Below are 60948 nucleotides of genomic sequence, written 5' to 3' on the forward strand. Positions count from 1 at the left end.
TATGCCTCGTCTTTCTCCAGCTCCTTCTTTCTTTCAATATCCCTTCCTAAAAGAAATGTTGTTAACTATCACTGAATTGTAATTGTTGAATTGAACCAAAGCTAAAGCTTGCCATTTGTCATGCTATAAAATATAGAGTGAGTCTGAGACCTCAGAGGGAGTAGAGTAGGTCTGAGCCAGGACCTCTGTGGATCCAGGTGTTGGTCTGGGACACCAAAGGAAATAGGCAGGAATCTAAAACCTCTGAAGGTCCAAGCATGAATCTGGGACCTCTGAAGGAGTAAGCCTGAGCCAGGTCCTCTGTGGGTCTGGGTGCACGTGAGCCTGGAAACTCCGAGGCAGTAGACGGGACCCAGAGACCTTTGCAGGACCAACTGCAAACCAGGGACCTCTGTAGGAGTGGATCCAGGCCAAGATTTACAGGAACAGGTCAAGCCAGCAACCTAGGCCAAAATAGACCTGAGGCAATGAACTCACTCCACCTTGGGATAGAGCAGGACTGAGGCAACAAATTTCACAGGAGTAGGACTGAACCAGCTACCTATGCTGGAGTAGGTCTGAGGAAGCAAGCTCCATGGGAGCAGGAGTTGGGAACTAATCAAATCCCAGGACACTGGCAGGCCAGGATTGAGGCAGTGACCTGGTCCAGAGCAGACCAGAGACAGCAAACTCCACAAGAACAGGTACAGGGGAGTAGCCTGCTGAGTGAATGAGTCACAGTCATGAATCTGGATTTTTCAGGGAGTAGACCTAAGCCAGGACCCCTATGGGTCTGGGCATGAGTCTAAGACCTCTGAGGAACTGGGCCTGAACCAGGACCTCTGCCAGTCTGGGAGTGAATCTGGAACCTCCGAGGGAGTAGGCAGGAACCAGAGATCTTTGAAGGGCCAGGTGTGAATCTGGGACCTTAAGAGGGAGTAGGTCTGAGCCAGGACCTCTGTTGGTATGGGCATTGGTCTGGGACATCAAAGGAAATAGGCAGGAACCAGAAACCTCTTCAAGTCTGAGCATGAGTCTCGGACCTCAGAGGGAGTAAGCTTGAGCCAGGTCCTCTGCAGGTCTGGGCGCACCCACGCCTGGGAACTCTGAGGAAGCAGACCAGAGCCAGAACCTTTGCAGGACCAAATCCAAGCCAGCGACTTCTGCAGGAGGGGATCTAGACCAGGATTTATAGAAACAGGTCAAAGCCAGTAATCTAGACCAAAGTAGGCCTGATACAGAAAACTCCAAGGGATCAGAGCAAAGCCCAGGAGCACTGAGCTATCTCCAGGAATATGAAGTAACCAACAGGGTAACTAGAAGTCAGATTTTCCTGTCTTTAAACTATTTGTATTCTATCAGTTCCCTCCCACATTCTCTTCTCTCTCTTCTCCCCCCCTTTTCCACCCTTTCCCCTGAGTGTGTGTGTGTGTTTGTCTATAACCTTTACTTCCCTTTTATAAGAACACTACAGCACTTTGTAGATTGGGGGGAACCCTATCCAGAAGGAATTAAGTCTAAAATATTACATCTACAATGAACCTCCTTCCAGATAAAATTACAGGCAAGCTGAGGCACTGGGATTTAGGGCTTCAACACACAAATTTTTTGAAAATTGCAACTCAACCCATAATATACTTAGGTGGTATTTCAGTTGGAATCCACTATTCATTTATACTAGCTACTCACTGCTGTGCTCTATATACCACCAGGCCATTCTACAAGATATTTTTAATTAAGCAAAGAATTTATTGTTTTAATTTTCTAAAAAACAAATTGAACTTAAATATAATTACATTTTCCTTTATTTTTCTCCCTCTAACCATTCTCATGAAGCTTCTTCCTCTCTCTTACTTCCTCTACTTCTTTGTTTTAGATAGATAGATAGATAGATAGATAGATAGATAGATAGATAGATAGATAGATAGATAGATAGATGATAGATAGATGGATGATATAGATGTATATGAACATAGATATAGATATGGATATAAATAAATCAGTCTGTATAATGGTAGGTGTATGCATGTGATTTCAGGGCTAACCACTTGGGATCTTTTAATGTTGAGTTATTCATTCAAGGTACAAAACAACTTCATAAATATCTGAATATGAGCATATAATTTAATGCTGATTTACATAAAATCTCTAAGTAATTCCACATAAGAAAGTGTACTGTTGACATATAGTCTTGCTATAGGGCGCACAGAGACCTTAAACTCATGATACTTCTACTTTGGACCTGATTCGCTGAAATTGAAAGCATTCACCAAATTATATTGGATATTTACCAAAAGTTGTTAATGTCTTTAGGAATTCATGTCAACAAGTATGTGTGTGTGTGCATGTGTGTGTCTGCGTATGTGTGTGTGTGTGTATTTACAATATTGCCAAAACAGCATGCATCAGCACTAATCAGTTGAAGACACTGTCAACTTCTACTGCTATAAAGGTTGTCTGAAATTTAATTTTAATTTTATGCCATAATAGCTATTTTTAAAATTGAATGAATATAATTTTAAAATGTTTTAAGACAGGTTACATATGTATATACATATATATGTATATGCATATATACATGTATATTTCTTTTTAATAATCAAAAAGATATCTGCTTGAGTGCTTCACGTATGTATAAAGTTACACATTTTAGCCTTTAGGAGACACTAAAAATACTCTGATAATGCTGAGCAATTAGTCATAGTTATTTATCTAATACCTAAACAAATTGGAAGCCTCAACAGAAAGGAAGACTATGAAATATAACATTTTCCTGAGTCCAGAGGTCTCCAAAAACAAATGTAGAATTTGTATCTAATACATAGTAGGAAATATAAAATATCTTATCCATCTATAGTAGCAGAGACCAATAAGCATAGTAACTCTAGAAATTACGGCACAAAGATCACAAACTGAAAGCAATCCCTGAGTCCAAAACTGGTCTGAGCAATTTAGTGAGATCCATGTGTTAAAGCATAGAGTAAAAATATAGGAAAGGGATGCATCTCAGTGGTAGAACTTGTTTACCATGAACATTACCTTATGAGATCCAGAAGGATACTCAGTAAATCAGCTGACATTTAGAAGGCCAACCCACGAAATTTAGACATCTTATGAAGGTTAAATTCACATAGGTACAGCCTGGGAAAAATACTGCTTTTTGAATAGCTGGCTGTCTCTAGCTGCAAACTGTCTTGTTTATCAACATTTTCCTCTTCTAACTCAACTTTGGGACTCCTAAGCGGTGTATTCCTCATATGTCAGGCACAATTTTCCTGTGTTCTGTTAATAGTATGACTTTCCCCCCAAACTATTTAATATTGGCAAATAAAATAAGACAAACAAACCTTTTGTTCAACACTACAATAAAAAAACAAAACTTAGAAACCTGTTCTTTATAATTAACTCACTGACAGTATGATTTGGCCAGACAGAATTCCTTGAGGGGTGATCATAGGAGAAACTTTCGCAGATCATAGATGCTAGTGTCCGACCTTGATAGATCTACATCCTTCAAAGATTTATGACAAATTAGGGCAGTACTAAAAGTGTCTTTATAGCACAGTTGTTCAAGAGATCAATAGCTTTCTAAGCTTTCTACACCAGCCCCTCCATACACTGATTCAAAAAAGCAATTAACACTTTGTACCAGTGTTTGATGTAGTAGGCTATTTTGTTTAGCTCCTGAGATTCGGGTGATAAAAGGGGGCTGTTTATTGACTAATAAGGTCCAGATATTATTTACCACACTTAAGAAGTGTAAAGTAATGCACGTAGTCTTTGTTTTTTTCTTAGATCTCTCAGTGATTTAACTTTCTCCCTTTGTAACCTGTAGCAGCCAGCACTTCCTTACAGCTTCAGTTGCTATTAGCTACAAGCTAGCTGATAAGATTTCTACATATCTTCAAAGAATGCTGTGGCCCTGAGAATTTTCCTAGTAGTATTTTATTACTAACAAGTTATTACTTAATGGATTTATATATGCTTGAGGATTTGTAACAGTAGAAGAACAAAGAACTTGACTCAAACAGCAGGTGTGTGAGTTCATTCCAATACCTCTCAGACTAGAAATTTACTTACTCCATTTTGCTACACTGAGGTGAACCTTGGTAGAAAGTCAGTACAGCTGGACTCTGCTGGCTCTCCAAAATTGGCCTAGTTCTCAAAAGCAATATTATCACTACCACTAGTAATAATAAAAATAAATACTGTCTTAAATTCAAATATTAAGCACACAATTAATTCAAAGTATTGTAAAGCAATATAATATCATTGATGTGAACTATATTTTTAGGTGTTAAGATAATGGCCTGATATAGCCCATGTATAGTGTTTAGTTACATCCTCCTCTGAATTTTGCAGTCCTTGTTAATGATAAAATTAGGATCTAGATAAAATTAGGATATAGATTCTGTGTAGCAATATACTATGAGACATAAAACTCACTAAAGATACAGGGCGTTAGCGTGGTGGTAGTGGCACATGACTTTAATCCCAGCACTTGAGAGGTAGAACCAGTTGTATTTCCGAGTTTGATGACTGCCTTATCTGCAAAGTGAGTTCCAGGGTAGCCAGGGCTACACAGAAAAATCCTATCTCAAAAAAAATTTTAAGAGAGCTGGAGAGATGGCTCAGTGGTTAAGAGCATTGCCTGCTCTCCCAAAGGTCCTGAGTTCAATTCCTGGCAACCACATGGTGGCTCACAACCATCTGTAATGATGTCTGGTGCCCTCTTCTGGCATGCAGACATACAGACAGAATATTGTATACATAATAAGTAAATATTTTTTTAAAAAAATTAAGGAAGATACAGAAGATACAGGTTGTTAAAGGTGAAGTGCAACTTAAGGGGAAGTGAACTAACCTATCCTGTAGGAATATAAGGCCTACAAGACCAAAGGTTGAGCCAACCTGGAGTCTGCCCGAGGGCATAACTACAGTTGTTATCAGAGGCACTGATTGTGTCTAGCCAATAGGGGCACATGATGCTGCCTGAGGACCTAACAACAGCTGTTTTCAGAGGTCCTTGTCATGTCTATTCAATGAGGGGTGACCATGCACTGTCAACAGACCAGAACTCAGTCTGCCTGCTGGGAGCAGAGTAAGCAAGGTAAGGCTCTCCGCATTGCTGAATAAGTGAGTCTGCTGTAGGCCTTTTACCTGACTCCCAGTGTCTATGGCATTGACATTGTACCTTCTCACTCCCTACTCTGAGGAAGCCATTAGGAAACCTAGCAATATCCGGTTCCTGAGCAGGACTTAGTCGTCTCCCTCGTGAATAGAGGCCAAAATAAATTGAAAATAGGTTCCGGATCTGCAACATTCCAACCTCTCTACTATCATTTATTTTCTAATCAATTAATCAATGTAATATATTATATGAGAAAAGAATCAATTTTTAATAAAAATAAAAAATAAGAAGTGAATACAAAGTAGTGAGCATGTTTAATAAATAGCAACATTATACAAACATAATAAGTTAAAAGAAGATCAGCAGAAAGCGAACCTTTTTTGTGTGGTGGGGGTGAGCTTCCATTCACAAGTTTAGTCACTACTAACTATTTTTCAGTATGACACAGTGACATTTTAGTAAGATAAATTCCTCCAAATGATCAAAATAGATCATTAAGTCTGGCAAGAAGGCTAAAGCAATCACTCTTCAAGCCTGCTAACCACAATTCAACTCCTGGATCCCAATGATAAAAGAAAACCAACTCCTAAAAGTTGTTTTTGGACTCCTTATGCTATACACATGCATACTGCAATTACCCACAAACATTGCACACACAGAGACATACACACACTAGATAAAGAAAGATAGTAAAATAAAATGAATCAATATCATTAATATAATTGAAGTTTAGTTTAGTTTCTATTGCTATTTTGATTTCACTACCAATTTAGGACTTTAACATGGGAGTATGAAAATGACTCAATAGTCAAATATAAATTTGAGAAAAAGTACACTTTCTACCTTGACTTTTGTGAAATGAAATATGCTGGTAAAGTGTGTGCTAGAGCTCTGATCTCAATTTTTAGTGTATAGCATTTTTATAGCACTTCTCAAAAGTGAACAAAGAGCCCAGTGAACTTTCTAAGATGCATATGCTGAATTACTAACAAGCTCCCCAGTGATGGTGACACTGTTGTTAGGACTAATGTGTTTGAAGGGTGTGTGCTGGCTCTATAAGTTGAAGTTCAATTTGCTTTTATTTTGATTGCTATTGAGGAAGTGTTAAAGTGGTCGCCCCCGTATTACACCACTGGCACTGCCAGGTTCACTGGGAACCTTGTGTTTTGTGAGCTCTGCCCTCAATGCGGAAACTGTGACACAGTGACTGTTCTGGCAATAATTATGTGTCACTTCATATTCAAATACTTATGGCTTTTTTTTTCTGGGAGGATATTGTTAGAGCAAGGAGGTGGCAACCATAGATAATGATAATGTTACAGTTAAAACAAATGTTAGGGTCAAAACAGGAAGGTCAGGAACACTGAAGAAAATAAACAAGAAGGCTTCCAGCTGGGTACAAGATAACCAAACTAACCAGATGATAGGAAAGAGAAAGCATTGGTGTGTGGGGCTGAACAACGAAGTTGCTCTCAACAATTTCCAACAGGTACTGGTATTTAATATATCATTGCCCCTTCTGTAGTAAATTTTCAACCTTTTTTTGGACAGTTACATTTTTATACATATGATTGTATCTAATTGTAGCAGACTATAGTGTAAATAAGGACAGCTTTCATGAAATTTTATTTCTGTTCCAGGAAGTAGGTCATTCTGGACTGCTCTAGAAGATAAATGGAGCAGAAACTAGGAACAAGTCATACCATTGCTGCTCAGTTCCATCTATTCACCACTCTGAAGACTATTCTTTGCTTTTGATTACTTTCTAATACAAATGAACCTTGGCAATCTGCTTGTTCTACCCATGTCCTGGTGTGAATTCTTTTCCTTCAGGAAGACAAGACGTGAAGCTTCTGCCCAGCTTAGGATCGGGTAGAAGGAAAGAAGTGCCTTCTCATCCATTTCAATAAGACTTTTATCTCAGGACACAATCATGCATAGGTAATATGTGAGAAATGATTTAAGAGTGACCATGAATCTGAGACCAAGCATGGAGAAATATATGGGAAGGTTTTGAGAGAGGAAAGAGAAAGGGGAAATGATTCAATTACATTATTATCTGAAAACTAAAAAGAAAAAAATTTTAAAAGTAGTCAAGTATGTGTTTGGAACAGTAGAAAAATACAGTGAATTGTCCTGCTTGTGAAAGATTGCTGCTGTTATAAAATGACTGAATTAGTAATGCAAGAGACTTAGTTGTAGTCTTTCATTGTTGATTTTGCCATTTTTATGTTATCAAAATCAAATCAGGGTTAATTTTTAGAATAAGTCTGCTTTTTATCAATTACTCCTATTTATACTAATGATTTTCTAACCTCTGTCCAGTACCTCAATTATTTTTTGTCCCCCAAATTTGCCATCATTATTGAGAATTTTAGTTTATAAGTTATTTTGAAATAAAGAGTTACAAAGCATTTAGCTAGACATACCAAAAAAGTAAGCTGCAGCCCCACATCAAAGAAAGACTGCCTGAGTTTGTGAGGTTGAGGAACTAGATGTAAAGTCTGTTAACCTGAGTTTGATCCTCAGATCCTATATAACATAAAGAGAACATTGACTTCCACAAGTTGTCTTCTGACCTGCAAATGCACACACACACACACACACACACACACACACACGTAAAAAATGTACATATAAATATAAACATAAAATAAGGATAAGTTGCTGGCATTATTTGTACACTATATTCAGATAGAAAAAAAAAACATGCCTAGGAAGCATGATGAACTTGGCATTTGTGGATTTATCCTGTAACTTTCTGTTACTTCCTTCCTCCCCTCCTCTTTGCCAGCCTGTCCTCCACCTCACCCACCTTAGCCTGAGGACCATGTGGCTTATTTGTCTAATAGTCACAGAGCATTGACAACTCCTACTGTGACCCCAGGCTCGGCTACTGGAGGACTATATGTAGAATTTACTGAGCCCTTCACAGACTTAAAAAAATGCAAAAAAAAACAAAACAGTAGTGAGAATCTTCTATCCCTACAAAAGTTTTATTCCTAGATTCAGAAGTTGACACATCTTTAACTAAGCTGGGACCACTACTTATACCCAAGTTTTGAATCAACACAGAGTAGCCTATAACTGGGTTCTCAACACAGAGAACCCAACACATCATTTTGATGGTCTATAATCTGATTACTTGACATAATGACAAACAATTGATCAAAACACCCATTCAACAAAGGTGAGACCAAAACTCATACTAATAAACATCATAAACAACCTAACTCTAGATGTCTATGCCCCATTGCAAAGAACAAATATGAATAACCAACATATTATCTCTTCCCCAGAAACTAATACTCACAATGTAATGTTTCCTGTAAAAAGGAACGTATCTAGTAAATAAGATGGTGATTTCAAAGTAGTGATTGCAAATATGTTCAAGAAACCCAAAGAGGATTTGAATGAATCATGAAAGAAAACTTCAAACAGAGTTGAGCAAAATAATAAAAAACAATTTAAGATATAGCAATAGAATTTAATGAAAATATAGAATTGCTAAAGGAACACTAAAGCAAAATATATGCCCTTGCCCCCCCCAAAAAAATACTATAGAAAGTCAAATAAAAATTTCTGATGAAAGCCTCAGCAATAGACTATGTCAAGTTGCATAGAGAATATCAGGTCCCAAAATAAGGTTGGAGAATTGGATCACTTAGTCAAAGAAAAGGTTAAAACTGAAGAGAACCCAAGAACAGAGCATGCAATAATTGAAATTTTCTTTATCAAACTTAATAATAATAGCTACAAACTGAGAGAAGAAAAAATAAACTCGGATTCAATTTGCTAGTATTTTATTGAGTATTTTTGCATCAATATTCATGAGAGAAATTGGTCTTTAATTCTCTTTCTTTTTTTCATCTTTGTTTGGTTTGTGTATAAGGGCAATGGTGGCTTCATAATAGGAATTTGGCAATATTCCTTTTGTTTCTATTGTGTGTAACAATTTGAGGAGTATTGGTATTAGCTCTTCTTTGAAATTCTGATAGAATTCTGTACTGAAACCATCTGGTCCCGAGCTTTTTTTGGTTGGGAGAATTTTAATGATTGTTTCTATTTCCTTAGGGGTTATAGGTCTATTTAAATTGTTTATCTGGACTTGATTTAATTTTTGTATGTGGTACCTACCAAGAAAGGTGACCATTTCCTTTAGACGTTCCAATTTTGTGGAGTACAGGTTTTTGAAGTATGACCTGATGGTTCTTTGGATTTACTCAGAGTCTGTTGTTATGTCCCCCTTTTTGTTTCTGATTTTATTAATTTGTATGTTCTTTCTCTGTCTTTTGGTTAGTTTGGATAAGGGTTTGTCTATATTGCTGATTTTCTCAAAGAACTGACTCTTTGTTTCATTGATTCTTTGTATTCTTTGTTCTTTTTTTTCAATTTTATTGATATAAACCTTGATTTTGAATATTTCCTGTAATATGCCCTTCTTAGGTGAGTTTGCATCTTTTTCTTCTAGAGTTTTCAGGTGTGCTGTTAAATCACTTGTGCAGATTTGTCTAAAGTCTTAATGTAGTCACTTAGTGCTGAGAACTTTCTACTTCTCACTAGAGTTATGTTCTATAAGTTTGGGCATGTTGTGGATTCATTTTCATTGAATTCTAGGAAGTCTTTAATTTCTTTCTTTCTTTATTCCTGGATCCAGTGGTGGTAATATTGAGAATCACCACTCAAATAACATTCCTGCCCTCCTGGTTTCTCTAATTTGTGTGTCAAGTTGACATGAGGCTAGCCAGCACAACTGATCCCTTTTCACCATGGCACACAAATACATGAGCATTATGTCTCATGTTTCCTTTCTTCTTCATCCCCAATATCTCACATTAAAACATAAATAATTTTACATGTCCCACAGTTTTTACAAATTCAAACACATTTAAATTTCAGTCTCTTTAAAATATCCAAATCTCTAAAAATTTAAAATTTATTTGAAAAGTTTAAAGTTCTTAAACTGTGGGGTCCTTCAAAATCAAAATTAACTTAAATACCTTCTTCAAGAGGAAAAAACAGGATATAATCACAATCTTAACCAGAGAAAATCAAATTCCTAGAGTATAAATAACTCAAATGTCCAATTATCTGGGATGAAGTCATAATTTTCTGTGCTTCTCCATGGAGCTTGTGTCACTTCTCCAGCTCTGCCATCTGTAGCACACACAGCTTGCCTTCTAGACTCTGGCTAGCTCCACTCCATTACTGCTGCTGTTTTTGATAATTTACCCATGATACTGGTGTCTGCAATCCACTGGGGGTTTCTGCTTCAACTGGACTGTACTTTAACCAATAGCCTCTCTTTATGGTGCCGAGCTTCAATTTCTTTGGATGCTTTTCAGTCCTGGGCCTTCATCTACTACTGAGGTTTCACCTTCACTATTGGCCTCTCCTGGCCTCTTACAGTACCAAGACTCAGCTTCTCTCCTTGACCCCCTCATGCCTGAAAAACCAGTACTGCCTCGGGGACTCTTATGCTTCCACATTCAACTGCCGGCATGGAGTACAACCTTGGTAACCACTGGGCACAGTTTCTGTGTGCTGACTTTCAAGAAACACTTCCCAGAAGATTTCACTTCCACAATACTGGTCTCGTTTTAGTCACCTCTAAATTCTCAGCTCCAGCCAACCAGCATACTGTATACTAGCAAAGCAAAGTTCTCACTTTAGTAGTTCTGGTATTTTGTTAATCACAGATGATTTTTCAGCTCTAGCTGACCATGACAGAACCTTACGTCAAATTAGAAAATTGACCTGCTAAAATTTTTAAGCTTTCCTCTGAAACTTCACAAGCCAGTCCTCCATCTTCTGCACTGCTCTCAATATTCTTATCTTCCAAGTTTCTGCAGAACATCCCCCTGATCTCTCAACACTCAGCGGCTTTTCTAGTTCAAAGTTCCAAAGTCGTTCCCAAATCTCCCCACCACATGATCAGGTTTGTCACAGAAAAACCCTATTTCTGGTATGTAACATGAATGGGGCCTGGTTTTGGGGGGTTTCTGTCCCACCCGGTACCCCACAGTCAGCAAGCCCTAAAGAAAATCACACAGAAAACTGTATAAGATATAAAGCTGATTGGCCCATTAGGTCAGGCTACTTATTAGCTCTTATGACTTATCTTAGCCAAATTATTCTGATCTATTTTAGCCATGTGGCTCAGTACCTATTTCAGTGTGGCAGATCATATCCTACTGCTTCGGTGGTCTGGGCAGGAATAGGAGCAATCAACTTCCTTCTTCCCAGAATTCTCCTCTTCTCATTGTATCATTTTTACTTCCTGTCTGGTTTCCCTGCCTATACTTCCTGCCTGGCCAATCAGCATTTATTTAAAACATGATTGTGAGAACACAGACAATTCTGCAGCACCACTGGTACCAACTTGTCTTACATAGGTGTTCTATTTCTATTATGAAATGGTAGGAAACAAAAGCAAGTCAGGGAAGAAAATGTTTATTTGGCTTATACTTCCACATCACAGTTTATCATCAAAGCAAGTCAGGACAAAAACTCAAAAAGGGCAGAAAGCTGGAGGTAGAAGCTGATGCAGTAGCCATAAAGGGATGTTGCTTACTGACTTGCTTCCATAACTTGCTCAGTCTGCTTTCTTATAGGACCCCTGACCACAAACCCAGAGATGGATCCATTAACAATGAGCTGGCTCTCCCCATCAAAAAGTAATTAAGAAAATACCTAACAGCTAGATCTTGTGGAGAAATTTTCTTTTTTTTCTTTTTTTAATTTATTTATTTATTTATTTATTTATTTATTAAAGATTTCTGCCTCTTCCCTGCCACCGCCTCCCATTTCCCTCCCCCTCCCCCTATCAAGTCTCCCTCCCTCGTCAGCCCGAAGAGCAATCAGGGTTTCATTCCCTGTGGGAAGTACGAGGACAACCCACCTCCATCCAGGTCTAGTAAGGTTAGCATCCAAACAAAGCCAGTACATGCACTAGTATCAAAAACCCATTGCCATTGCTCTTGAGTTCTCAGTAGTCCTCATTGTCCGCTATGTTCAGAGAGTCCGGTTTTATCCTATGATTTTTCAGACGCGGGCCAGCTGGCCTTGGTGAGTTCCCGATAGAACACCCCCATTGTCTCAGTGTGTGGGTGCACCCCTTGCGGTCCTGAGTTCCTTGTTCGTGCTCTCTCTCTAAGACAAAAAGGCAACCCACTGACTGGGAGAAGATCTTCACCAACCCCGCAACTGACAAAGGTCTGATCTCCAAAATATATAAAGAAATCGAGAAACTAGACCATAAAAGGCTAATCAACCCAATTATAAAATGGGGCACTGAGCTGAACAGAGAATTCTCATCAGAAGAAGTTCAAATGGCCAAAAGACACTTAAGATCATGCTCAACTTCCTTAGCAATCAAGGAAATGCAAATCAAGACAACTTTAAGATACCATCTTAACACCTGTCAGAATGGCTAAAATAAAAAACACCAATGATAGCCTTTGCTGGAGAGGATGTGGAGACAGGGGTACACTTATCCATTGCTGGTGGGAATTCAAACTTGTGCAACCACTCTGGAAATCAGTGTGGTGGTTTCTCAGGAAATTCGGGATCAACCTACCCCTGGACCCAGCAATACCACTCTTGGGAATATACCCAAGAGATGCCCTAACATACAACAAACGTATATGCTCAACTATGTTCATAGCAGCATTGTTTGTAATAGCCAGAACCTGGAAACAACCGAGATGCCCTTCAATGAAAAAAATTTTCTTAATTAAATTTTCCTCCTTTCATATAACTCTAGCTTGTGTGCCATGTTGACATAAGACTAGTCAACACATACCCTTAACAAACAGTATTTAAGAATGTTACAGAACTCTGTGGATTTTCAGGTTTCATTTGCAGATAAATACAAATGGATTGGAAATAATTAAATATATATTCGCACTCCATAAGACATAAAAATTAATCATATGGGCTTGTTTTCAAGATATTCTTTAGATATTTCTCATCAATACTGTAATATAACTAATATTCCAGAAAATAGTTTGTATTTCTGTTCTAAGTATTACATACAATGTTTTCACTGTTCTAATATTACAATTTGACTGCTTGTACAACATTCATGCATCAAATGCATCAAATGATTCATCAAAAGCATCCCAAATCAAAACAATAAAGTTATTGCCATCTTTAAACCATTTAATCTCAGCCCTTGGCAAAGGGACATCCTTGACATCTGGTCTGATCCCCTGGAAATGGCTGAGGATGTCCAGACAATCTTGGAAAGGCCAATCCAGGTTCAGGTCTGGCTCTAGGGTGACAGGGTTCAAAGGCAGTGTTGTGGGTATATTGGACATGAGGTGGGTTTAAGAGCAAACCCTGATAATGAGTCAGCCAAGCATTAGAAAGCCATCTATTAGGAAGGTGTTTATGGTCCCCCTTGATGGCATGTGGGGTCGTCACTTTAAGAGTTTGCTCCAATGTTAGTTTGTTTGAATGTTTACCTAGTAAAACTGTTGCTGCAACGATGCCAAGGCAAGAAGACCAGCCAATAGTTCATGAACCCAAGGTTTGCATCAATACCGTTTTGGTCATTTTCTTCTTCTCATCCTCATATAGGTGGAAGGGTTTTGTGGTGTCTAGTAGTGCCAAAGCAGGTGTTTTCAGTAGAGCCTCCTTAATTTCTTTGAAGCTGAAGGTCCTTCCTTTATATCTCTGGGATCAATTCAAAGGGAATCTTCCCCCTTCCTCTCATGGCCTCAATCAGAGGCTGAACTAATTCAGAAAACCCAGGAATCTAGAGCCTAAAAAACCCAGCAGATCCTGGGTAATCAATCACATTTCAGCAGTTGCTGGGGCTGGAAATCCTCAGGATGGTCTTTTTTTTTCTTTTTCCAGCTATTTTTTGCCCTCCTTGAGTATATACCCCAGGTAAGTTGCCTCAGTCTGACAGAGTTGAGCCTTCTTTGCTGACACATAATATCCCACTTTTCCCAAAGTTTTAAATAGCCTTCCTTTGGCCGCTTTACAAGCTTCCTAGGTGTCACCTGCTATCAGGAGGTCATCCATATAAGCTGCCATTGTGGTTGCCTTGTCAGTACTCACCCAAGTTCTCACAGAGTGCCTCATCAAAGATGGTAGTTGAGTTCTTGAACCCTTAGGGTAGTTGTATCCAAGTCAGCTGTCCATTGAATCTGTCATCTGAATCTGTTCATTTGAAAGCAAACATAGGCTGACTGACCAGGGCCAGTTGCAGGCTGAAGAAGCTATACTTGAAGTCCAACCCAGAGTAGATGACCGGTTCTAGAGGTAAGACACTTAGAAGGGTGTGGTGGTTAGAAAAGGTTGGATGAATATCCTCAACCCTCATACTTTTTGCTTTCATGCCCTGTTGTTTAGGACATTCATTTTTCCACTAACCCAACTTTCCACAGTAGGCACATTGGTCAGGCCTTTCCCTGTATATTGTGAGTCTCCAAAGGCCAATGTCGATCTTCTAACCTCTGGGATGCCTGATGCAGTTAGAAGGACTTGGTGATCCCCTGCATCTGTCTTTTTAAAGCTTTCTTGAGCCCCTTAGTCTGTCTATCTTCTGGAGTCTCTCTGTTATTGAACACTTTTTCAACACCACAATGAGTTCAGCTAACCTCTTACTTTCAAAACCATTTAGACTCTGCAACTTATGGTGGATATCTGGTGCTGACTGGCTGACAAAAGTCAGAGTGACTGCAGACCAATTTTCTGGTGCTTTTGGTTCCAAGTATGTATAGGTCTTATAAGTTTCTTTCAGTATCTCCAGGAATGTTCCTGGTGTTTCTACAAGTCCCTGTTATACTTTACTAATTTTGGACAAACTTGTAGGCCATCTCATGGCAGCCTGGAAAACCCCCACTAGACTCTGGTGGTAGGCGTTTAGCCTTTCTCTGCCTTTTTTCCTGTTGAAGTCATATTTGGGTCACATCACGGGAAAACTACCATTTATGAGGTCTACTTTGGTGGTTGGTCTTCCATCTGCACCTGGAACCAATTTCCAAGCCTCCATTTTGATACAGTCCCTCTCCTTCATAGTTAAGAAGACCTGGATCAGTTAGAAATCATCCCATGTTGGATATTGAGATAATCCAAAGGACATAATCCAACAGGTCAATAAGTCTTCCAGGTTTCTCATAAAACTTAGGATTTTGTAATTTCCTAGTATACACGCTGCTAGAGGCTAAGGGTCAGTGGATTAGCTGATGCCTTCCCTCAGCATTAGGTGTTTCCACAGAATTCAATGGAAGGGCCATGGAGTCAGCCCCATCTGACAGCTCCTCCACCTGAAATGTGTGCATACAAAGAGGGGTCCTACATCCTTCCTCCTCTTCCCTCCCAGACCTTTCATCCTGGTGTGCCTGGGGTTAAGGTGGTGGAATAGAAAAGAACTCCTCCTCCATGTCACCCAGAGAAGGAAAGAGAGAGTACAGGGGTGCAGTAGGGAGTGACCTGTCCCCCCTCTCTCCTTTAAAGAGTATGACCCCATTCCCAATACAGACATTTTGCAATTAAAAATTATCAGCTTTTTTTATGAAGAAAATCAACCAGAATTAACATGGTCAAATCTCACAACCCTCTGGTCTTCTACAACTTACTATCCACTTTCAGGTTTTTATCTCTGGCCCTCTGGTTTATCCAGACATTTTTACTTTACACAACTTTCTCTACATTTTTACTTTACATAATCTTCTCTTTTTTCCTTCTTTTCTTTTTAGTGTCTTGACTTTTTTGTTACTTTCCAGACAACAGAAAAATGTTTATCAAAGTCTTTTTTTTCTGATTTTCTTCTGTATCCTAGAATATTGTATGGCGTTAAACAAGAACGAAACATGTCTATACCATAATAAAGTAAATCTAAATTTGCATCACCACATAGAAACCTGTACAAATGTGAAACATCTGAGACTAGCAGGAGCTCTTCTTCTTCTTACCCTAACCAGGGATAATTTGTAGCCAACCCCTCTAAATGACGACAAATATTTATAACCTATTGGATCTGAATGAACAAAAGCCACATACTCTTCTATGAAAAAAAAAAGCATAATTTTTCCTAGACAGTGTCAGTACAGGAAAAAGTTCAGGGAAAGTAACTGACAGCAAGGACCTTAATCCACAGTGAAGAATTTGACTCAGGATGGAAGGGAGGATGAGGACAGCAGCTACTCAGGAAGTTTGCAGGCATAGAGTGCCTGTCAGGCAGTCAGTATCCTGTAAGAAAAGGTTGTTAGCTTTACCAATCACCACAACAAGCAACCCCAGGTTCTCTGTCAGGCACCCAAAGTCCTTCCCCTTGCATTGTTCCTCGCAAACCATCTCAGCCCACGCTCTGCAGCTTAGCATCCACAGGCAAATTCTATCTGTCACACTGCCATGCCCTTAATCAAGCACACCTTCACCCCCTCCAGACAATGAGCCCCAAGTCACTGGCTTGGGTTTGAAAGTTCTTGGAATGGTCCAAAATAAGACTCAAGGAAGCTGAGTTTGATTGAGTCTCTCCTAAGAGACGTAATGAGGTAACATTACAAACAGATAGGAAGACACTAAGATAACCCTGACAGAAATGAACTGGTATGGTGCACAAAAAAGAAACCAGGAACCAGAAGAGGCTGATGGCACATTTCCCTGAGGAAATTATGTTTTGCAGCAGGCATGACCTGTACTCCCCATTTAAGCAAAAGGGACCATGTGTCCCTCCCAGGTGAGTCCAGGACATCTCCTGAACCACACCGTGGGGCTGCCTCTAATATGTCCATAGGGCAAAATCCTAGCTTCCAGATTCAGTTAACTTTAGCCTCCCAAAGAAAGAATCATAGATAACCTGGACAGGAGGAGTGATGGTCAGAACAACAACAGACTTAAACAAAGAGCACTCACATTACACTTACCAACTGGCCAAGCTAGCAAATGTTCAGTGTGAATGGGGTAACGGAGCCAGGGGCTTCTGGAACAATGCACCAAATGTTAGGGTCAAAGAGAATCCCTCCAAGAAAAGACCATCTGTCACATATATAATAAACTAGAGTGCTTTATTAATTCCAACAATGAGGAGGCACATGGTGACCCCCAAAGATGGCCACAAACTTCTTTTAATAAGAGTTAGGGGAATTCCAAGGAAGAGAGATTAATCTGGAGCTGATTGGTGGAGGAAAGATTAGTCAGGGAGCTGATTGGTGTGAGGCCTCGTGATTAGGGACATTCTGGTGGCAAGGTAGGAAAAGCTAACTTTAGCTAGCAGAAGTCTGGGGGTGCCTGCTGAGCCGGAAAAGGGAAATTAAGGCCCTACTGAGCCAGCATAAGAGGCTATGGGTCACCTGAGGAGCTAGCAGAAGGCTGCAGGATGCCTGCTGATTGGTTGCCCCTAAGTTGTGGTTTTGCTGTTGAGTGTCTGTTGTTCTCTATCCCATTCTAGGGAACTGAAACTAAGACCTGGTCTCTGTCAGTCTACTAGGAAAGTCTGTCTTGGCTCTGATCTGCCCCACCAGCCCTTTCAAGTAGTAAAATATGACATCATGTGTTTAAGTCAGAGCCCCTTAAGAGAGTCTAGGAGATCCATTGGTAAATGTGCAGCCTCAGTTGACAGGCAACCTCATGACTCTGGGGTGACTGTCTGGGAAAGAAGCAGTTGTGTACTGGAACTGCCCTGAGACTGCAAGACAAACTGGCAGGGGATGGTGGAGTCAGAAAAGTGGATCTTACCAATTCAATAGGAATCCAAAAGAAAGTGAATGTGTCCCAGATATCAAATACTGGAATGTTTTTTGTTTGGTTGATTGGAATTTGTTATCGTTGCTTTGTGACATAGTGACATAGAACTTGTGTGAGTGGACAATCAATGTCTGGTGTAACAATAGACACACATGATGAAAGGGAGCCCATGCTCTACACTACCTGGATCATCAGGAACCAGAGAATGGATAGTCCAGAGAATTATGGTAGACCCTTACAGACCTGGACAAAAAAAATCAATGAAATTATTCATAATATTCAAAATTCAGTGCTGTGTTTAGTCATCATCAGAGAGGCTTCCTCGGGCAGCAGATGGGAGCAGGTATAGAGACGCATTATGTAAAAAGAAAATCTAAATTTTAGGTCTCCATTGAGTCCTTCTCCTCAGAACTCAGGTAACCCTACCATGGAAGAGAAAGATTAAGAACAAAAAAATGTAGAAGTCAAGAGGAATGGCGAACACCAGGAGAACATGGCCCACTGAATCAACTAAGCAGGGCTATAGACACTTATGTGGCAAGCACAGGGCCTGTAAATGTCTGTACCTGGTCCTTTACCCATAGCTGTTACAGCTGTTAGCTTTGTATTTTTGAGGCTCTTTTAACAGGAGTGACTATGTCTCTGACACTTTTATATGTTCTTGGAATTATTTTTCTCTAATTGGGTTGCCTTGTCCATTTTCAACATAAAGGCTTTTGCCTTGTTTATTGTATCCTCTTGTGTTGTTTGGTTGTTGTTTCTTTGAGGCCTCTCTTTTCTGAAGAGAAAAAGCTTATCCAAGGTTTTAGCGGCATACCCTATACTTAATTCTGACAAAGCGTCAACTTCTAAAGGCTCAAAGGGAGTCAGAGAAGCTAGATGGACGCCAATAGCAATGAATGATCTAAAAGAAATTAAGCAAGCTATTGTTAATTTTGGCTTGCACTCTGCATATGTAAAGGAAATGATAAGGACTTGGGCTTCTAATGCTAGAGCAAACCCCCCCCCCATGATTTCCATCAGTTAGTGTCTGCAGTTTTAGATAATGGACCTTCCTTGATGTTTGGAATTTATTTCAGAGAAGAATCCAAACATATAGAACAGCAAGGAAGAGCAAAAAGGTGTCGAGGTTTCCCAAGATCAAATTCTTGGTGCAGGAGAATATGCTGATCCACAGGTCCAAGCTCTTTATGACGATGAAGTACTGTGTCTATGTCACCAAGCAGCTTTAAATGCTTGGAATAGGATACAAGATCCAGCAAAAAATGTTGAATCATATACCAGAATTAGGCAGGGACAGAGAGAACCCTTTATTGACTTTTTGCAAAGATTAATTAAGGCTCTGGATATAGGGGTAACAGACCCAGAAGCTAGACGAATACTTCTTGAATCACTAGCTTTTGAGAATGCAAACATAGAATACAAAAAGATAATTGGGCCTTTAAAGTCTAGATCAGCACCTATGGATGAATGGACTCAGCATACTATGAATGTTGAGATGTTTAGCTATAACGATGAATCTTGGGTAGGAGAAGCGATTTCCACAGCAATAAAGAGACATCAAACTGCCAGGTGTTTTAATTGTGGTAAATTAGGACATCTGAAAAGGGATTGCAGGCACAGAATTTCTAGGAATAATATCTCCTCTGGGAATGACAGAAATAGGAGACCTAGGCCTTCAGGTATATGTAGGAGATGCCGTAAAGGCAGACATTGGTCCAACGAATGCAGGTCAACAACAGACAAACAAGGCAACCCGATACCGTCGGGAAACTCCTTGAGGGGCCTCTCGCAGGCCCCCAAGCCAACAGTGGCCCAGTCATTCCCAGTCACAGTGGAGAACGTGCCTCACCAAGAAAATTAAAAGCTCCAATTTCTGCTGTAAAAAGTAATACTGGTCTAAATGATGAATTACGTGTGGAGGATGAGTCAAAAAACCCAGTAGGACAGAGTAAACGTATATTTTGGCAGACTTCTATAAACGATCAAAGACCAAAGCTAGGAGTCTGTATAAATGGCACTTTTATTGAAGGCTTATTAGACACAGGTGCGGATGTAAGTATCATTACCCCAGAATCTTGGCATCCAAATTGGCCTCTTCAAGAGGTAGATGTTCAGTTCCTGGGAATTGGAACCCTATCTCGTGTAAAACAAAGCACAAGATGGGTTGGATGCATAGGGCCCGAAGGACAAATAGGAAGACTAAGGCGATATATAGCCAATATTGCCATAAATTTATGGGGCCGTGACCTGCTACAGCAATGGAATGCCCAGATTAACATTCCTGTAGTTCCAGGAACTCATAATTCTGGGAAGGATATGATGAGGTATTATGGAAAAAGGCCACCAGCCATTCAGGCTGTACAAGAACATACAGCAAATACCAAACCTTTAGAGGTACCAACAGCCCTACCTTTAAAATGGCTAACTGAGAAGCCAATATGGATCAAACAGTGGCCTCTAGCTGAAGATAAACTACAGGCATTGGAACAGCTGGTGCAAGAGCAACTAGATGCTCACCATATTGAAGAATCAACCAGCCCTTGGAATTCTCCTGTGTTTGTTGTAAAAAAGAAATCTGGTAAATGGAGAATGGTGACAGATCTAAGAGCTGTCAACAAAGTAATTCAAACTATGGGCCCACTACAATCTGGAATTCCTTTGCCTTCTCTGTTACCAAAAGGATGGCCTCTTATAGTTATTGATTTAAAAGATTGTTTTTTCACTATACCGTTACAAGAAAAGGATAGAGAAAAATTTGCCTTCACAGTGCCTACTTTTAATAATTCTCAGCCTAATAGGAGATATCAATGGACTGTCCTCCCACAGGGTATGCTCAATAGTCCTACATTGTGCCAATATTTTGTAAGTAAGCCATTGGAAATAATTCGTAAACAATTCCCCAAGTCCATAATTTATCATTACATGGATGACATCTTGTTATCTGATTCAAATAAAGATACTTTAGAAAGGATGTTTGAAGAAGTAAAGAAAGTCTTGCCGAGGTGGGGATTACAAATTGCCCCTGAAAAGATTCAAAGAGGAAATTCTATTAATTACCTAGGTTACAGAATAGGGTTAGAGAAAATTAAAACGCAAAAGGCACAAATTAGGAGAGACCGGTTAAAGACTCTTAATGACTTCCAAAGATTGTTAGGAGACATTTTCAGTCTACGACCAGCTGTTGGGATAACACCTGATCTAATAGTTCATCTAAACCAAACCTTAGATGGTGATAAAGATTTGAATAGTCCAAGAAAACTGACAGCTGAAGCAGAAAAGGAACTAACAATGATTGAGGAAAAATTACAGGAGGCACATGTGGATAGGGTGAATCCAAATCTTAGCTGCATCCTAGTCATATTGCCTTCCAGAATTTCTCCTACAGGGATTCTAATGCAGAGGGAAGATATTATTTTAGAGTGGATATTATACCTAATAAACCAAGTAAAAACTTAAAAACTTATGTGGAAAAGGTCTCTGAATTAGTTATAAAAGGTAAGCTGAGACTTCGTCAACTAGCGGGTATAGACCCAGCAGAAATTATAGTGCCTTTTACTACTGAAGAAATAAAAAAGTTATGGGAAGACAATGAACTGTAATTAATAGCAACTATCCCAAAAGTGGTAGACTTAACCTTATAAAAAGAACTTCTTGGATTCTTCCTAGAATTGTACGTGATGCTCCAATAACTGGAGGCCGTACATTCTATACTGATGCAAATAAATCAGGGAAAGCAGGTTACAAGTCAGATGAATTGAGTAAGGTGGAACAAAACCCTTATAATTCTCTCCAGAAGGCATAATTATATGCCATTCTTATGGTGCTAAGAGATTTTAAAGAACCTCTTAATATAGTTACAGATTCACAATATGCAGAAAGAGTTATCTTGCATATTGAAACCGCTGAATTTATACCAGATGACACAGAGTTGACTTCATTGTTTATCCAGGTACAAGACATAATCAGGAATAGGCTTTGTCTGATGTACATAACACACATCCGGTCCCATACAGGTCTGCCTCATCCTCTAGCCCAAGGCAACGCTGAGATTGATCAATTATTGATTGGAAGTGTGTTGCAGGCCTCAGAATTTCATAAGAAGCATCATGTCAATAGTAAAGGCCTAAAGAAAGAATTTTCCATTACTTGGCAACAAGCTAAGGACATTATAAAGAGATGTCCTAATTGTTCTTTCTATAATCAAACACCATTGCCTGCAAGGAGTAACCCAAAGGGCACTAAGAGAAATGAAATCTGGCAGATGGATGTGTTCCACTTTATGGAATTTGGTAAATTAAAATATGTACACCACACCATAGACACGTATTCAGGTTTTCAATGGGCTACTGCCCTGAGCTCAGAAAAGGCTGATTCAGTAATCACACATTTATTGGAAGTTATGGCCATCATGGGTATACCTGCACAAATAAAGGCAGATAATGGTCCAGCATTTGTATCTAAGAAAATGAAACGCTTTTTTGATTATTATAATATAAAACACATTACAGGTATACCAAATAATCCTACAGGTCAGGCAGTTATAAAAAGATCAAATCGTACTATAAAGGATATGCTGAAGAAACAGAAAGGGACCGAAAAGATCCCCAGAAATAGATTACATAATGCTTTATTAACCTTGAATTTTCTTAACGCTAATGAGAAAGGAATGACAGCATTAGAAAGACATTGGATAATGGAAAAGTCTGCTGAACTAAATCAACCGATTTATTTCAAAGATGTGCTGACCTCTCAGTGGAAGCCAGGAGATGTGCTACTTTAGGGAAGGGATTTTGTTCCTGTTTCCACAGGAGAAGAAAAATTGTGCATACCATCAAAATTAATAAAGTTTCGATTTGAAGAGGAGAAACCTCTTGGAAAGGAGAAATGACAACTCATCCACAATGATGATATTCATACAGGTAGTAAGAAAAACATATAGAATGGGGGCAGGGTTCTGTTCTTATCTCCACAGGAAAACACTCAACTTTGAAAAATTCAAGGGACCCTGGATGTTTGGATACTGACAGATGGAAAAATACCTGCCCAATAGGAAATATCAAGAAAACTGAATGAGTTGTGTAAGTAAAATATATTAAACCATACTTCTAAATTGATAAAGCTGGTTTTGAAGTTGGACTCTGGCTCAGTCCCTCTCCAATTCCAAGCCTGTTAGTAAGAGAAAAACCCAGAGTTTCTGGAGTTTCTGTCTCATGTCAAGAGCCATGATATGGGACAGAAAGAAATATGAGTTTAGAAAACATCTTTGCTTTTCTTCATATCTATCATACTTTTCATTGAACATATCTATCATGTCTTTCAGTGAATATATATATATATACATATATATATATATATATATATGATTAATGTTTAAGTTTTTCACAATGAACAATGAGTTTTTCCTGAAGTGACATTTGAAGTTTCCAGGAAGAAGATGGGGCCCCATAATAACAACTCCACCTGGTTGATATGACGTCATGATACTGATAGTGCTACTACAAGACCTGCTTTGGGTTCCAGCTGCACAAGACAGTTCCAACTTGGTTAGCTGAAATGGTGTACATTTTATACAACATTTTGGCCAGACCTGCACAAAATACTCAGAGACTATTGGCAATTTTAAAAGACATTGATCTTGAAATTTAACCATCATTTTACTTTTACAGGATCCCCCAGAAAGAACGTCGCCCCCATGACAGCTGGAAGTAATTCTAGAGGACGATGTCCCCTCTCCCAGTAAAGTTTGCCCTTGGGTTTAGGGACATCGTTTAGGGGTTGATTATAATTAGTATACGATTGAGGGTTGGGGGAGGAATTTTATAAACTCAGGGATCATTTTGAAAAAAAAAGAGGGATGATGGGATAATAGATTTGTAATTGTGAGTTACTGTTTTTAGACAAATATATTGGTATAGATTCTTGTATATTGATACAAAGTTAAATTATATTGACTATTGTGTGCATGTATATTTCTACCTCTGTTTAAAACATTTTTATGTATTGACATATATTGTATTGATATATATAGTATATATTTACCATATTGCAGTGTACATTTCTACCTCTGATTAAGATACTTATATAATGTTTGTGTATTGATATATATTTACCTACTGCAATGTATATTTGTACATTGTTTATATTTGGAGGTCATTGTCCTCATTTGTTTCACAGTCGTTTATTGTCAGTCTTTAAGTTAGATAGATATTGAGAATTATATAGACTAATAGTCATCTAAGTTTGTCATTTATAATTAGACTAATCAGGTTCTTTAGATATATAGAGATTATACTCAGTATAGATAGATAATCTTCAACTTCTTCAAAGAGCTGTAGAAAATGGCCTTTAATCTAACTCAGAGTTTTGTGGTAGTGAGACACAATTGCTCCTGGCAACACCACTCTATACCCAAGAGAATGTTGAGCACCAAAGACACTCCACCTGGAGCCTTTCTTTTTGGCAGAACTGGCCTTGGGGCAAAGAAATGCCCATACCTCAACCACTGACAGAGATACAGAGCATGCATCAATGGATAAAACAGGACTGTCATATCCTGCCAAGACAGGGTAAGATAGTTATGAAAAGTTGCTTGCCTTTGAAAATGGTATGTCAGTTATGTTAGGCCTTAGCCAAAGTTGGTTGCTTTAACACTGCTAACGTGACTTGGGTGATTGCCCAGGTAGCTAGTTGTCTCTGTGATTTGTTGCATATTTTGGAAGTTGTTTTACTGAACTTCTTAATTACCCAGGTAACATTATTTCCCTTCATTATACAAGACCTAAGATAGTTAGAATAGGATACTTATTGTATATAATTTCATAGTAGGTTTAGAACTCTCTTATTTAAACAAAAGGGGGAGGTGTTGCGGGAGGTCCTCCCGTTCCTCCAGCCTATAGTTGCTGAGATACCAGCCCATTGGGGCGTGGTCTCTCTCTCTCTTTAAAAAAGCGGCCACTTCCCTCTCCTCTCTCTCTTTACTTCCTGCTCCACTGGCGACTAGACTCCCTGGTTGCGCAGAGAGCTGATGGTGATCTGTAAGTTTTTTCCCCTTTAAATAAATACCACCCTATTAATCATAATTCCAAAGTGGTGTGGCATTGTTTATGACTTATGCGTTCAGTTGGCGCCCAGACATGATGGACTCAATCCACTTAAAAACCTGAGAAGGCTTAAAAATAAGGGAGAGAGAGTTTAACACAGATTTTTGCTGTTTGTTGGTGGTGTGCTGTAGAGAGATTTCCTGATTCAGCATCAGCAGCAGAAAAAACGCTGAGTCATTTTAAAGCATGGCTTCCTGGGGCTTTGCTGCCAGCGTGTACTATGACTTTAAAGCATTTCAATAGATTTTATGGGACTGGATGTTTGTGTTCCCGCTTGGGATCGGAAGGAAAGTGCTCTGAGACCAGGCCGATGGCTCAGCACTCCCCGCCTGCACCTGGGCAGACAGCAGAATCAGGCTTAGGCAGGCAGAAGAGCATGGCGGATTCCTGCCAGTGTTTTCAGACTGCCGTACTCTGTGTGTCAGATTTGGATGTAACTTGGATGAAAAGAATTTCTGTGCTGCATGCTCAGTCTCAGAATTAAAATGCTGAGTGCTGTTCCTACCTGGCAGCCCCAGAACTAGCACAAAATGGTACGTCCTCCATTCTGAAATTTTCCTGACTCAGCAGCAGGAAAAAACTGGCTGTTTTAAAATGCTGGCTTTCTGGGCTGTGCCGCCATTGCAATCTCCGTCTGGCTTCTGCGGGAGACAGAGCTTTTGAATGGAGCATTTGGAGTAAAGTGCTACCATTTGTTTGATGGCAACTAGACTGCTGTGTGCCTAAAAGGGGGACATTGCGTGCCGCAGCTCAGAGGCACAAGCAGCTCCGCCATGCTAGTGGTGCAATGTGCAAGGATCAGAGGCTAGAGCGGCTCCGCCATGTTGGACTGGGCGGGGCCAGCAGGCAGTACCTCTTTTTGACCTAGGAATGTCACAGCTTAGATTCTTAAGCGCTTAGTGATTTAAAGGCGCAAATCAAAAGTTCTCCTGGATAGTAAAAAAAAAAAAAAAAGTTACAGATTCACAATAAAACAGATTCAAACCAGGCGGTGGTGGCGCACGTCTTTAATCCCAGCACTCGGGAGGCAGAGGCAGGTGGATCTCTGTGAGTTCAAGGCCAGCCTGGTCTACAAGAGCTAGTCCAGGACAGGAACCAAAAGCTATGGAGAAACCCTGTCTCGAAAAAATCAAAAAAAAAAAAAAAAACAGATTCAAACATAAAAGACCACACTGTTGGATGAATGTACGTAGGCTTGAGAGAGAGAAGAAAAAGAATATAGAGAATAAAGTTAATGGTTTAAAAAAAAAGGTAAAGTCTTTAAAGAGACAGAGTACAAATAGTTAAGAAATTAAAAGAAATAAAGAAAAATAAGCCACGTAAAAATTGAAAATTCACAGAGAGCCTGGATTATGTACATTGTGTTTTCTTTAAAATTTTTGACTGTGAAGGAGCTAAGTACAGAAAGACATTTCATTACATGGGCTGCCAAGCTAAACCAGAATGGATATAAGGGTATTACGATTTCAAAATTTGGGTCTAAGGATATGATGCTTTGGAGAGGGTCTTCTTTTGTTTTCACAGAGGACCAGACCCTGTGGATTGCATCTATCCCGATATGGTATGATAGACCACGACCTCCCGAAAAGTTCCTGTGAACACCCTCAAAAAATTACTTCACTCAACTGCCAACTGAGATGACCCTGGCACACAAGTTATACCATGAAAGACCTAATTAACGATGCCCCCATTCAACAGGAAGCAGTTTGGAGAGAAAAATCTGCGCCCATGTTCCCAAATATGGTTTATAAATGTTCCTTAATATTTAAAGGGGGATATGATATAGATATGAATAATTTGGCCTGAGTTCCTGGTTGAATTCCTGTGATGATGGACTAAAAGTCAAACAAATCTTTCCCCTCCTTAAGGTGTTTTAATCCTAGTGTTTTATCACACAAGTAAAAACCTAAGCATGACAGAAATATTATATGATAATCCTCAACCTAGGAAACAAAACATTTACATGGCTATAAAGTGGGCATTGGTCTTATCCAGTATGCCAAGTTTTTCTCAATTTTTTTATTGATTGTTCTTCTCTGAAAGGTAGATTTCTTATAAAGCTAGTGGGTAGAATCATAATTGTGTAGATAAAAAATAAGCAAAGTGATATATTCTAGATGAAGTATATGATGGAATTTAAAAGATAGTTTTTATACATAGTAACCACAGAAGGTATCTCTTAATTCTATCAGAAATATTCCTTTGTAACCATAAAAGCAGTTTTGGTGCCTTTTCCAAAGAGATTTTTTTTTTAGTATCCAAAGGTGCAATATAGGGTTGATTGTGAACTGATTCCTAGTTCCTTTTCTCATTGGTGAAGGCTGTGAAGACCCTGTGTGTGACAACCTTTGATACACAAATTTCAGCAAAAATAAATTTCTCTATCACTTTCTTGTTGTGAAATTGGAAGTTAGAAGACCTAAATATTACCCATCATAATGGCACAATTTCATTTTCTAGTATTTAAAAGACAAAATGTAACACAAGTCAAAAGAGGGTTCAAATCAGCTTTACTAATGGATGGGTGACTACAGCTGAATCTTGAGGCCCAAGTGATGATTCCTTCTTCTCGGAAGTGATGACTGCTGAGCTCCTCTGGGCTCACTCATGAACTTATCTACCCAGTCAGCTACTGAATCTGGAATGTGGAAAACAAATCTTGGATGGGTCCATCATGTGCAGGTCCTGCTGATTCCACTTATGGCATAGAGACTGGAAGTCCAAAAGCAGGTCCAAGAAAGGAAGGGCAAGAGAGAAGAAGCAAAATATAAGCAATCAGAAACCTTCAGCAACTATCTTCCCAAAGCAGAGAAAATTTGCCCAAAAATGCTCAAGTCCCACCAACTACAATAATCCTAGGAAACACTCCAGAGGTGAAAGCATCTCTGAAGGCTTGCTCTTTATTGGCTGTGCTGTGGAGAGCCTTTCCCTATTTGACTCAGCAGATAGAAAGGTAAGTCTCTTGGAAAGGACGAGCGAGTTAAGAGTCTGACTTCTTATAGACAGAGGAAGACTCTGTTTGGCCTAGAAGTGCTTTTTTTTTCTTGGTAGTAATTTCTGGCACTATGAAATAATTGCACTACTAGTTTGCTTAACATGATTTTCTGTCTCTAGATTTCTTGTTATTATTAATTTGATCATGGCTTTTTATATCAAAATATGCATTCAATACTCATGCTTTTGGCTGCACCTTGAATGTAAATCATCTCCATCACCTGTGATTCTTTTCAGGCTCTCATCACCAAAAGTGAACTTGTTTCCTGGTCCTAGCATGCATGTTCCTACAGTTTCCAATAGATTGACTCTACAGCTTTATTTTAAATATAGCTGAAGTACTGAAAAATTGTCTTTATCCCACAGTATTTATTAGGGATTCTGTTATCAGATTAAAATGCTGAACAACTGTATGTTGACTTAGAAATGCAACTTACACTATACAAGATACAGCTCCATCACAGTTATATGGCTTTATTATCTTTTATAATTGAGTGGCATTGAGTGTCAAACTACAAAATATACTGCAAATATATCACATTATACATGTGGTTCAAACTAAGCTGAAAATATATAATATTTTACCTACATCATTCTAATCATATGTTCTATTTCAGTATGTGTATGAGTGTGCATGTGTGTGCATGTGTGTGCATGTGTGTATGTGTTCAAATCTACAAATACACACATATGGCATTTTTGTGGAAGTTTTAAATCTTTGAGGCTACAAGTTTTTTCACAATAATATTTAAGAGATAAAGGAACAGCAAACAAGCATACATATTTTATGTGAAAGTTATGTACAATCTGTCTAATATATACACATACATGTATTAATACCTAAATGCCTCTATATCCATTATGTGGAACCTAATCTATTCTTTCACAACCTGAACTCTAAGTTTTATTATGTTCTACACTCACCACCAGTCTCATTATATCATATACTGACCATTTTCTGGAGCAATTGTTTTCTCCTTACTTGATTCAGGCAAGCGATCTCTGCCTTCTAACACTATAATGGATATATCTTTAAGATTCGGATTATATAAAAATGAAATATATTTTATGGTATCAATGATACTTCTGAAATCTTTTGCTTAAAGTCATCATGATCTATTCTTTTCTTACTTAACAACTGATAATTTTGAAAATGCTATTTAGTTTGGTGTTAAAATGAGAAATATATTACTTCCAGAATTTAAATATATTAATTTCAACAGATTTTTGAAATGTGAAGGCTAAGTGACTTACCAATGATAAAATGTTAAAGAAAATAAGAAGTAATTAGAAGAGGGATAATTTTGAGTAGACTACTAGAGAACCCATATGTTTATGACAACAAAATTACTCCATCATATGAGAGAAAAACGAAAACATTAAAATGTCCCTAGAAAAAATTTCTACTTACAAACTTCCAAAGTGAAATTTTCACAGGTTCTACCAAAGGTAAAAGCCTACAGATATAATATCAAGTGCACTGCACAACTCAAAGGTACCCAGTACTGAACTAGGCAGATTAGAAGGCTCACTGTGAAATCAGTTGGTGGTAGTGTTAAAATTTAATTAGACTTAGGGAGATATTATATATTATTATAACCGAAGGCAATTGAATGTTTTAATATAGATGGAAATCCTACATTCTCTGCTGTAAATTTGTACCATTTTCTTTCTTTTCTTTGACAGTGGTGGAAAACTCTCTTAACAGAAAATACAAGGTCCTTTCTTTCATGAATTTAATGACACAAGGAAGGTACTACAAGATTTCTCCCCTCACTCATCTTCTTTACCTAAGCTGAATTTGTATGTCATCTTATGGTACATTCACTCTTTCTAATAGATTATAAATTATGAATTCATAAGATATGAATTATGAATAAGATAAGATGTTACACCCAGCAAGATAGGCATATATTGCCCATCATGAAAATCAAGATGCCTATTGTTTTTCTTTCCCCCACTATATCCTGTTCTGTCTTTGCATCACCCACCCACACAGATATGCACACAAACTCATATACATAGACACACATACACAAACAAACATACATATACACAGAGAATTTAGACATATACACATAACCACCAGACACAGGCTATACACATAAGGGGTTTACATACCCGCATGTACACACACATTTATAAAGAGATATACACAGACACACATATATACATTTGTTCAAGCCCACATACATACATATCTGTACACACAAATACACATATAGAAATGCATGGATATGCATACAGGCACACAAACACACAGATACACATATGTACAGATGTACATACACGTACACACTGTAATATATTCAAACACATACACTTACAGACATACACATAGAGATACACAAATAAAAACACTGACATATATGCAAATATATACACTCATGGATACACACACACATCCACCAACACACTAACATGCATATACAGTTTTTAGGGTTGTTTTCAAAGAATCACAATGATGTTGCAAAGGATCAAAAATATTTTACTTTGAAGTTTTTCTGCTGTCACTTAGAATCACTGATCTATGCTGTTATGGACGTGAAAAGCAGAAGAACCACTCCTTACATTACTGAATGTCTTATATCACTATCACACATCAGAGGCCATCTGTCCACAAGTGTCATCAGAGATCTTCATTGGTGCTTTTCATCTGTCCAGTCCATCTTCCTTCATTCCAGTTAGTGAACAACAAGCAATTAACTAGTATATCTTTGATGTATTTCTTTCTTTTCAAATTTCACTTTAGTTTCAAAATGTTTTGCTTATCCAGGTTAAGTCCATGGACAAAACACAAATTAAACTGTTAGATTATCATGTCTCAATGTCAAAAGATGGCCTCACATGCCAAATGAATGTTTTCTGTCTAGATCTCCAATTCTAGCATCTGTTTGAACAGCTTATAACTTGTTTCTACTAATTTTCTATATCATATACAGATAGTTTCAAAGTATAGGATTGTTTAGCCAAATTTATATTTTATAAAATTGGTACCATAATGTAAAAAAAAATTCTTATACATCTTTGTGCACTAGTTTTACAATGTATATACTTAAATTATTCAATGGAACCTCTTTCACAAAAAAAAATGATTACCAAAATTCTTTTAATACAAGACTACTTTTCAAAAACTGAAAGAAAAATCTAGTGTCAATTGATCTGTATAAACATTTTTTAGAGAATGTTGTTTTCTCTAAGGATTATAATGAATATTATTCCCTTAGACTTTGACTAAAACTTTAATTGTTAACATTGGATTTCATAATGCTAACAATGACAAAGAAACAGAAAAAGTTAATTTGCTCTGATGTAGGATAAGAATAATGTCTATACTACAATAAAAATAGATATATTTGGTTTCTTTGTTTTTGTTTGGGTTTTTTTTTTTGTTTTGTTTTTCTTTATTTTCGAGAGAAGGTTTCTCTGTAGCTTTTTGGTTCCTGTCCTGGAACTAGCTCTTCTAGACCAGGCTGGCCTCGAACTCACAGAGATCCCCCTGCCTCTGCCTCCCAAGTGCTGGGATTAAAGGGGTGCGCCACCACCACCAGGCGTATTTGGTTTCTTAATGGCTACCTTTCTGACATATAAACAAAATAACCTTATTTGATTTAAACTGATATTAAGGATATAGAAGTACAGAAAGCCAACTTAAAGGTTTGACATACAAACCCATGACCATGTGGAACATGGAATCTGCTGAAAATAAATAATATTAATATTTAATATAACCTTCATTCTTATCAGGGAGTCTCAATAAGTATCCAAAGATGTTGGCATTCCGAGACACCACTCCTTCAGGGGACAGTAGTATTCATAGTGAAACTGCTCAAATTCTGTTTTTTGCATAAGAAAGAGAGATCAATACCTGACTCCAAAAGGAGGAGGAGCAGGGGAAATACAAACAGCAGCAGTCCCAGGCCCACCACAAGGAGCCTGGTGCAACACTTGACTATAGGGTTGGCCCATATACGGCCGGTCAGGATGGAGTAACTCCATGACATAGCCTTACGAGTTTCCTTCAGCTCCTCCTCTTCAGCCGTCAAAAAGGCATTTTCATCTGCTTCCAGATCCTCAAAGGAATCTGTATCTTCTCTTCCTAACTTGAGCCTAGATGAACAGTCAAAGAGCACATCGATTTCATCGTCATCCACTGGCGTATGGAACAGCCTGGCACTGGGATTGTATGCTAGTTCAGAGATGGTCAAAGGGTCTTCTTCTAATCTGTCTTCCTCTTCACTCAGAGGATCTGCCCACTGAGTTCCATTCTCTTCTGAGTTGGCAATCAAGGGTTCAGAAACATCCACTTTAGGTAGTGGAGCACCTGGAAAGAAACATTATTTTATAAATTTTATATTTCAGACATTCTTAATTCACAAAATAATGAATATAGAAACATACAGAGCTCAAAGTATACATGCAACTGTTATGTGGAATGTTCACTTTATACAAAATTGGTTTAACAACAGACATTATTCTATAAGTTTTTGGCTCAACAAGATGAACCTAAAAAAAAAAACAGTAATCAAAAGTTGCAAGTACCTTTAAGATTTTGAGCCTGGTCTGTGACCTCCAACTATAGACAGGTTTTTAAAAATAATGTTGGCATAATTCAGATATACATTAAAATTATGAGTGAAATATTGCAGTATTCAATACTATAGCATGATTTTTAAGAGAACACTAGAGTAAAATTATAGATTCTACTGTTCACTAATAATCACATTATACTTCTGAGTCATATTTTCTAGTCTTCATTCTATTACAATTTTGCAATAGCTTTATGGATTTGTATTGAAATTTTCTCAAAGTTAAAACATTATACCTTGGACAGCAGCTTCTTAAGACTCAGAATGGTCCAAAGAAGTCATTCTCAACCTTCATAATGCCATGACCTTTTAGTATAGTTCCACTTATGGTGGTGACTCTCAATCATAAAGTTATTCTGTTGCTAATTCATAACTGTAATTTTGCCACTGCTGTGAGTGGTAATGTAAATATCTGATATGCAACTCCTTGGGGTCACAACCCACAGGTTGAGAACTGCTGGTCTAAAGGGTACTCAGTATGACTCAGTAACTAAACAATTCTAAACCTTCAGAAAGTCTCTGAAACTGAGGTCTCTCCTTCCCCAAGATTATATATGACTGAAGACAGTTGAAAGAAGCTCCTAGACAAGTAAAGAAAAGTAAAGACAAGTTGTGCTGAGAAAACTCTCAGAACAACTGAGTTCACTGAAAGAGAAGGACCAGTTAAACTGCCTGGAAAAGGATCAGACTGACTGGGATACCTGGAAGAGACATTCTAACCTGTCAAGCTATCTACAAGCCATGCAGTGGGCTTCTATTCTCCAGATTTTATCAGTTTTTACCAGTATTGGGATGGGCTTTTAATGGTGCAGCTGTCTTTGAGTAAATTTTATTCCTATAAGTAACCCCTGACCCATATTCCTGTAAATCATGCCATTAAATTCATTGGTTAACCAAGTTGAGCTTAGGTGGCATCCTTATATTAGATCTTCATGGGATGAATGTCGCACAACATGGATATTGAATATAGACTGATTGAATATAGACATGAATCTGATTCATGAACCCAAGATCTGAAAGACTCTGACATCCAAAGTAGTTTAGTATAAAAATGTTCAGAAATTTCAGTCCTTAGAAGATTTTGGATTTCAGAGAAATTTTTATCTTAAGTTTTCAGTTTAAAGACATTTAGTTAGTAAACTCAAAGAATTTATTTCCAAATTTGGGGAAACACTCTGAAATCTGAAATACTTGTATACCAAGACATTTTTTGTGAAGAATATTTAATTGTGAACACTATGTTCACAAAGTTACCATGCTACTTTCATTCATCATTTAAACATTTTCATGTGGAAACTTGTGTTTCATTAACATGGAAAATTAGTTGTTCTTAGTCTGGTTGTAAAAAAAAAATGTTCCAGGAGCTACTTTTACATATAAAGTTTACTTCCATCATACTTCAGTCTATTTCTTTTAGATGTATATCCAAACTGCAAACCTCTTGGTCAAGGATATGTCCTTCAATTTTTTTTATTGAGAAAAATGTGTTTCTCAACACATGGATAATGCAGCTACCTTCATTCTGTCTTAGAGGCTGGATCTCCTTATTGAGCCTTAGGTTCTCAATGAGAACTAAGCAAAAAATCAAAAGTATTCTCTCTAGGACAGACAAGCATCTAACTACCAAACAAACTGGTAAATAGTTTACAATTTCTTTGTCATCAAGGCATGTAGGAGAGAGGGTTTTTTGCTTTTATTTTTCAAAAGTCAATAGATAATTTTTGGTAGATCTGAGGTAAAAGCAGCACCCAGTCTTAATAAAAAGAACTATTAAAATAATCCCTGAAAACATTAAAGTAACATTTTACAGTCTGAGTAGCAGAACACACAAATACACACACACACACACACACACACACACAGAGAGAGAGAGAGAGAGAGAGACATATCAACAAAGAAAAAGTGACCATGAATTTTGAAGAGATCAAAGGGGTAAGTGGGACAATTTGGAGGGGGAAAATAGAAGGGGGAAATGATATAATCATACTATAATCTTAAGAAATTAAAATAGCCCATATACTAATGATTACTAAGCCTCAAGAAATGTATTAGCTTCATAAATCATTAGGTAACTACAAATCAAAACTATAATATTATAGAACCTCAGGGCTACTCAGTAGTTTTTTAAAAAAATATGTAATTGTTGGTGAGAATGTGGAGAAATTTTAACTTCGTATATTGCAAGAAGGAATGTAATATGTTCAGTCACTATGAACAATATTTTGGTGGTTTCTCAAAAAGTCAAATCTATAATTATCTATCATATGACCCAATAATTTCCCTCATAAGTGCATTCTCAAAAAATCAAAAAAAACCTTTAAATAAGTACTCCAAAATTTTTCATAGACAAATGTTCACAGAAATTAATATAATTGTTAAAAAAGTAAAAATTCCCCAGATGTTTTTCAGTGGATGCCTGTATAAAAAAAAGTATGGTCTGTCTATTTAACAATATATCATCTGACTTATAAGAAGGTGAAGTGCTGATCAACAGCACAGCACAGAAAAATATCAGAACTATATGCTCAGTGAAAGAAGTCAGACACCAAAGGTCACCTAATGTAGTTTTTCACTGAAATAACAAACGTTTGAAAAATTACAGAAAGAGAAAACATTATGGTGGGAGACACAAAGAACTATGGGAGGAAAGGCATGTACAGCAGTGGTAATAGTAACTGTTTAAGATGTCACATTATACCACTATGGGAAGTCAGAGCAGGAACTCAAGGCAGTAACTAAAGAAGTTGTAGAAGGGTGTCACTTACTGACTTATTCCTCATTGCTTGTTCAACCTGCATACTTATACAGCTCATAATCTCAGCTCAGGGATGACACCACCTACAATTGGCTAGACCCTCCCACATCTATCATTAATCAAAAAAAAAAGCAATAGACTTACCTATAGGCCAATCTTAAAAATATATTTCATGAATATGGGTGTTTTGCCTACATATATGTCTGTGTCCCATGCATGCCTATGGCTTACAGAGGCCAGAAGATGTTCTTGGATCCCCTGAAACAAGTTACAGATGTTGAAGAGTGTGAGTGCTGAGAATTGAACCAGAGTACTCTGGAAGAACAGCCAGTTCTCTTAACCAACAAGCCGTTTTTCCAGCTCCTGTAAGCCAGTCTTATGGAGGTGTTTTCTAAATTGAGTCTCTCTTTTGAAATGATTCAAGTTTGTGTCAAGTTTGCATAGAACTAATGCAATTGACCCTTTGTCAAACTGACATGCAAACACATCACTATTAATTCATAGACTTTCCTTTTTAAAAGTGCGGTCTTTAAAAATTCAAGGTCTCCTTAAAAGTTCAGTCTCAATAAAAAAATCTAAAATCGTTCTAATATTCCAAAGTCGCTTAACTATAAGTTTGTTGGCTCCTGGTACTTTGGGAGAGCAAGTTAAGTACTTTCCCACTCTGAGAGGGAAGGGCAGAACACAGTTATAGTCAAAACAAAACAAAACAAAACAAAACAAAATTCCAGCAGTGCGAAGCTCAGTGTCAGATGGCTGTGACTTATGATCCTCTAGTCTCCAAAGGGCCTGGACTGCTCCTCTTGTCTGGCTCTGCTGCAAACAACACAGGTGCATGACTAATAGGCTCGGGCCAGCTTCACTCCGCATCTGCTGCTGTCTTTTGTGGTCATCCATGGTATTTATATCACCAGCATGCTGTGGTCTCCCCTGCAACTGAGGCTGCACACTCACCAATGGACTCTCCTGACCTCTCTTCAGGGATTCTGACCCTGCTATATGGTGTCAAACCTCAATTTCTTTCCAGGATCTTTAAGCCTGAGATCTGCTCTGCAGCTGAGGTTGGACCATCACAAATAGTCTCTCCCTGTTTCTCACAGTGCCAAGCCTCTGCTGCTCCCCATGAATGGTCTCTTAGTGTCTTCAAAGTTAGTAATACCTGGGAAACTCATACATATTACCAAATTTGGCTCCTGTCATAGGATACAGGCTTGATCCCTATTGAGAACAATTTCTGTTTGCTAAATCTAAAAATACTTCCTAGAAGATTTTACCTTAATGCTGGTGTCTTCTTAATAACATCTCATTCTTTACCCCTATTTAACCAATATTGCCTATACTAGCAAAGCAAAGATTTCACTATGGATTTTCTCATCTCTTGTTAATGACAACTAATTCTTCAACTCCAGCTGACCAGGACCATAGACTCTTAACTCAAAATATCACATAAATGGTTATAGTATTTGTTTCTCTCTGATGTTTCATAAGCATGGCCTCCATCATTTGTACTGCTTGTGGCCTTATCTTCCAAGTTTCCAAATAGTCCATCAATCTCAAGGCCTTCTGTGGCTTTTTTAGCTCAAAGTTCCATACTCCTTTTATACCCCCCCCCCAACACACACAACACATGTTCAGGTCTTTCGGAGTAATATTCTTCTCTCTGAAAACAACCTATATCTCACTTAGGTTTCTACTGACCTGAGGAAAGGATTTATTTCATCTTACAACTCTCTGTTATAGTCTATAACTAAAAAGACCTCAGGGTAGGAACACAAGGTAGGAATCTGAAGACACATGCCGTAGATGAGTGTTGCTTGCTGAGTTGTTTCTCTGAACTTGCTCAGTTTCCTTTTTATACAGAACCATTGGTCCAGGGCTTCACTGCCAATAGTAGGCTTGACCATCCCACATGAACCATTATCAATAATTAATTAACCAAATTAATTAGCCATAGATTTTACTATAGGTCTTTTGTATGGCAGCACTAACTAAACTGAGCGTACTACTTCTCAACTGACTTTAGCTTGTATCAAGTTGATATAAACCTAACCAACAAAGACCCTTTTGGCAATGTTGGAAGTGAAGGAGAAAGCAAAAATCCCAGCAAAGGTCACTGTTTTGATGTAAAAAGCCTGCCAACTGGAAAAGTTGTAAATGGACATAAAATGAAACGTTTTTCAACAGTTGCTTCTGGACTTCTCTTATGTTTAAAATTTTACCTTTTATTACTTAATTTAGAGTCAATTATGATTCTCTGTTAATTGCTCCTGGTCACAACATAGCTTCACAGCTATCATTTAACTATGTAGATCTGTTTATCATTATAACCATTGCGGTGGTTTTATTTTGGCCCCCTTTTCATTAAATCTTTACATTATAATGATGTGGGATTTCCCTCTGTATGCTGTGATTACCATTTATGAATAAAAAACTGCTTTGGACCTATAGCAGGGAAAAACTTAGTTAGGTGTGGAAAACTAAAGTGATTGATGGGAGAAAAAAGAGCAGAGTCAGGGAGAAGCCATGTAGCCACTCTGGAGCCAGACAGAACTTTACCTGGTAAGCCACAGCCACAAGGCAATATACAGATTACTAGAAATGGGTTATGTAACTAATATGTAAGAGTTAGCCAATAAGAAGCCAGAACTATTGGGCCAAGCAGTGATTTGATTAATACAGTTTCTGTGTGATTATTTTGGTTCTGGGCAGCAGAGACGATCAAGCGGAGAGCAGCCAGGAACCAATGAGTGGTCTCTTTTCTATATTATAAAAGGTGAGGTCTTGAGATTTCTACTATAGAAATGACTGTGTATGATGGTGAAGGTATAAAATGGCAAAGCATTAAAAGATTTCTCACAAGTGTGAAACATGCCAAATTCTCACTGTTCATCAGACTCACTCTAGCAGAATGAGAAATATAAAAGTATGAAGTATCTCTTATATTTCCTCTATTTCCTAGGGTAAGATTGTGTACACAAAACAAAATAAACAGGGAATTCATGAGAGTTCAGCAAAGATTTCAAAAGCAAGATCAGTATTTTAAAGGCAGTGTGACTCATGGCCTATCAGTCAAAACTATTTAAAAAGATAATAATTGACAATATCGTTAAAGATCCCTAAATTTGCAATACTCAGTAAAATTCATAATAAGAAATGTATAAAATGAGAACAATGTTAAAATGTAACTGAGCATATCAATAGATGAGTGGCCATGATGCCATTTTTCAATAAGAGGCCTAAATGGTTCAAAAATTCAGTTCTCCTTTTAATCTAGAATTCATCACAATCTTAAAAACTAATTACAATTTTTTATAAACAACAGAAGGGAAAAGATTACAGGAATATTTAAAACCAAAAATTTAAAATTTTAAATATATATCAAATAACTTATATAATTTAGTGTTAAACGATGTCCTGGGTAAATCTTAGATGCTTATGACTAAAAGAGAAGAATCTGAAAAGGCTGCACCCTGTGTTGTTCCTATAATGTTACAGTCTAGAAAAGAAGATGGATATTTTTAAGTGACTGCCACTAGTTGAGAAAAAAAAGTAATTAGTAAGAGTAGCAAAGAGGATTTTAGGTCAGTGGAAGTGTTTTGTATGATGCCGCACTGATACGGACCTGGCCAGATTTATAACATATACAACACACAGAAAGAGGCCTAGTACAAACTCTGGGTTCTAGGCAATACTGTTGTGTCATCTAGAAAAGTATATCACTCTGGTAAAGGATGACTACAGGAAGTGGATGAACTTATTATGTTTCTAGATAAACAACAAAAAAAGGAGCTTCTTTTTTGACCCTAGGTTATTGAAACTAGAGACTAGTGTGTAAGGCATGAATCTACCACTGACCTACACCCCCAGGCATTTTATTTTCCAAATGCCAAGGAAACAATTATAAGGGATTTAGTAGTCATGTTAGGATCATACATTCTCATATTTTTGTTAGTGTCTTTTAAAGACAATTGGATAATTTTCATCAAATTTGTATTCTATAGTCTAACAAATATACTTTTAAGAATGATAGAAAATACCTGTTTCTAAATTATTTTTGTAAATATTATGACCAAAAATGAAGAAATGCTAACTTCCATTGATAATTTTGTGGTTAAGTAGTGAATTATTATTTCTCTACATTATATAATTTTTCTATATTATTTTGTCATTTTTGAAAAGATTCATATTAATATATATTAATATGGAAATTCTTTTGGTAATAATAAGTTTAAAAATGCCTTATAAAATACTACACCTAGAACAATTCTATTCATAAAGTATACCTTATGTGCATTTCCAATATTCCTGAACTTGTTACTGAGAATATTAATACACAAGAAAATATTGTTTATATTTGTGCTTTTGAAAGTAAGATGGACATAATGCTTGTATCTATAAATCACAGAATTCAGAAGGTTAAAGGAAGATTATGAGTTCCCAGCAACTTTTGTGCCATACAGTAAGTTACAGGCCAGCCTAGTCATGCAAGCCTTCCTCAAACAAAACAAAGCAATAAGTTTATTGATTTTAGAACAGGAACACATCAAATGTTACTTATATCATCACAAAAATACAGTTAATCTCAACTAAGAAGGCAATTTTATAAATCTTAGTAAGCTATGGCTATTCCAACTAACCCTCCAAATAAATTTTACTGTAACCATTTGCTGAAAAACACACAGAAACATAAGAACATATAATTACAGCAGGATTGTGGCTGATGATCTGACTTTAAATTTCTATTTCAGTTTCTGTTTTAATTTCTAAGATCATGATAGCATAAAACATGATTATTATCGAGAAAAAAAATTGGCATAACACCAGTCTGATGGTGGTTATTTTGTTGCTTTTTATTTTATACATTTAGTTTTAATTTAACTCATATACACATGCATGTTTCTCTCTGTATGTGAGCTTACAGGGGCCAAAAGAGGGCCTGGTATCTTATTCTGATAAAATTCTGATTTGAAGTTTAAAAAGAGGGTCTGTCTCATAGTCAGAACTGTCATAATGAGAGGCAGAGAAGTTTTTTGATTACTTATTATGCGTTATAAGCATCATCTCTTACTAATAGGCAAGCTACAAGAATGCACAGCAGGATATTCTCTTGTATCTTTTGAATAAAGAAGGTAATTTCTATTATTTTGTTGGACAAGAGAGCTTGTCTTCCTATTTCCCTTCTCACTTACTTGTTTACAGTCCTCAGTACCCTTCATTAGTTTCTTCCTTCCCATTTTCTCCCTGTCTCTCTTCTCTTCTTATAAAAATAAATAAATAAAACTGTACGCCACATGCATTCTTTGCTTCTCTCTGGCTCACCAGTGGTGAGCATGTATCTGGAAGTAATCCCACTTATCTAGGCATAGGAATGACAGCCCAGGGCAGGGTGAAGCACGTACCAGCATTTCGAGGTATGACCTTGGAGCCATGTTTTAGCAGACGGACAAACACATTACTGCTGCAGTGGTTCATCATGTGCAAGTGGAGGCTTCGTTGAGTCCGGATCTTGACCAAACATTTTGCCATATTTAATATTATGATTTTCCTAAGGCTCTGTTGTCAGTTGTGGCCCTGAATATATGCAACCAGCAACAACAGCTTTGACCTTTTGCTCGCTGTCCATTCTGTTTCAAATGACTAAGGCAGAACACACAGAGAATGAATCAAATGTCAGCTTCTTAATGTGGCCAACAAAAATAACTCACCAGGGATACACATTGGGCAAGGAGGGAGGGAGGAGATACTATTAATAAACTCTCACCCCTCCTCTGGTGAACAGTATAATTTTACGCCTAGTTCTCACTTAGTTTTTTTTTTTTAACACATCTCGATAAAAAATCTCTGCCAAGTGTCAAAAGCCCCTAGCATAAAAGAAAATTCCCCAATTCTACACTGTAAGAAACAATTTACTTTCATTTCATTTCTGACATATTTAATAAGCCTCCATTATGTTCTAGAGCAGATTTTCCCAATAAAATATAATGCAAGTATTTAAGCAGTACGCTACAATTATAGTTAATAATGTGTTTTATTTGAAAACAGGATAGCCCAAATAGTAGTTTCAACATGAAATGATTTGTTAAGCTGTTCTCAGTTTGCAATGAGACAAATGTGTGTTCAACACATAAAGACAGTTTCTAATGAGACTAGCCACTGCTGGTGGTGTTCAGCATCCACATGCAGCAAGTATGTGGAACTGCACTGCTCTCCCCACAATGGTGAATTCTTGGCATACTTCATTTCCACCCTGTCACTATGCCAACTCTGCATATTCCTTTTATAGACATGGCTTATGAAGAAAAGTGACCTACACTAATTCATGAAATCAGTAAGTGTCAACAGCATGTTGAACCTTGGCATTCTAACAATAACAGGTGACTGAAATATAAATCTCCATATTGACAGCTGTCGGGGCTTGAATTAGGAGCTATAATGTGCTTTAAATGCAGGGGTCAAGTATCACATTCTCCTTATACTTTGAAACACTTAGACTTGTGCGTCTTTTAGAAATTTGCTTGTACTCCAGCACGGTCACTAAGGATGCATTCTCATATTTAGGACATGCTACATAATTGAAATTTTTTGACTGATTAAGAACAATACATTGGACAGTTTCACTTATGTTTTTCTGGTATATTTCTTATCCATTGGTATCAAAAGAAAAGTTTTCACATTGTTTCATCATGCATTTATACCCTTTTCCATTTCTAATAGCTAAGTTACTGACAAAGATTTTACAATGTCAGGAGACAAAGGGTTTACATTTAGAACCATCATTTGAAATTCTACATTGGTATATTTCATTATAAACTAAAATTAATAGCATTTATAATAAGAAGCTTAGCAAACTTATGGACTTTTATAAGTCTGGCATTCCTTAACTTTAAATTCCACATTTAGATATTTGTTTTGAAAGAATATTCAGAAATGTTGACAAAAATATTCATCAAGGCATCATTTATTGTATCAAAAAACAGCTTAAATTTTCAATGGAAACATTATTTAATATATTCATAGATATTAAAATTTATGTTCATAGGAACTTACTGATTTGAGAAAATGTCTATAAAATACTACAAAATGAAGAAAGCATGTTTATATAAACAGAAGAAATTCAGCCATGTAATCATATACTCAGGAAAAAAAATGAGAACCTAGAATCAATTCTAAAGACAAGGGCACACTTCCCTATAATGGGAAATAGTAGAGATCACACCTACAGACACCACAGGGCCGGCTACTCCAGCTCATGGGTTAGTAGTTCCAGGAAAAGTAATAAATCCTATGCCAATAGAGTGAGTCAGTTTTCAGATTTGAGTACTGAGCCAAAAAGTTTAAAGTTTCAAACCCCAAATTGTCATACAAGAAATTTATAATTTTTTTACCACTTTAAATTCATTTTTTATATAATTCATGGTAAAAATTCCTACATAAAAAATAGATATAAAACAAAAAACAAGGTTCTGGAATAGTGACATTATTCCTTCCTTACTTATCACCAGCAATAGTTTTTAAAGATATTATTAAAAATATTATATAAATGATTTTTACAAGGATTTTATCATAAAGCTCAATTTTTAAAAATTCATAGACATTCAAAAATATTATTAGAAATGTTTTTAAAAATTGAAATTGAATTTTGAAAAAATTTCTGGATGACTTTCTGCCTTGTAACAAAAAAAAAGAATTTCATAGATTAGTAAGGACTCATTTGAATAGAGCTAAAACACAGTAATGAAAAATTATCCTTTCAACCTCTTTGACAAGAATAGATCAATATGATAAACCAAAAGCTGCCTCTGTATATATTTTAAGTTGAGACAAAACTTTGCTTATTATTCAGATTAATATTATTCATATTATTAATATACACTTTTGAAACAAAGGTCTAGGTCTTAGCAAATCACAAGCTAAGTTCCTTTTATGATCAAATAAGACAGATGTGAACTGTGTAACCAATGAAGTTGTCTCTGTTTCACTTGTATTTTGTGTGCCCACTTACTCTTCTATAGTGATAAAAATAGCCATCCTAAGTAGTAAGCCACTGAATTCTGAACTATTTTGGCTCAGACAACCAGCTGATTCTAGAATCATAAAGCCAATTAAGATCTGAAAACTATCTTTTTTGTAGTGATGACTTCATTTAAATATTTTTACTTTTCATCATATTAAAACAGCATGTGGCTTGATGTGGCCTGATCACATGAAAGAATAAGATCTCCAAAAAACAATACAGAAAGTAAATTAAACACCTGAAAAAAATTACTCCCATACTTTTCTTTCCCCTTATTTCCTAGTACAAAATCCCACCAGAGTTTGCATACCTTTTGATCTTTTTTATACTTTAATATTTTATTATAAATTGTAATTTTATTAAGGTAAATCATAATATTTGACATAGTTCATTCAATCTCTCAAATTTGAAAAATCACTTCTTTGCTCTACTTCTCAGAGTTTTTAAGTAGACAGATCTTAAGCCCTATCTTGCTATAGGAACCCCTTGAGCCAATAGCCTTTAAGATACCAGACCACATTGGTGTTGCCTCTTATACTATAAATGCTAATGTAAAGTGTGAGCTTATTCTCTCTTCTAGCTACTGGAGTTGGATCCTGTTGCCTATTCGTGCAGAGGACTGTGATCTGTGAATCTGCCCCTAAATAAATAACCTTTGATTATACTCAATTCTGAGCTAGTGTGGGATTATTTTGTAACTTTCATCATCATCTTGTACCCAATGTGACTACCAAGTGGACTGGTCCAAAAGGCCCAAAAGGTCCACAGCCCAGAAAGTCTCCCACCCCTACTCACCTGTCTTGAATTTACCCACTAAGCAGTTTGTTGTAAAAAGCTTACCATAGCGGAGTTAAGTGCAGCAACTTGGAAATTTCCAAGGCTCAGGAATGCTTCCACACCCCGTCTTTCCTGCTGCACTCCTGCACATGGCAACTCTGCAGCGCTTGCACAGCTTCCCTATTATGTTCCCTGCTCATGAACTCTGGGTTCCTTGATCCAAAAAACTCTCCATGTACGGAATTGATTAATTCCTCTTAAGTAAATTAAGAGCAAAGCATATTTGTCAGGCAAAGCAAAGCATATTTAACCAGGCACCAATGTGCAGAACCAAAGCATCTCAGGACTGTTCGTGCCACTGATTGCATCTCACCACTACGTGGCTGCAACTGTGACAGTTGCTGGCCAATAAAAAATATTACACCTACAACAATTTACCAAAATCTCATAACAAAAGTAACTATTTGATTAATAACTAGATCAATAAACTTGAAAGTTATACAATTGCAGACAATATTACCATCCATAAATTTAATAACCTTTTGCTTATACTATGAATGGTTTATGGTTTTTCTGATACATCCACTTATTGGATATGGGGACTTACTTTTCTTTTTCATATTATATCATTAAAAGTGGTTTGATAACAGAACCAAGAATCAGGCACTTTTAGAAATGATACAGTCTTTACATACTAATAATGAACAGGTAGCTGACAGGATTAATACTATCAAAAATCAAAGTTAACTGAAAAAATTAATATCATTGAAAAGGATAACATTAATTTTACAGACAAAATTCAATCCATGTTAAAGGGTATGAAGAAATTATCTGAAAGAATTCATACTGTTTAATTTGACAATCAAAATCTGTTAAAAAAATGTGATAGGTTAGTAGATAGAATATATTTCCAGGAAGACAATCTGCACACTATCCAGATATTGTCCAAGGATGAGATGTTATCTTTAAAGGAAAAATTTCGTATGTTGGAATTACATGTGCAGAATGAGGACCAGAGTCTTGGTGCATCAATGAGATCACTAGAAATATCTAGAGGCCATGAGATTCAAGTTTTACAGAAAAACAGTAGTAAAAATATTTGAAATGATTGAGGAAATTAAAAGAACTAATGATAAGGGAGAGAAGTTAAAAGGACAGGGTTTAACATCACCAGTACATGTCAGACTCAGCGATGGCTTATCCAGGGTTTTAGCTTCCTACCCCAAAATAACCTCTGAAAAAACATAAAGTTCTAAAAGCCCAAAAGGATCCAAAGAATGTAGATGGATACCTGTAGGTATGAATGATCCAAAAGAAATTAAGCAAGCAGTAATATCTTATGACTTGCATTCACCATTTGTTAGGGAGATGGTAAAGACATGGGCTTCCAGCAATAAGGCTTCACACAATTGGCTTCATTTGGTTTCAGCAGTCCTGGCAGATGGGCCATAACTACAATGGAAGCACTATTTGTGATAAGAAGCAAAAAAAAAAATGAGAACAACAGGGAAAAGCAAAAGAGCTTGATACTTCTGAAGATCAAATTTTCGGAGAGGGAACTTATTTTGACCAAAGGATCAAGCCCTTTATGATAAAAACACCTTGTCCCTATGTCACACAGCAACATTAAATGCTTGGGACAGAATTCAAGATCTAGGAAAATAATTGAATATTATACCAGGGTTAAATAGGACTGGAGAGAACACGTTAGTGACTTTTTACAAAAATTAACTAAGGCTGTACAAATAGGAGTAGCAGACCCAGAAGTTAGACAAGTACTTATAGACTATCTGGCTTTTGAAAAAGCTAACTTAAAATGCAAAAAGATACTTGGGACTTTAAAGGTTAGATCAGTGCCAATAAATGAATGGATCCTCCATACAATGAACATTGAGACTTTTGAGTATAACACTGAAGTTTGGGTAGGAGAAGTAATTTCCAAAGATGTGAGGAGACACCAAAATGTTGAATGTTTTAACTGTGGCATAATAGGACATCTGAGAAAGGACTGTAGACATGGGATTCCTAGGAATGATGTGTCCTCTGAGAATGGCAAAAATAGAAGGTATCAAGATTCTGGATTATGTAGGAGGTGTGGCAAAGGCCAAAATTGGGCCAGTGAATGCAGATAAACAACAAACAGACAGGGCAACTCAATATCATTGGGAAATTCCTTGGGGGACATCTCACAGACCCCCAAGTCAAACGTGGTCCAGTCATTCCCAGTCACTGTGGAGGAAATGTCTCATCAGGAAAATTTAAAAAAAAATCCATTGCCAGCTGTAAAAAAATAAAACTATACTGTTCTGGATGATGGAATAAACATGGAGGATGAATAAAAAAATCCAATAGGAAATAGGAAGCATTTACTTTGGCTGACTTCTATAAATGTCAAAGTCCAAAGCTAAGAGTGCATATAAATAATGTTGTAATTGAGGGATGACTAGACACAGGTGCAGACATGAGTATCATTATTTCAGAATCTTGGCATGTGAACTGGCCTCCTCAAGAGACAGAGATTCAAGTCCTAGGAATTGGAACCCTATCTCAAGTGAGACAAAGCATGAGATGGCTTGAATGCATAGGGTCAGAAGGACAGAAAAGAAGGCAGAGGGCATATGTGGTTAATATCATAGTGAATTTATGGGGTAATGACCTGCTGCAGCAATAGAATACCCAAATTAACATTCCTGCAGTCCCCAAAAATGCTTGTTTCTGGGAAGGATCTTATAAGATACTATATACAAAGCCATTCTGGCTACACAAGAAAACAAAGCAACTAGCAAACCTTTAGAGGTACCAATAGTCTTACCTTTAAAATGGTTAACTGAGAAACCAATATTAGTTCAACAGTGGCCGTTAACAAAAGACAAAGTGCAGGCTTGAGAAAAGCTGATACAGAAGCAACTAGATTCTCACCATGTTGAAGAAAAATAGCCCTTGGAATTCTACTTTATTTATTGTTAAAAAGAAATCTGAGAAATGGAGAATAGTGACAGATCTAAGAGCTGTCAAAAAGGTAATTCAATCTATAAGCCCTCTAAAATCTGGAATTTCTCTGCCTTCTCTATTACCAAAAAAATGGCTTCTTACAGTTATTTATTTAAAAGATTGTTTCTTCACTATATCTTTACAAGAAAAGAACAGAGAAAAATTTGCATTCACAGTGCTACTTATAATAATTATCAGCCTACTAGGAGATAACAATAGACTGCCCCCCCCACAAGGAATCCTCAATATCCCCACCCTGTGCCAATACTTTGTAAGTCAGCCATTGAAAAATAATATGTAAACAATTTCCTAAACCTGTAATTTAGCATTACATGGATGACATTTTGCTATATGATTCAAATGTAGATACTTTAGAAAGAATGTTTGAAGAAGTAAAGAAAGTTACGACTAAATGGGGAGTACAAATTGCTCCTGGAAAAATACAAAGAGGAGACTCTATCAATTACCTAGGTTTTAAAATAGGTTTACAGAAAATTAGAGCACAAAAGGCACAGACTAGGAGAGACTGACTGCAGACCCTTAATGACTTTCAAAGATTCTACGACTGGTTGATGGGTTAACACCTGATCTATTCATTCATTTAAACAAAATCTTGGATGGTGACAAAGACTAAAATAGTCCCAGGGAATTAACAGCTGAAGCTGAGAAAGAATTAACTGTCATTAAAGAGAAATTACAGGAGGCACATATGGATAGGTTAAATCCAAATCTTAATCGCATTTTAGTCATATTGTCTTGTAGAATTTCCCCTACAGAAATTTTAATGCAAAGAGAAGATGTCATCTTAGAATGGATCTTTTTTTACACATAAATCAAGTAAAAATTAAAAACTTATATGGAAAAGGTCTCTGAATTAATTATAAAAGGAATATTGAGACTTTATCAACTAGCGGAAATAGACTTAGTGGTCTATTCCTATAAACTGTAGCATCTTTTACTAATGATAAAATTATGGGAAGACAATGAACCCTGGCAAAGAGCTTCTGCTATTTTTTAGGATAGATTAATAGCAATTATCCCAAAACTGACCAAATTAACCTTATAAAGATAACTACTAGAATTCTTCCCCACATTGTATATGACACACCAATAACTGGAGCTTGTATTCTATACTGATGCAAATAAATCAGGAAAGGCACATTACAAATTAAAGATTTAAGCAAGGTTAAAAGAAACACTTATAATTCTGTCCAAAAGGCAGAATTATATGCTAGTCTCATTGTACTAAGGGATGTTAAAGAACCTCTCAATAAAGTTACTGATTCACAATTTGTAGAAAGAGCTGTTTTTCATATTGAAATGCAAAATTTATACCAGATGATAAAGAATTGTTTTCATTATTTATCTAGATTAAAGATATTATCAGGAGAAGGCCTTGTCTAGTATATACAATACGCATCCAATCACATACTATTCTGCCAGGTCCTCTAGCACAAGTTAATGTATAAATTGACTGATTGATAATTGGAAGTGTGCTGAAAGCCTTAGAATTTCATAGGAAGCATCATGTTAATAGCAAAGGTTTAAGGAAAGAATTTTCTATTACATGGCCACAAGCTAAGGAGATTATAAAGAGATGTTCTACTTGCTCTTTCTATAACCAAACACCACTACATGCAGGGAGTAACCCAAAGGGTACTCAAAGGAATAAGATCTGGCAAATGATTGTGTTTTACTTTACAGAATTTGGAAAATGAAAATATGTACACCACACCATTCACACTTATTCAGGTTTTCAACAAGCAGCTGTCCTGAGCTCAGAAAAGGTTGATTCAGTAATCACACATTTATTAGAAGTTATGGCCATCATGGATATATCTTCACAAATAAAGACAGACAATAGTTCAGCATATGTCTCTAAGAAAAGGAAAACAGTTTTTGTAATATAAAGCATATTACAGGTATACCAAATAATCCTACAGGTCAGGCAGTTATAAAAAGATCAAATTGAGCTACAAAATATATGTTAAACAAACTGAAATTAGTGAAATTACCCCTGAATCACATTTCATAATGCTTTATTAACCTTGAATTTTCTTAATACATTAATGAGAAAGGAACAACAACACCAGAGAGGCGTTAAATAGAAAAAACCTTCTGAATTAAATCAGCCTAAGTATTTTAAGGATATGTTGACCTCACAATGGAAACTAGGAGATGTGCCATGTTGGAGAAGGGTTTTTCTCTTGTTTCCCCAAGAGAAGAAAAGTTATGGATACCATCATAATTAATTAAGATTCGGTTTTAAAAAGAGAAACCTCTTGAGAAAGAGAAATGACAGCTCATCAACAGAGGTGAAACCATACACGTGGTAAGGAAACATCAAAAGGACTGGGGCATGATTTTGTTCTTATCTTTGCAGGAAAATATTCATCTTCAAAAAGTCAGGAGATCCTGGATATCTAGATGCCTAAAGAGAAAAAGATAACTATTCACCTAGGATCACGAAGCAAAGAGAATCATGACTTATAAGGACAGACCATATGAGGGTATAAATCACTGAACATAAATATATATGCCACATAGAATAATAGTTATGACTCACTTAAAAGTCAAAGCTGGACTTGGAGTAGGATGATGGATCTATCCTTCTCTAAAACCAAACATGTAGCTAAAAGAAAAATTCAGAGTTTCTGTCTCATATCAGGAACCAACTGGTAGGGTCAGAAAGAAGAAAGAATTAAAAAAAAACTTTATTTTTCTTCATACCTATTTTTGTCTCTATCATATCAGGTCTATATAAATAGTGTTTAAGTTTTCCACAATGAACAATAAATTTTCCTGCAGTAATCTTCGAAATCTCCAGAAAGAAGATGGGACCCCACAACAATAACTCTACCTGGTTGATATGATGTCATGATGCAGATAGAATTACTGTAAGACCGGTTTGGGGTACCTGTTGCTCAAAATGTTTCCAAATTGGTTAGCTGAAATTGTGTACCTTTTTACAACGTTCTGACCAGAACTCCAAATAGGAACCTCAGGAAAACCCTACAGAATACCAGATACTATTTGCAATTATACCAGAAAGTAACCTTTTTATTGGTATTTATTGAGCTCTACATTTTTCTCTGCTCCCCTCCCTGCCTCTCCACTCCCACTTTCAATCCTCCCCCAAGGTCCCCATTTTCCCAATTTACTCAGGAGATCTTGTCTTTTTCTACTTTATACTTCCCATGTAGGTTATATTTATGTAAGTCTCTCTTATGTCCACATTGTTTTCTAAGTTCTTTGGGATTGTGATTTGTAGGCTGGCTTTCTTTGGTTTATGTTTAAAAAACACCTATGAGTGAGTACATGTGGTAACTGTCATTCTGTGTCTGGGTTAGCTCACTCAAAATAATGTTTTCTAGCTCTATCAATTTTTCCTGCAAAATTCAAGATGTTAATTTTTTCTGCTATGTAATAATCCATTGTGTAAATGTACCACATTATCTTTATCCATTCTTCGGTCGAGGGGCATTTAGGTTGTTTCCAGGTTCTGAATATGACAAACAAAGCTGCTATGAACATAGTTGAGCACATGTCCTTGTGGCACGATTGAGCATCCTTTGGATATACACCCCAAAAGTAATCTTGAAACTTAACTATCATTTTACTTTTATAGGATCCTATAAAAAGAACATTGCCCAATGTCCCCTCTCCCAACAAAGTTTGTCCTCAGGCTTAGGAACATCAATTAGGTGTTGATTATAACTGGTATAGGGTTGGGAGTTGGGGTGGAAATTATGTAGGCTCAGGAATCTCTCTAAAAATTAGGAGAGGGAAATTTGATGGAATAGTAGGTAGATTAATGTGAGCTTACTCACACTAATAATAGTGAGTGAATACTTGTGAGCTGTTATTTACAGACAATTTGCATTGCTATAGATTCTTGTATATTGATACAAATTCAAATTATATTGAATATAGTCCTCTTTCTATTTACAATATTTGTGTACCTATGCAAAGTTATTTTGTCATATTGTATGCATGCATACTTCTACATCTGTTTAAGACATTTTACATATTGATACAATTTTAGGATATATTTATCATACTGCACTAAGCATTTCTAACTCTGATCAAGATACTTATACATTGTTTATAGTTTGAGGTTATTGCCATCATTTGCTGCACAGTTGTTTAAAAAATTAATTTTCTTATATGAAGTCTTAGTCTTTAAGCTATATAGGTATTAAGAATTAGGTCAATAGTCATCCATGTTTGTCATACTTATAGATAGACTAATCAGGTTCTTTAGATACATAGAGATTGTATTCTGCAAAGATAGGTAATCTCCAACCACTTCAAAGAACTGTGGAATGTGGCACTTAAATAACTTAAGGTTCTGTTGATGGGAGATACAATTGCTCCTGGCAGCACCAATTTATTTTCAAGAGAATGTTGAGCACTGAAGACACTCCACTTGGACCTTGTTTTCTCTTTGTCAAAACTTGCCTTTGAGCAAGGAACTGTCCGTGCCTTGATCTCTGACAAAACACACCTTATCTAGACAGGACAAGCATGCTATAAGAAAAAGACTGTCAAACCCTGCCAAGATAGGGTAAGACAGTTCTGAAAATTTTCCTGCCTCTAAAAATCGTCCGTTAGTTACTCTAGACCTTAGCCAAAGTTGATTGTCTCAACATGGCAAATTGATGGGGAAGCTAGGCCAATCACATCTGGATAGAGTGTGGCCACCTGCAGCCCAGGTAAATAAATGGGGGAGATAGGAACCTCTTGCCCTTATACAGTTCATTTATTTCCTGAGTCCTTCATGCTTTATTTACTTTCTAAAACCTCGGAACCTCCAGTTAGGCATGAATGTGTCAATTCAAAGGAAATATCTTATAACACTAGTGCTTGGCTAGTCCACAGTTCCAAACTCTTCTTGAAATGCTTAAGAACCACATGATCATGTTTCTCTACAGACTTCACAGATCTATGGGGTTCAGTGCTCCAAAGAACAATACCATCAAGGACCCTAGTTCTTGGCAGCACTGTATACAAGTTATTTTTCATGTCATTGTGATCAAATAAAGGCAAGAAACAATGTAAAGGAAATGAGTTTATGTTGATTCATATTCAGGGAAAACATCCCTTCAAGGCTGGGACCAGGATCACTGGTAGAAGGAGGTAACAGCTTGTTCTCATCTCAGTGGACAATGAACACAGGTCAGAAAGGGAGCAGGGGCAATCTTTAAACATCAAGACCATTCCTCCCCATACACCTACTTTCTGTAGTTAGGCATACCCTATAACTTCATAAAACAGTGCCATAATATGATGGCCATGAGTTTAAACACATTGGCTTATGAAGGACATTTTACATCCAAAACACAACTGCAAAGGACATTTGAAGGAGAGAATCAATTTTTCTATAAGGTGTCAAAAACAATTTTAAATCAGAGGAAGCCAAGGAGGTTCATCATCCAATGTTAAGAGTTCCTTATAATTCTGAACTCCATGTCTACTGGAGCTTTGAACTCTGTGATGTATACATGTCTCATACTCTGCAAGTATGTCTCTGCTAATAACTCAAACTTACAAGATATTTGAGAGTGCTGGTGCATCTGACTGTAAAATAAAGATTAAGAACCATTCTCCTGGTTTGTTAAAAAAGGCAATGACATAAACACATTAGAACCAGTCATGGTGTGGGCTGGTAAACTGGTACTTTCTAAATTGGTAAGGAAAATAAAGCTTAAAGCACGGGCTTCAAAGACATCCTTGACTGCTAGTCTTGGCTTCTTGGATGCACTATGTTTTTTCTCTCAGCCTTTCTTTGCAATGCTGTGATATGAGCCTTTGAAAAAAAGAATTTGAACCTTCAAGGTAGTTGTTATGATTGAAAAATATATGGGCATAATTACAGAGATCACTGTCAGACAATAAATTAATAAATAAAATATGTGTATCTTTTTTAAAGCACAATCATTTATTTATCCTTGCTAATGATATAGGATGAATATAGTGGTGACAAACAACTGTGTTCTCTCCCTATAACCATATGTTCCTTTAACATGTTCTTTCTTCCCAAATAATAGTGAAATAGATTTTCTGATTTCATGGATTTACCTGACAGATCTGTTCAACTTGGGAAATTTGTATCATCCTAATACCTTTGATGAGTATTTTACCTGCAAGTTGGTACTTACATAAATGGATGCTCAATATATTGAATACACTTTATAAAAATCAATTATAATTATGGCATTGATTACATGTATTGTATTAGCTGTTAGGTAGCTAACAGATTTTTCAAATTTAGTAGACTTATGTATTATTTAAAATAGTTATAATCACTGACATTTTAACTTTGATATATGAAACATTACAAGTGTGTATTTCATATTCATTGTCATATATATTATATAACAAAAAGGCTTTTCTAGTTTTAACAAAACAAACAAACTACAAAAATCTTATTCAGTGGTCCAATGTATTTCAATATCCCATGAGTTTAAAAAAAAGTACTACTTATGTACAGTTAGCCCCATTCTAGACACAGTAGTAATTTGGAAGGGAAATCTACCACAGCTGATTGCCTTTCAGGATGTTGTAGTAAAATACCATGTCTTAGTAGGGATTTTACTGCTGTGAAGAGACACCATAACCACAGCAACTCTTAAAAAGTAAAAAAAAAAAAAAAAAAAACTTTCAATTGGGGTGCCTTACATTTTCAGAGGTTTAGTCCATTATCATCATAATGTGACTTTCACATTTGGGAACAAATATTGAATGTTATCCTTTAACTTGGTGAACATTTCATTATTAGAAATACTTCAATACCTATGTATATTCTTATATCTTATATATTTACTTATATTAAATTCTACATAGAATGGACTTTGAAGAAAAGAATACCTCTTTTCTGCAAGGTCTACTCTGGAATCAAAAGTAAAGTATGAATGGATAATAAAATATAAAACATAAGTCCCATGCCTGGCAGCATCTCTGAGCACATCTTGTCTGGCATGCTGTTAACGAAGCTCCTATGATTCACAACTGGGTCAAATTTCTGGATGATTCAAAATTAGGTTAAATTCTTGATGACTTTCCTCCCTGAATGTTCTACACAGCACCTTCCTGAACTATGAAAGTTAGTGAGCTGGAAAATTTTAGATCAACTTCCGGTGGCATCTCTTGCCCCAGCAAACACATTGTATAGTGTCTCCAGTAGCAGGCACTCACCATCTAGTTTTGGTGGGCAATTGTGATAGTTAGTTTAATTGTCAACTTTCAATGAGGGATTGTCTAGATCATATTTGCCTGTGAGTTTGTCTATGAAAGATTGTATAGATTATACTAATTGATGTGGGAAGACTTGCTCATTGTGGATGGCATCCTTCCAACAGCAAGGATCTTTCATTCATTCGATCTTTGTTTTTGACTCTGGATGTGATTAGGTGTTTTTGAAGAAAACACACTTCTATCTTGGAAAATGCCCACAAGGAAAAAGAAGAGAGAAGATAATGGGGAGAAGAATAATATTAGCATCATATCTTCTAGAATTGGCCCATTGTTGCACTTCTTAACTCATTTTGGTTCTAAAGGGTGTATTCTTGCTTCATTGCTTGCTATAGTTAGACTCTTAACAGCCTACTGTACTGCTGTGTCTTATTTGAATTCTTCTCTTTTCATATCTTGAGAATTGATGCTGCTCTTGGCAGTGATCCCAAGGAGTACTGATAATGTCTTCATAATAATTATGTCCCATTATCTGTGATTATTATGCAATTGTTGTTTCTTGTGAGATATTTCTGCTTCCATTCTTATTTCTCTCTGGTTAGTATTTAACACAAAGCAGCATGGATGATTTTCTACAAATGAAACTCAGATTCAGTTACAAGAAAATATTATTTCCTTCCTTTGGTCCATGCTGCATTGTATTCATTGATCTTCTTCACCCATTTTCTATATTTTTAATATTGGAAAAGATATAAATATATTTTTTCATGCTTTCCCCTTCCTCCAATTCCTCCAGGCTTTGCTTTACTTTCCTACCAACCCAACATTATGTTCTCTTCCTCTCTTTAAAAACAACAAACAAAACCAATAATAAACCAACACATACAAAATTACCCCACAAAAAACCCACTAAAATGGAAATCAAAATAATCAAAAGACAGAAAAATGCATTAACAAGGCAAAATGAGAAAATAGCTACAAAAATACTATTGGCTTCAGTTTGTTTACCAACTACTCCTGGGCATGGTTTCTGTTGTAAGTTATGGTTAATATGTTCAGTGAGACTCCACTGGAGGAAACCTATCTTTACTTTTTCAGTGGATATTAATTTTTGATTGATTCTTATAATTGAGTTAGATTTTCTGTCCACTTCCTCTTCTCAATGCTGGTATTTTTTTTTGGCTTTAACCCAAGCAAATCTTGTACGTTCTTTGAATTTATATGTGTATCCATTCTATTATCTCTACCTCTTGCTCTCACAATATGTACACCTCCTCTTTAACATAGACCTCTAAGCATTGAGAAGAAGAATCTGAAAAAGAAATTTCATTTAAGGTCCAGATATCTAAAGTGCCTCACTTATTGTAAAGTTACGTATCTCTGTGTTAATTATCATCTACTAAAAAAAGGTGCTTATATGATGAGGGTTTAGTGAAGCACTCATTTATGAGCATATCAGTATGTTATTAGAAGGCACTTTATTAGTATATTCCTTTAGCAGAGTAATAGTATTAAATTTTCCCCTAGGGCCCTTGACTTACCAATTCTCAACCTATTAGCTACTTTAGCAATGTCATGAATGGGTTCCATCTCATGAAGTAGGCCTGAAAACCAAACATAAAGTGTTTGTTTTCTCTCATAATATTTGTGTTACAATTTTACCAGAGTATCTTTCAGGCAGATCACTCTTGTAGGTCCCAAAGTATGAAGAGTGTCTTGAATACCATGAATACTAATCAGTATGGCTGAGACTTCCAGTTAGGTACAATCTTGACTGATCAATGTTTAATGACATAAGTGTTACCTTTAGCAATGTTGCCTTAGTATGAGCTTGTGGAATGTAAACAGTAGCCTTAGAAATAGCCTGTGAAGTTTATATGTTGCCCATTGAACCACCTTGTCAAATGACCCATTCTTGGCCTGGGAGGATAATTTTTTTCTATTCTTGAAAGTAGATTTCTTTTATCACATAATGTGCTATAGTATATCCTGATTACAGTTTCTCCTCTTTCTACTCCTTCTACTTGTTCCCTAACTTCTGTCTCATCCAGATCCACCCTATTTATTTTTATCATTAGAAAAGAGACTTCTAATAGTTAATTAGAAAGTAAAACAAGATTAAACAAAAAGTAGCATATTGAGATAAGACAAAAGAAGTAGAAGGAAAAGAGCCCAAAAAAAGGCACAAAAAATAGATACAGATGCAGAGACCCACTTGTTTTCATTTTCAGGAATCCAATAAAAGTACTAAGCTGGATGTCACAATATATACCTAAAGGACCCATTAGGTATAAAGATAGAAAATATATATAAATAAAAATAAACCATAATATCAAAGTACTGGACACAACATGATGAGACAAGGAACCTGCAAAGATTCCATTGAGTTTGCTTTTTGTTGGATATTAATGGCTGGCCATGCAATCCATTCTCAAGAGTAGTTTATTTCCCCAGTGAGATCCTCTAAGAGAAAACAAATTTTCATTTGTAATCAGGTATCAATTGGAGATACCTTCTGGGTTATGGATGGAGACACATTTCCTCTTCTTTAGGTTCTAGTACCCCATCTGGTGCAGACCCATGCAAGCAGTGCTTATGCTACATTAGTCTCTGAGTTCAGCAGTTGTTCAGTTCCAATGGATTTGTGCTTTCTGTTTTTCTGTTGTTGATGTTATTCCATGATCAGATAGAATGCAGTGTGTAACTTCAGTTTTCTTATAGTTGTTGAAATGTTTTGTGTGCAAGTATATGATAAATTTGAAAAAAGTTTCATGAGCCTGTGTGAAGGAAATTATCTTCTTTCATGTATATATAAAATGTTTTATAGATTTCTACCAGGTTCATTTGACTTATGATGTTATTTAAAACCATCATTTTTTTTGCTTAGTTTTTATCTATGGCCTTCCTAGACATGAGGTGGAATATTGAAGTCATTCCCTATTATTGAGGATTATTTGTACACTGTATGAAGACATGTTGTTGTAATTTGTGTAATAATAATGCTGAATGCCCAATTGCTAGGAAGGATATTTAGGCAGAACTTCCAGGAAGTGGAGTCTCCATCCAGAAACAGAGAGAAAAGAGAAGGTACAAGATGGAAGAGCAATAACACAATTTGGCACAAGGTGGATTAATATAAATGGGATAATTTAGGTTATAAGAGTAGTGTGGGAGGTCCTTCTATCTATGTGCTTCTCTCATTGGTTAATGAATAAAAAAACTGCCATGGCTTGTTGATAGAGCAGAACTTAGGTAGGTGGGGAGACAGAACTGAATGCTGGGAGAAAGAAGGGTGGGGTCAAAGAGAAGCCATGGATCCTCCATCTGAGACAGATGCTTGTTAGAATCGTTGCCAGTAAGCCACTGCCATGTGGCAATATATGAATTAATAGAAATGGGTTAACTTAATATAAGAATTAGCCAATAAGTAGCTAGAGTAAGTGAACCAAACAGTGTTTTAATTAATACAATTTCTGTGTGATTATTTTGGTTTTAGGTGGCCAGGATGAACAAGCATGCCCTCCTCCTACAAATTGGCACTCCAGTATGGTTGACTATATCCACGTAAAACCTAAGAAAGCTTGAAAATAAATTCTAAACACAAAAATACAGAGTTCAACACAGCTTCTTGCTGTTTGTTGGAAGTGTGCCACGGCTCCTTTAAGAGAGGTTTTCCTGACTCAGCCATAGCAGTGCAGTTTTAAAAATGCCATGCAGTTTTAAAATGCCAACTTTCTGGGCTATACTACTAGTGCGACCTCTGGCTCTGGTTGGAAACAGAACATTTGGGTGGGGTTTGTGAGCAGAGTGCTATAGCTTGCCAAATGGTGGCATGGACTGGTTGTGTGCCTAGAAGTGGGGTAGTGCGCACAGCTCAGAGGTGTAAGCAGCTCTGCCATCATGGACTGGGTGGGGCATGTAAGCACTGACATATTACCTGAGCAATGATCCAACTTGAGGTTTTAAGAAGTGCTTCTGAATAATAAAAAATTACAAATACACAGTAGGACAGATTCAGACATAAAAGACCTATAAATGGGTCATAGTGTTGGATAAATGTACATAGGCTTAGAAAAGAGAAGAAAAAGAGTATAGAGAGTCATAAAATAAAGTTAATCCTTTTAAAAAGTGGTAGTCTTTAAAGAGAGAGTACAGAGAGTTATCGATTAAATGAGTAAAAATAATAAAATAAATATTAAAAAGTAATAAAGTAAAAACAAGCCACATAAAGATGAAAAATTCACAGATAGTCTGGATTATGTATATTGTGTTTTCTTTGAAATTTTTTGACTGTGAATGAGCCAAGTACAGAGACACATTTCATTGTATGGGCTGCTAAGCTAAACCAGCATGTATATTAAAAAGGCATCTTGATTCCAAAATTTGAGTCTAAGGACATGTTTCTTTGGAAAAAGGGTTTTTCTTTTGTTTCCACAGAAGAGGAGATCCTGTCAAATACTTCCAGACAAATACAGTTTGATAGACCACACACCTCTGAAAGGTCACCATGAACACCCTCAAAAAAATTACTTCGCCCAACTGCTGACTGAGATGAACCTAACACACAGGATATACCATGAAAGACCTGATTAACAGTGCCCGCAAACATAAGGAAGCATAATGGGCAAAAGCACACCGATAATACCAAATATTGTTTATAAATGTTCTTTTACACTTAAAGGAAGATATGATATAGATATGAATAACTTGGATTGGTATAGATCTTAGTTTATTGATACTAATTTAAGGTTATATTTCTGCTCTTGATTAAGGTATTGTGATTGTGGAGTTTATTTAAAAATGTAATGTATAATTAAGAAATATAGGTTAATAGATAATCATTTATAATAATCAAGGTTGTAGTCATGTTAGTTAGTTAGATTTTTTTAGATATACAGAGAAGTGTTTCAGATGAATAGGGATTCTTCGAATCTATCAGAGACCTTCAGAATATGGCATTTAAAATGTTTAAGAATTTAGGACTTTTCATAACAATGAGACACATCTGCTCCTGGCAGCACCAATCTACTTTAAGGGGAATATGTGCATCAAAGAGGTTCCTTATTATGGAATTGGTTAGCTATTTGGGCAAGAAACTGCTCTTGTCTAGACTGTTGCATAAACTGAACATGCAGGACCCACAGAAGAGCAATGACTGTTGAACTTGCCTAAAGGTGAGATGATCCTTCGGGGTTCCTGCTTCATGAAAGAGGATAAGAATATTATTAATATGTGGCCTAGAGATCACTCTTGCAATATTTTGGTAAAGAAAGTGGTTACTTTTCCTCCAAAGAGTGTGTCTGAGCTTGAAGAGTTTTGGATTAATTTTATTGACAGAGGAAATTTAAAAACAGCCTAGTATAGACTCTGTCATGTCGTTATTAATGTTAAGTCTAATGAAAACTTTTAAATAGGAGAAAACTGAGCAATAAAAAATGTACAGAGTGAGAAAGGGGCATCAGGGGGGTAAAATAGAGAAGAAATTGAAAAAAGGGAGTGGTGACCTCAGGGCAAGATTTTACCCAACTAAGTTTCCAATTTGTGAAAAAGAGTTAAGGATAAATTTAGAGCAGGGTATAGTGGTGGACGCCTTTAATCTCTGCACTTGGAATTCAGAGGTGGTAGATTTCTAAATTTGAGCCCAGCCTCATCTACAGAGCAAGTTAAGACAACCAAAATTAGGTAGTGAAAGACAGAAAACAGGTAAAGATGTAATTGAATGAGGGGTCCATGTTATAATCACAGTAAACAGTATAACTTGGCAGGTTCAACCACATGTTCCTGGAGCTTAGGATAAAATAAGGGACCGAAGGAATCTGCCTTCATGACTAAGACTGAGGCCAGATATGTATCATTGGTGTCTCTTAATTGAGGCTTAGGGATACTATTGTATGAAGCTGTGAAGTTGAAACTAGCATTGCCTTGGAGACCCCAAGATGTTGAGTCATGGATACTTGCCTAAGAGAGCCACTAACAGGGAATGGAAGCAGCTGAAAAAGAAATAAATGTGCTACAGTCAACAAAGTTGAATGGAGTTGAACATCGGAAGAGCACTTTGACATCAGAGATGAAGATGCAGAGTTTTGAGTTTTCTCAGTTAAATTTTTATCTTGTTTTTCTCCAGTATTACTTTCCTATGATTCCTTCCCTGTGTTTGGAATAGTAATGTGTACCCTGTGCCATTATATGTTGGAAGCATGTGATATGTTTTTTTTTTTTAATTTTGACTTTTACAGGGGGATTACAGTTAAGAGACTGTTATGTGTCTCAGAAGGAATTTAGTACTTTGAAACAATTTTGAGACTTACAGATTATAGGACTTGTGAAGGTGGACTAAATACATTTTGTATTGTATTATTACAAGCTAATGGAGGACAGAGAATGGGATGTAGTGGTTTGAAAAAAAAAATGTCCCCCCAAGGAGTATCAGTATTAGGAGGTGTGGCCTTATTGGAATTGCTGTAACCTTGTTGGAAGAAGTGCATCACTGTGATGGTGGACTTTGAGTTCTCTTATGCTCAAGCTACTCTCAGTGCCACAGGAGCTTATAAGATGTAGAGCTCTTAGCTACTTCTTCAGTACCATGTCTACCTGAAGCTATGTAGATTTTAATATAATCCTCTGCAATATATTTTATATTTTAATACAACCCTCCAACTGATACACTTTCCTTTCTATTTGTCCAAAATAAACAATTAGACTTCACACAAGTAATAAAT

The 60948-nt window shown here is 36.7% G+C and overlaps 1 protein-coding gene across 3 annotated transcripts; it reads right to left on the bottom strand.

Moving 5' to 3' along the window:
• Nucleotides 1–27414: 27414 nt before the first annotated feature.
• Nucleotides 27415–40925, bottom strand: LOC142833588 (FERM domain-containing protein 3-like). 3 transcript variants are annotated; one of them, XM_075945125.1, is made up of 4 exons: nucleotides 40653–40924; nucleotides 31778–32233; nucleotides 30498–30582; nucleotides 27415–27627 (listed from the first exon to the last, which is right to left on the bottom strand). In XM_075945125.1, exons 1-3 carry the CDS (start codon nucleotides 40777–40779, stop codon nucleotides 30539–30541), a joined length of 627 nt encoding a protein of 208 aa, XP_075801240.1. In that variant the 5' UTR covers nucleotides 40780–40924; the 3' UTR covers nucleotides 27415–27627; nucleotides 30498–30538. The 3 variants fall into 3 exon arrangements, with proteins under 3 accessions (XP_075801240.1, XP_075801242.1, XP_075801239.1); XM_075945127.1 differs by lacking the exon at nucleotides 30498–30582 and having other exon boundaries at nucleotides 40653–40921; XM_075945124.1 differs by lacking the exons at nucleotides 27415–27627; nucleotides 30498–30582 and having other exon boundaries at nucleotides 31290–32233; nucleotides 40653–40925.
• Nucleotides 40926–60948: the final 20023 nt, after the last annotated feature.

The sequence above is a fragment of the Microtus pennsylvanicus genome, chromosome 13, assembly GCF_037038515.1.
Source record: "Microtus pennsylvanicus isolate mMicPen1 chromosome 13, mMicPen1.hap1, whole genome shotgun sequence".
Classification (NCBI taxonomy): domain Eukaryota; kingdom Metazoa; phylum Chordata; class Mammalia; order Rodentia; family Cricetidae; genus Microtus; species Microtus pennsylvanicus.

Coding starts and splice junctions, on each gene's coding strand:
- LOC142833588 (XM_075945124.1), bottom strand. CDS start 40,779: ATGGCAAAATGTTTGGTCAAGATCCGGACTCAACGAAGCCTCCACTTG. Junction 32,234..40,652: donor GGTCATACCTCGAAATGCTG/GTACGTGCTTCA, acceptor GTTTCTTTCCAG/GTGCTCCACTACCTAAAGTG.